Here is a 71,728-nt window from a genome sequence, read left to right as displayed (position 1 = left end):
AAAGTGGTTTTGAAACTTTGGATTGCTACCCATTAGTAGGTCATGAAATCAATTTACTGGATCATGACCACATTTGAAAATTAAACAGAATGGAATAATACAGGCAATTTCAGATTGTATCACAAAAAAGCTAAGCACTGTTCACAAAACATTTCTTTCATATAAAACATGTATGTTATGTAATATATACAATATAATTTTTCAGTTGCCTGTGATTTTTTAAAGTTTGAAAATTAGTGCCCAGTGTATATATATTAAATTCTGGGATAACACAGGAGGCAAAAAATTATACACATTAGCAAACAAGTCCACTCTACAATAAACAAATGATTACTTGGGAGCCTGTATTCAACTAGGTTGCGTCATACCTTTGTAACATTAATGAGACATCTCGAAAATTATAACTTCATATTCCAGTATTCTGTGGGTGGTCACAATATTAATGTGTCTTCAGGATAACCCTCCAGGATGAGTAAAGAAGAGACACTAAGAAAATTGCCTTCTGCCCCATTCTAACAAGGTGTTTATGATTGTATCATAGGACATGATTTTTCAGGTATATTTTCAGCAGTAATAAACATTTTAAAATGTTAACTAAAACAGTGGTGAATTGAAAGAAAGAATGACATTTCTGAATAGCAACCATTATTCAACCACAAGAAAAACCGCAAGAAAGAAAGAAAATGAAGAAATACTTGAACCCTTGAAATACTTTGAAAGTGGTCTGCTTTATTTTATCATAAGCATAATTGTGAATGAAAGTTCAACTGGAGAGAGGACCATGAGCAAAAACTGATTTGGTGTTATTATTTAAGGAGGCAAATTAATTGCAAATTAAGACCTCCTTGGTTAGAGAATAAATTGCTATCTAACTACAACCACAGGTAGAGATAAACATTCACTTAAAAGTAAAGGTGGGTAGAACATGCGAAAATATAAAAGTAACATCAGTACAAATTCAAACACACACATTTTGGGGGAAATAATGTTGGTATGGAAGTGCCACAAAACATCATACCTATGAGATATAAAAGTTAATTATGGTCACTGAATATTGAACCCAAAGGTATTGTAGAAGGTACGATTTTCTTCTATTTCCTTCCCAGGGCATTGGGGCGGGAGGTTGGGGAGAATCGGCTTCAAGAATTTGAACTCATTACTTCCAGAGCCTCCCGACAGACACACCTCGTACTGGTAGCTCTGGGACAGGGTCCCCGTGCCGCTGACGTCCACCAGGTGGCCCGGAAAGGGGCCCTCGGGCACCGAGCAGCGACCCACCGTGGCCGCCCCGCCCCTCCTGCACAGCCGCACCGCGACGAACACCAGAACCGAGAAGACGAGGAGCGACGACACCGACGCCAAGGCCACCACCAGGTAGACGGTGAGCGGGTCGGCCGGGACCGCGTCCGCCGCTGCCGCTTCCGGGGCCGGCAGGTAGGGCTGCGAGAAGCCGTCCACCAGCAGCACGTGCAGCGTGACGCTGGCCGAGAGCGGCGGCTCGCCGTTGTCCTTGACCAGCACCAGCAGCCTGTGCTTGGCCGCGTCGCGCTCGCTCAGCAGCCGGGCCGTGCGCACCTCGCCATTGTGCGCCCACACGCCGAACAGGCCGGGCTCCGTGGCCTTGAGCAGCTGGTACGACAGCCAGGCGTTCTGGCCCGAGTCGCCGTCCACCGCCACCACCTTGGTCACCAGGTAGCCCGCCTCGGCCGCCCTGGGCACCAGCTCGGTGCAGGGCGCCGAGGCGTTCTGCAGCGGGTACAGCACGAAGGGCGCGTTGTCGTTGTTGTCCACCACGAGCACGCGCACCAGCGCCTGGCTGCTGAGCGCGGGCGAGCCGCGGTCGGCGGCGCCCACGCGGAACTCGAACGCCCTTAGGGCCTCGTAGTCCAGGGACCTCAGGGCGAACAGGTGGCCGTTGTCCGGGTTGATGGACACCAGGGAGGCCAGGGGCACGTGCGCGTCGAGGGGCGGCAGCAGCGAGTAGGTGACCTGGGCGTTGGCGCCCTCGTCTCTGTCTGTGGCGCGGACGCTGCCGATGTGCAGGGCGGGGCTGTTGTTCTCGCGGACGGACAGGGTGTAGGAGGTCTGGGTGAAGGCGGGGGCGTTGTCGTTGACGTCGGACACCAGCACGGTTATGTTGTGCTCGGTTTTCAGCCTGGGGGTTCCCATATCTGTGACGGTGATGGTGATGTTGTATTCGGCTCTTTCTTCTCTATCTAGTGTTTTCTGGGTTACTAAGGTGTAAAAGTTCTTGACTGAAGGTTTTAGAAGAAAAGGAAGGTCATCCTGGATGGAGGAAATAGTTTTCCCATTGTCCCCAGAGTCAGGATCTGAAACACTGAAAACAGCAACTACAATGTCAGGGGAGTTCTCTGGGATGGGAGTGGTGAGTGCAGACACTGTCACTTCTGGAGGATTGTCATTCACATCCACTACTTGCAGGAGAAGAGTGCATTTTCCTGAAAGACCTCCCCCATCAGTGGCCTTGATGTCCACTTCATAAGACAGAACTGTTTCAAAATCAACTTTTTTTCTCAGTCGAATTTCACCTGTCATAGGATTTACCTCCAAAGTTTTACTAATATCTTCTGAAGGCTGAAAGAATGCGTATGATATTTTCCCATAGACTCCACTGTCTACATCGCTGGCAGAGACAGTGACAACCAGGGAGCCTACGGGGCTGTCTTCGGGAATATGCACCTTGTAGAGGGACTGCTCAAACTCAGGGGCGTTATCGTTAGTGTCCACCACTTCAATGCGCACCTGGGCGGTTCCATACCGAGGCGGAGAGCCGCCATCCAGCGCTGTCAGGGTTAATGAGATTTCAGGCTCCTCCTCCCGATCCAGCTCTTTGTCCAACACCAGCTCAGGGTATTTTCTGCCATCGCTGCGATTTTGGGTTAGAACCCGAAAATGGGAGTTGGGGCTGATTTTATAGTTCTGAACATTGTTGCTGCCTACATCCAAGTCCAGAGCATTACTCAGAGGGAATGAAATTCCTATAGGACTGTTTTCCGGTATTTTTAGAAACATTTCTCTTTCAGTGAACACGGGGGAATGGTCATTTATGTCTTTCACTCTCAGTTCTGCCTGAAATATCTCTAACGGTTTTTCCATTAATACTTGGAAATGTAGTATGCAAGGCTCACTCGGACCGCATAGCTTCTCTCGATCTAGTTTGTCATTTATGAGCAAATCCCCAGTCTGAACCTTGAGCTGCAAATGCTCTTTGTTCCACTGGGAAATGATCCGGGCACCGCGGGTGGACATCTCTGTCAACCCCAGCCCCAGGTCTTTTCCTACATTTGCCACAAAGGAGCCTCTTTCTGTTTCTTCCACTACTGAATAGGGCCCCAACTCTGCGCTCGCCCCATACATGCTCAGCAAAACAAAGAAAACTAGGACTTGCCTTTGTCTTGGATGGTGCATCCATCCAATCTCCATTGCTCTTTCCTGAACACTGAGTTCACAGGAGCTTCATATATGCCCAGGATCCTGGTAGTCCGGTCCTGCAGTATAGCAGGTCAGAACTATGTCTCTAAATAGTTTTAAAGAGGTTTCACGCACATTGTGCTCTGACTGAGAAAGCTGTTCTTCAGCTTCCAGGCAGTGTGAAACTGGCTGGATCCTGGAGCTACGTCTGCAATTCTGTTTCTCACCACCTTAACCTGCAGCGCCACCATGCGTTCTTACTATGTCTTATCTTTTCTGGTTTAACGTTGGATGCAAAATTCTCCTAAATGTAACACATAGGCTGTGTCAACCGTGTTCTGTAATATGAAACACTTAGTTCTATTTTCTTGTGGTTTTTATGAGTTCATAGAGAGCTGTGTTGTTACACAGGAAGAGTACTAAGAGCAAACTTTCATTATGTTGACTGTTTAAAGCTGTTCAGGGTGAATAATTAAATAAAATAATTTAATTAACATTTAAGCTGAGAAGAATATAAATTTAGAAGCAAAACATTTCTGAAATAATATGGGAACAGTTTCACAAGTACATTATTTTCATGGTACATGTTATAGAATTACAGATGAGTGGACACTGCAAAATTGCAATCAGTGATGGTTCTAAAGAGAGTATTTTATCAACGCCTTACTAAAGAGTAGATTACTTCCTCTTCTTTCCAACACCTAAGCCTGAGGACATGTGTTTTTGAAACTTTCAAATTATTGGAAAGTTATTTCCCAAAAAGGCAGTCTAAGGGTTAGGCCTGCCATGTTTTGGGATTTTTTTTTTATCATGACAAGAATAATTTCTGTTTTATTCCTTTTAAAAGACAGGTTTAATGAGATGTAATTCACATACCATACAATTCACTCGTTTAAAGTCTACAATTCAGTGACTTTTAGTATATTCACAGAGTAGTGCATCCATCACCACAGTCAATTTTAGAACATTTTCATCATCTAAAAAAACCCCAAAATAGTCTTTGGTTCAGATTTTCCATTTTTAAAATTTAAATTGAATTCCAGTAAAGATTCATAATGTTTTTATAAATCCAGTGTTTTTGTTAACAATCTGTAGAACAATTTTTGATAAATACCTTGTCTAGGGTTAAAGCATTCAATCAATGGGGTCTAAACTTCTGTTATAAAGGTCTTTGTATGCCTTCCTTTGGCCACAGGTGGTCCTGCTAGACCAGATAATTTTCTTCCAAGCTACCTGCGGTAGGCAGAATAATGGCCACCCACCGAAAGATGTTCATGCCCTAATTCCCCAAATCTGTAAATATGTTATCTTACATGGCAAAAGAGAATTCACAGATATAAGTAAATTGAGGACCTTGTCGGGGGTAGGTTATCCTGGATTATCTGGGAGGGACAGAACCTTTCCTGGCTATGGTCAGAGGAGTGATTACACCCCTCTGTGATTACAGAAGAAGTGGACTAAGAGAAACAATGTTGCTGCCTTTGAAGATGGATGAAAGGGGCCATGAGTCAAGTACTGTAGGCAGCATCTAGAAGCTGGAGAAGAGAAAGAAATAGATTCTCCTCTAGAGCCACCAGAAGAGAATGCACCCCTAGTGACATCTTGAATTTAACCCAGTCATACCCATATCAGACATCAGATCTACAGAACTATATAGTAGTGCATTTTTATTGTTTTAAGCAACCAAGTTTGTGATAATTTTTAATAGTAGAAATAGAAAATGAATACATAAGCATGAAATTTCATGCACCCAGCATCTGAGTCAACAAAAATTCATCACTCTACAAAATTGGATTATCACAGCAAATGCTGAAGAATGTCTGATTCGGCTCTTGTGAGCCATCCTTTCAGAATAAAGTCATTTATGACCCTCTAAATCTTTTTTCAGCATAATTTTTAAGAGGCGTTGTCAAAGACATATGGTTAGTTTTAATAGAAAATAACTGGAGCCTGTCATCTTTATTTCTATTTAATTTCCAGAATCTCTAAATTATTTAGTGATAAAAATTCCTCCACATCATTGCCTATACTTTTCTGAAATTAGTTATTTCATTTAGAGCTAATACTAGAATAGCAACTGCTTTCAAAGAAATAGTGCGCTAAAATGAACACAGTATATTTAATTTGAATAAGGGACTTACAGAATGTATATAATAAACTTTCAAAAAAAAGAGAAAATATATATTAGGACTGACAGAAAAAGACTGAAGGAATAGTACAAAAAAACTCAAGAAATACAACCATAGGGTAATTCTACTCCTTGTTTAGGGCCTTCATTTCTGCAATAATGAATGTGATATGTTGAGAAGGTACAGGAGGGTAATCAGGCTGATAAGATCGTGATGAAGGTCAATTGTGGTACCTGACCCAGCTTACTTAGGTCAGTGCTTCTGTAAGAACTTTGGGTTTATTGGTCCAGAGCAGTGTGATCTCTGGTATAGAAACAAAATCAAGCTACAGACTAAAAGTTACATTTCTATATAGGAGTTCAACTCATGCAATAGAAGGATTTCACTTCCTTGGTTAGGAAGACAATACCACCAGTTAATGCCTGCTGTGATAGCGTGCTGGTTAAGAACTGGAACATTCCATTCAAGTAGACTTAGAATATATTCCAAATTTTTCCTTTTATTACTTCAGAATTGTGAACAAGTAAAAGAGGAAATAACATGCCAACTTCCTTAGGGTTTGGCAGAGGATTAAAAAGATAATGAATGTAAAGCACTCTGTACTCTTAAGTAAATTAGAAATCTAGGAAAACTTGACAAAGATCAATTAGATCAAACTACACACTTAAGATCTGTCCATTTTACCGTATTATATAAAATTTTAACAAAAAGTCTTACTGTGAAAGCATTAGGATTGGATTCCACTGGAGGTAGCACAAAACTAAAATGATGGTGGCTTAAATGAGATAGAAGTTCCTTTATTTCTTATGTAAAAAAAGCTCAGAAGTGACCAATCCAGGGATGACATGGTAACTGTGATTATCAGGGGTCCTCATCTCTTTAAAGTTTATTCTATACTGACTGTCTTGGTCCATTATTTCCATCCTTAGTGTTGCTTTATGGCTCAATATGACTGATTGTGTTCCAACCAAGACTCCCACATTCCAAGCAGCAAGAAGCAGGTAGAGAAGGACAAAAAGGGACCCCTTCCTAGATGAGTCACCTCCCTTTTAATGGCCTTCTTGGAAGTCTCTAACAACATTTGCATATACATGTAGTCAAATGTCCCGTTTTAGCTGCCAGGGAGCCTGGGAAAACGTTCTTTTGACTAAGCACACTAATGCTCTAAATGAAATTTGGAATGTGTTACCAAAGAAGAAAAGATGAATGGAGATTGGACAGCTACTGCATTTTCTGTCACAATATGACCAATGTTTCTCAAGTGGGAAAAGCCAATTTCCTACTATGCCCTTTCATCACACTGGATAAACACTGTAGCTTTTTCTCCCCTTTTACACCAGGGAAACTAAATGGAAAGCAATTACAATAACTATATTAAAACTAACACTGGTATATTAATGAATATACAATTAATACGAGAAAATAAGAATAAAGTGCTATGAGAGCAGAATAAAGTAAGAGCCAGATTCTCACTGTACCAGTTCTCTCTCCTTCCTGATTGGGCATGCTTCAGTGTGTTAGTGCAGTACTGCTCTTATGTACTTAATGGTTTAAAAACTAATAAGAAAAACTCAAGGAAATATAACTGATTATATAGAATTAATTTCCCACTGTTTTTTTTTATAACACATTTCTAAGCTATGCCAGAAAGAACCTGTACATTTATTGACTTCAACAGTGTTTTGAGAGGCAAGATTTAGGACCATTAATCTTACAGTAATGAAAAAAAGATAGCTTTCTTTAAAACAAAATTTGCAAGCAAGTTTAGTGTAGTTTAAAAGTTCATGATAGGTTGCCAGAAAAACCATCACCTTGAAGTATCATCAATTTAAAATATATGGAACGTGAAACACAATTGCTGTCACTGATTACTGAAACCAAAATCCTTCCTAAAGTTGGGGGTTTCTTCTATATCTGGGCCAGGGGAATGGCCCTGAAACTTGGTCACAGTTGGCTTCAGAAACTTGAACTCGCTGGTCCCAGAGCCCCCCTTCAGACACACCTCGTACTGGTAGCTCTGGGACAGGGTCCCCGTGCCGCTGACGTCCACCAGGTGGCCCGGAAAGGGGCCCTCGGGCACCGAGCAGCGACCCACCGAGGCCGCCCCGCCCCTCCTGCACAGCCGCACCGCGACGAACACCAGCACCGAGAAGACGAAGAGCGACGACACCGACGCCAAGGCCACCACCAGGTAGACGGTGAGCGGGGCGGGCGGGGCCGCGTCCGCCGCTGCCGCTTCCGGGGCCGGCAGGTAGGGCTGCGAGAAGCCGTCCACCAGCAGTACGTGTAGCGTGACGCTGGCCGAGAGCGGCGGCTCGCCGTTGTCCTTGACCAGCACCAGCAGCCTGTGCTTGGCCGCGTCGCGCTCGCTCAGCAGCCGGGCCGTGCGCACCTCGCCGTTGTGCGCCCACACGCCGAACAGGCCGGGCTCCGTGGCCTTGAGCAGCTGGTACGACAGCCAGGCGTTCTGGCCCGAGTCTCCGTCCACCGCCACCACCTTGGTCACCAGGTAACCCGCCTCAGCCGCCCTGGGCACCAGCTCGGTGCAGGGCGCCGAGGCGTTCTGCAGCGGGTACAGCACGAAGGGCGCGTTGTCGTTGTCGTCCGCCACGAGCACGCGCACCAGCGCCTGGCTGCTGAGCGCGGGCGAGCCGCGGTCGGCGGCGCCCACGCGGAACTCGAACGCCCTTAGGGCCTCGTAGTCCAGGGACCTCAGGGCGAACAGGTGGCCGTTGTCCGGGTTGATGGACACCAGGGAGGCCAGGGGCACGTGCGGGTCGAGGGGCGGCAGCAGCGAGTAGGTGACCTGGGCGTTGGCGCCCGCGTCTCTGTCTGTGGCGCGGACGCTGCCGATGTGCAGGGCGGGGCTGTTGTTCTCGCGGACGGACAGGGTGTAGGAGGTCTGGGTGAAGGCGGGGGCGTTGTCGTTGACGTCGGACACCAGCACGGTTATGTTGTGCTCGGTTTTCAGCCTGGGTTTCCCCAAGTCCGTGACGGTGATGGTGACGTTGTATTCTGCTCTGGTCTCTCTGTCTAGCGGTCTCTCTGTTACTAGGGTATAAAAGTTTTCTATGGAAGATTTAAGGGAAAAAGGTAGATCGTCCTGAATGTAGCAACTTATTTTCCCATTCTCTTCAGAATCAAGATCTGAAACACTGAAAACTGCAACCACAGTCTCAGGAGAGTTCTCGGGGATCTGCCTGGTAAGTGCAGACATGGTGACTTCTGGAGCATTGTCGTTCACATCCATGACTTGAGTCAGAACGGTGCATTTCCCAGAAAGACTTCCAGTATCTCTGGCCTCGATATTGACCTCATAAGACTGAGTTGTTTCGAAATCAAGTTGTTTTTTCAGTCGAATTTCTCCTGTCATGGCGTTGATCTCAAAGGTTTTGCTAATCTCTTCTGAAGCCTGGAAAAGTGAATAGGAAATCTCTCTATTGACTCCTGTGTCTATATCCGTAGCAGAGACTTTGACAATCAAGTAGCCTATGGGACTGTCCTCGGGGACCTGCACCCTATAGAAAGGCGGCTCAAATTCAGGGGCATTATCGTTGATGTCCACGACTTCGATGGAGACCTGAGCGGTGCCAAACCGGGATGGAGAACCGCCATCCTGAGCAGTGAGGGTTAACCTGAGCTCAGGTTCCTCCTCCCGATCCAGCACTTTGTCCAGCACAAGTTCCGGATATTTCCTGCCATCGCTGCGTTTGCGGGTGAGGACCCGGAAATAGGAGTTGGGACTGATTGTATAGTTTTCAATATTGTTTCGGCCTACATCCATGTCCTGAGCGTTCTTCAGAGGAAACTTAGTCCCAGGAGGACTGCTCTCTGATATTTTTAGCAACATATCTCTGTCCATGAACACCGGAGCATGGTCATTTATGTCTATTACCTGTAGCTCAGCTTGAAAAAACTCTAAGGGATTCTCTAGCAACACCTGGAAACGCAGCATACAGGGCTCTGTCTGACCACACAGTTCTTCGCGGTCCAGTTTCTCATTTAGCAGTAAATCCCCAGTCTCCTGATCGAGCTGCAGATACAGTTTGTTTCCTTTGGAAATGACCCTAGCTCCCCGCCTGGAAAGTTCCCCCTGCCCCAGACCCAGGTCTTTTGCTAAATTGGTTACAAAAGAGCTCCCTTCAGTTTCCTCCACCACAGAATAATGCCTAAATTCAGAGCCCGCCTGAGCTAAGCCCAAGAAGAGAAAGAAGAAAAAGACTTGCCTTTGTCTGCAAATGAGCTTCCAGCCAACCTCCATTGTTATTGCTCGGTATAGCCTCTGGCGAGGGTGGTTCCGCTGAGCTGTAAAGGCCTCTGTACGTTTCTGAGTCTGTAGTTATTCCACAAGGTACTTCAGAAATATTCCAGTGAGTAGTCCTTTACAGAGGACCCAGTCCTCCTTCTGTGGCATCCAAGCTTCTCATGGGCTTCCAGGCTCTGCTGTTGAGTTTTGCCTGTTAATGGAGACGCAGCAGCGGTTCCGGTTTGTACCTTATCGTGCAGCGCCACCACGCGTCCTCAGAGGATCTTACATTTTCTGGGTTGAAAATGGATGCAATGTTCCCAGCTCTTTTTGTTTTGTTTTTTTTAATTTTGGCTGAGCCGCGTGGCTTGCGGGATCTCAGTTCCCCGACCACGGACTGAAGCCGGGACCACCAGGGAACTCCCCAATGTTCCCAACTCTTGCCAGTACGTATCACCGAGCTATGTAAGGCTACAATACTATTTTTACTATCTCTGAACCTTAAGGTTGAGGCAATTGTCTGAGGGCCATACAGGAGAAATGATATTAGTAGAGACTACTTTCAATAATGCTAATTGCGTTTGTAGCAAAAAGAAAATATGTATGTAACAGTTTGCCTGAGAAGAAAGACTATATGCAGAAATTTAAATATATATATAATAACATAGAAAACTTTCAGAATTATATACTTTTATTGCCATGAACTATGGGGATAATTAGTAGCTGTGAACCTTGGACACGTTATTTAACCTCTGCCTCAGTTTTCTCATGTGTCTAAGGTGGAGATATTAATGGTACTTACTACATAGGGCTGCTGTGAGTTCCTCACCTTACACATGGGGAAACTGAGGCAGAAAGAGATTAACCTCACACACACACACACACACACACACACACACACACCAGGCATGTAATGTGATGCCATCAGGTAGCTCAGTTTGCATTAATCCATTGTCATGACTAAAAAAAACCCCAAGATTCACGTGGTAGAATAATTCATGAGCAGCATTATTTCAGAATGAAGTTATCATATCAAACGATGAAACCGGAAAGGCTGGAGAATCTTTCTAATACATGTATAATCTGTGATGGTAGTGATGATTCTGTATCTCAGAAGGGTGTCCTCATCTCTCTTACAGTGTCAATTTTTAAAAACCTTTTATTTTGAAAATTTTCAAACCCCATAATGAAGGAGAATAGTACGATGAACCCCCAGGTACTCATAACTAGCTAGAACAATTATCAATATTTTGCTACAATTGTTTACCCTGTCTCCCCAACATTTTCACATCCCAAACTAAATTTTTACCCATAAAACTTCATTATAAATCTCTTTTAATGTCTTAAAAAACCCACTACAATGCCCTTACCACACCTAAGAAATTAAGTTAATATTGTTTAATATCCCATTTATATTCAGATTTTTCCAATTATTTCAAAGTCGTTATGATTGTTTGAATCAAGATTAAACAAGATCCACTATCCATTGCATTTGGTTGGTATGTCTTAATTTCTCTCATTGTGCAAGATTCCCTCCTCCCCTTTTCCATGCCATTGATTTGCTTGAAAAACTAAATAATTTTATCCTGACGCTATGGAAACAACTTAAGATTTTAATGCTGTGAGGTTCTTTTTCTTTTGTCGTTAGACTATATCCCATTAGTAATGCACAGTAATATTACTATTTTAAGAGTTATCAGCACTAGCTTATGATATATTCAGAATACAGCTCTGCAAAAATGATCTGGATAACTGTTAAAGAAAAAGCAGTTACAGATTATTATAACAAACAAAGCTTCTCCTTAACTCTCCAGAATCTTTAAGTAATTCAATGATAATTTGTTTCTCTTTAATATTGCATATTTAAAAGTATTCTTTTTCTTATACTTTTCTGATTCAGCACTGAAGTATATTGAATAGAAACTTTAAAAAATAAACTTTCAAATTAAACGAGAAAAACGTGTTAAAAAGGTAGGGACTACTGTAGGAAAATTACTGCAATGTGAGGAAAATAAACAAATGAAGCGATCAAAATTATGTAATATTTCTATTCATGGTCATTAATCTTTTCTATGAAATTAAGGTCACATATTCAGATAACAAGGAGAAAGCACAGATTGGTCTTTCATTTTTTTGTACTTGAGATTTGGATAGATCAGAGCTTTAAAAATAATAGTTGAATAACTGATCCAGAAAAACTGGATTATTAGTTTATAAGAAAATAAAACCACAAATACATATCTTATTCATTGCAAATACACAAAACACTGAACAGGAATATGAGTATGAAAAAAAGATTTCTCCTTAATTAGGGAGAAACTTGCCAGGTGATATCTAACAAGAGAAAACAGTATAGCATCACAGCAAGTCCCCAGAATCAGAAGATTTAGGAGAGATGCTTAGCTCTGCCATTTATTAGTTGGTGACCTTAGTGTACTCACTGAACGTCTATGAACATCTATTTGCTCATTTCTAAAATACCTCCCATCATAGGATTACTTCTAAAATTAAAAGTGTTAAAATAGTGTATGATGCATAGTAAGTGCTTTTTTTAAAAGTTAGGGTAGGTATACTTGTAGAGCACTCTAATCAACTTACAAAATAAAACTAGCAATAATACTTGAAGACAGTGAATTCCAATTTAAAAACATCTCAAATAAGATGTGTCATGTAATAGACTGCACACAAAGCATAAATGAGACAAAAGGTGACAGTAAACAATCCATGCTTTTTGGAGTGTTCTTAGGGCTGAAGCTGAATCCTTTTCTGTGTCAAGAAATTTATTCTATGACCCTATGAAGACTTGCAATGATGTGAAAGCACTCCTCTACAGGTAAATCGAGATAAATTTCTTAATAGGAATATATTTACAGATATAATACCGGCATTTATTTTTCATTCTTTATCAGAAACCGAAATCATTCTGATATGAGGGATATTCTTCCACTTTTCCTGCCTATGTTCTGGGATGTGAGATTGGTGATAATCGGCTTCAGGAACTTGAACTCGCTGGCCCAGTACCTCCCCGCAGACACTATACTGGTAGCTCTGGGACAGGGTCCCCGTGCCGCTGACGTCCACCAGGTGGCCCGGAAAGGGGCCCTCGGGCACCGAGCAGCGACCCACCGAGGCCGCCCCGCCCCTCCTGCACAGCCACACCGCGACGAACACCAGCACCGAGAAGACGAAGAGCGACGACACCGACGCCAAGGCCACCACCAGGTAGACGGTGAGAGGGGCGGCCGGGGCCGCGTCCACCGCTTCCGCTTCCGGGGCCGGCAGGTAGGGCTGCGAGAAGCCGTCCACCAGCAGCACGTGCAGCGTGACGCTGGCCGAGAGCGGCGGCTCGCCGTTGTCCTTGACCAGCACCAGCAGCAGCCTGTGCTTGGCCGCGTCGCGCTCGCTCAGCAGCCAGGCCGTGCGCACCTCGCCGTTGTGCGCCCACACGCCGAACAGCCCGGGCTCCGTGGCCTTGAGCAGCTGGTACGACAGCCAGGCGTTCTGGCCCGAGTCGCCGTCCACTGCCACCACCTTGGTCACCAGGTAGCCCGCCTCGGCCGCCCTGGGCACCAGCTCGGTGCAGGGCGCCGAGGCGTTCTGCAGCGGGTACAGCACGAAGGGCGCATTGTCGTTGTCGTCCGCCACGAGCACGCGCACCAGCGCCTGGCTGCTGAGCGCGGGCGAGCCGCGGTCGGCGGCGCCCACGCGGAATTCGAACGCCCTTAGGGCCTCGTAGTCCAGGGACCTCAGGGCGAACAGGTGGCCGTTGTCCGGGTTGATGGACACCAGGGAGGCCAGGGGCGCGTGCGGGTCGAGGGGCGGCAGCAGCTAGTAGGTGACTTGGGCGTTGGCGCCCGCGTCTCTGTCTGTGGCGCGGACGCTGCCGATGTGCAGGGCGGGGCTGTTGTTCTCGCGGACGGACAGGGTGTAGGAGGTCTGGGTGAAGGCGGGGGCGTTGTCGTTGACGTTGGACACCAGCATGGTTATGTTGTGCTCGGTTTTCAGCCTGGCGGTTCCCATGTCAGTGACGGTGATGGTGACGTTGTACTCGGCTCTTTTCTCTCTGTCCAGAGAGCTATCGGTTACCAGGGTGTAGTAATTCTCTACAGATGGCTTCAGGACGAAGGGGAGATTGTCTTGGATGGAGCACACCATCTTTGCATTGTTTCCTGAATCTCTGTCTCGAATCCTAAAAACAGCTATGACTGTCTCAGGTGAGTTTTCTTTAATTGCTGTAGTAAGTGATGACATGAGTAGTTCTGGTGGATTGTCATTTATATCTGTTACCTGAACCACCATCGTACGTTTTCCAGAAAGTCCTCTGCCATCTTTGGCCTGAATAGTTAATGTATAAATTTGCATTGCCTCATAGTTCAATTCAGCTTTAAATGAAGATTGCCAGATGTTGGATTGATTTGAAATGTTTTGAGAATTCTTTCAGTAGCATAAAAAAATGCATAAACTATTTCCCCGTTACTTCCGGTATCTAAATCTCTAGCTGACATGGTGACAACCAGAGAGACAACAAGGCTATCCTCAGGCACCTGCACCTTGTAGAGAGACTGTACAAATTCAGGGGCGTTGTCATTGATGTCCAAAACCAGGATGCATACCAGGGCAGTTCCAGAGCTGGGTGGAGAGCCACCATCCAAGGCGGTGAGGAGTAAACTGAGCTCAGGCACCTCTTCTTGATCCAGCAGTCTATCCAGCACCAATTCAGGATAGATAATCCCCTCCCCACTATCATGGACATTAATGTGGAAATAGGCATTGGGGCTGATGGTGTAGTTTCTCAGGTTGTTGGTTCCAACATCTGAATCCTGTGCACTTTCTAGGAGAAATGCTGCCCCTGGAGTGGTAACTTCTAATATGTTCAAGGGAATCTCTCTATCTAGAAATACTGAAGAATGATCATTGATGTCTCTGACCCATAATTCAGCACGGAAAATCTGAAGAGGTTTTTCCAGTAACAACTGGAAAGGCAGCACACAAGGCTCTGTGGGGCCACACAGGTCCTGTCAGTCTAATTTCTCATTTAGAAATAAATCACCAGTAAGCGGATCGAGTAGTAAAAATCCTGTATTCTGGTCTGAAATGATTCTAGGTCCCCAGGCTGATAGTTCCCCCAACCCCGGATCATTTGCTAGGTTGGCCAGAAGGGTGCCTTTTTCAGCTTCCTCTTCCAGAAAATACAGTAGTGGTTCCCCACCAGCCCAAGACACTTGCAGAAATACACAAAGAAATAGTACTTGCCTTTGCTGCACAGCACGCTCCACTCTGGCCTCCATTCTTTGTTTAACCAGTCTTCAAAAAACACTTTTTCTCGGCCTCGAGCAATTCAGAAATGGCATCAGCTGAATCCTTAGAAATGAGCTGGATCATAGCAATGCTTGTGGGGAGGGATCCCCACTTTCTCCCAACACCTATTACCACGGCTTCCTTTCCTCGGCTTTTCTAGTCTGGTCAACTTTCCTCTTAACACTGGAATCTGCAACATTCTTTATGCGAATATTTTGTTCTCTTTTTAACCTGCAGCGCCACCTTGCGTTTTGTGGATGTTACTCCCAATTTCAGGAATAGAACAAAAAGATGGCGGATTAAAGGAGCTGGAGTAGGATTTTATTTTTCCCCTTAGTGTCTTTGCTGTTTCATTTCATATCTTCCCTCAACTGGCCACAGTAATCCTAGTTTGTAAATGCTTACATCGTATCCGTCTCTGTGAGTCTACATTCGCAGAAAAATAAATCAGTCTTTTTCCTTAATTTAGGTGCACAAAATTAAACTCTGGCTTCCCACCAGCAGTTAATCCTAAGAAAACCTTTTCCTGTTTTTAAGATTGATAGTAAAGAATATATAAGAAAATGAAGTCTCCATCAAAAAGTCAACATATATTGGTTGAGAACCTTTTGTTTATTTGTAAACTGCTTAACAATAATGCTGTATGCCCTTCAGAGTAACTGGCCTTTTTTCAGTTTCTTGTGAATTAAATAATCCTTCCAGTTTCAGGGTCTTCACTCTTCACCCGCAATATTTTTTGGAACATTTTCTACCCCCCCCATCCTCCACACTTCACCTAAGTACTATGTATATGTTAGTGTTCACATGACTGGCATTTCCAAGAGTATGCAATGAATACTCTTAAAATTAATAGTAGCAAGTAGGTGTCATTCTTGCCTTTGTGGAAGCGCTCCTAGTATTTCATCTTTAACTATTATGGCTGATCTCAGTTTGGAGTAAATGCTCTATTTTTTGTATCAAAAAAGTTTTCTTATTTTTCTTTAATATTTTAGAGTAATTTTTGACATCTGTTGAAATTTATTCTTTAGCTTTTTAATTCTTGAGCTCTTGATATAAATGACATTTAACCATTACATATTATTGTTTTAATGCACAGATGGATTTGATGAGCCAGCATAGTTTTAGGATTTTTCTGGCCCTTGCTGCTCTGTGTGTATACATGAATGTGTGTGTTTAGCTTCTATGGTTTTGGTATTAAACTATCCTGGCCTTGTAGTATGGATTAGGAAGCTTTCTACCTATTTTTATGTAACAGAATAGTTTTTATAATTATATTATCATTTGTTTCTACATGCTTTATTGCAACTTGCCTTTTAAATGGGTTGGGTTTGGGTGGTAAATCTATGATTATCTTTTCCATTTTACTTTTGGTTATTAATCTGTTCGGGTTTTGTTTCTTTTTAAAGTAATTTGTAGTTTATTTCTAAAAACCATTTATTTTATTTGGACTTGCAAACATTTTGATATTATGTTTTCATTGCATTATTTATCTCTAGTTATAACTCTATTCTTATTAGTAATATTTAGTACTTTATCTCCTTTTTATTCTTTTTTTTGTTTTTGGCAGTATAGGACACTTAAAAATTTTTTTATTTATTTGGCTGCACCGGGTCTTAGTTGTGGCACACGGTATCTTTAGCTGTGGCATGCGGAATCTAGTTCCCTGACCAGGGATCGAACCTGGGCCCCCTGCATCGGGATCGTGAAGTCTTAACCGCTGGACCACCAGGGAAATCCCCTCCTTTTTATCCTTGAGGAGACTTGCAAGCTCTCTATTTTACTGATCTTTTAAAATACACTTTTTTGAAATAATCTTTGACCTTGATTCAAAATCAAATAGTACTAAAAGGTTTATAAGAAAATACAGTAGTTTTCTGCACTTTCCCTCCTCATTTTCCTAGCTCCCTTACCAATAAGGAGACTTTTTTTTTTTTTGAGGTAACATTGGTTTATAACCTTATTTAAGTTCCACGTGTACATTACATTTTGACTTCTGTATACACTATGGTGTGTTCACCACCAAAAGTTTAGTTTTCAACTACACAGTTGACCCCCTTTACACATTTCATCCTACCCCTACACCTCTTCTCTGGTGGCCACTACTCTGTTCTCTATAGTTTTTTGTAATTAAAATTTTTTTTTTTTTGCCACGCCACGTGGCATGTGGGATCTTAGTTCCCCGACCAGGGATCAAACCCACACCCCCTGCGTTGGAAGGGCAGAGTCTGAACCATTGGACTGCCAGGGAAGTCCCACTACTCTGTTCTCTATATCTATATGTTTGTTTTTGTTTGGTTTGGTTTGTTAGTTTATTTTGTTTTTGGTTTTTTATATTTTACATATGAGTGAAATCATACAGTATTTGCCTTTCTCCTTCTGACTTATTTCACTTAGGATAATATCCTCAGGGTCCATCCATGGTGTAGCAGATGGCAAGATTTCATCTTTTTTGTGCTGAGTAGTATTCCATTGTATGCGTGTGTATCACATCTTCTTTATCCATTTATCTGTCAATGGGCACTTAGGTTGTTTCCATATCTTTGCTATTTTGAATAATGCTGCAATGAACATGGGGTGAATATATCTTTTTAAATTAGTGTTTTCATTTTCTTTAGGTAAATATCCAGAAGTGGAATAGCTGCATCATATGGTAGTTCTATTCTTAGTTTTTTGAGGAATCTCCATACTGTTTTCCATAGTGGCTGCACAAATTACATTCCCACCAACAGTATATGAGGATTCCCTTTTCTCCATATCCTCTCCAACATTTGTTATTTCTTGCCTTTTTGATAATAGCCATTCTATTGGGTGTGAGATGATATCTCACTGTGGTTTTGATTTGCATTTCCTTAAAATTAGTGATGGTTGAATATCTTTTGATGAGGCTGTTGGCCATCTCTTTGTCTTCTTTGGGAAAATCTCTGTTCAGATCCTCAGCTCATTTTTAAATCAGGTTGCTTTGTTTTTGTTGAGTTATATGAGTCTTTATATATTTTGGATATTAACCCCTTATTGGATATATGATTTGCAAATATCTTCTCCCATTCTTTAGGTTGTCCTTTTGTTTTGTTGATGGTTTCCTTTGCTGTGCAGAAGCTTTTTAGTTTGATGTAGTCCCATTTGTTTATTTTCGTTTTTGTTTCCCTTGCCTGAAGAGACATATCCGGGAAGAAATTAAGACCAATATCAAAGAGCATACTGCCTATGTTTTCTCCTGGGAGTTTTATGGTTTTGGGTCTTACATTCAAGTCTTTAATCCATTTTGAGTTGATATTTATGTATGGTGTAAGATAGTGGTCTAGTTTCATTATTTTGCATTTGGCTGTCCAGTTTTATCCCATGTCCCCTGCACTGGCAGGCAGATTCTTAACTACTGCATCAGCAGGGAAGTCCCACATTTTTTTTCTTGAAGTTAATGATTGCCTTGCCTTTTCATTTGCTTGGTTTTCTTTAGATATGTCACCTATTCTTCTCACACTTCCAATTCCTCTCAATACAATTTTCCACATGGTCATTCCCATGTCTCCTGAGATAATCAATTCTCCTTAAAATTGAGTGGTTGCTCCCTACGTCTGCTGCATAGGTCTCATCCTGGAACTTTCCTTTGCTGTCATTCTTGGAATTCCCTTTGCCTTTTATTCTGATAAGGTTTCCTATTTCAAGGATTTTATTCTTCCTCTTTTTTGGTTTATTCTATAGCTTTAAGAGATCACATCCTCCAAGAGTTTCATCTGATTGAAGATATGTCAGGGGACTTGCTGATGATATCCTTCGAAATGCCTGTCTCTTGAGTCATACAGCTCCAAACTGGACTAGTTGTTCACTATACTGGAGACAAGTGTCATCCTGGGATCATCCTTCAACATCATGTGGAGATTCATTTCACTTGTTCTGCTTCGGTTTTTGTTTGTTTGTTTTGTTTTGTTTTAATATTTATTTATTTGGCTGCACCGCGTCTTAGTTGTGGCACGTAGGATCTTCATTGCGGCATGTGGGATCTTTAGTTGCAGCATGCGGGCTCTTAGTTGTGGCATGTGGGATCTAGTTCCCTGGCCAGGGATCGAACCTGGGCTCCCTGCACTGGGAGCATGGGGTCTTAACCACTGGACCACCAGGGAAGTCCCTCACTTGTTCTGTTTTGGATCATCTCTTTTCACTTTCTTCTTACTTCCTCTCTCCTAGATTACTCTCACATTTTGATAGATATCTTCTAGTAGTTTCCAGAGAACAGTGTATGAGAGGTAAATTTTGTTGTGACCTTGAGTGTATTAAATTATCTTTATTTTACTCTCAAACTTGATTGTAAGTTTGACTGATTATAGAGTTTTAGGTTGGAAATAATTTTTCTTCAGAATTTTAAAATATTTTGTCCATGAGCTCTAAACCAATGTGTTTGTTAAGAAGTCTAAAGTGAATTTTATTTTATATCTTCTTTTTGAGACCTGTATTTTTAGTTCTTCTTGTAGTATATTGTCATTGTCCCAAACATTTGAAAATTAAACGCTGATGTGTCTTTGAGTTTATTTTCATCCATTGTACAGGACAATTGGTAAGCAGTTTCATCTAGGAAACTAATTTCCTCCTGCTCTTAGAAATTTTCTATTTTCTCCAATTTACCCTATTTTTTTTTGTTTTGCTTTTTTATTTCTTTTTTTTCCATTGAGAAATGGGTTTTCATAAAGTTTTTTATCAATTATATAACTATTTGGAAAAAGATAAAATTAAGATCTATTCCTTACACCATACTGCTTTGTTTTTATTTCTATATTTCTTCTTAGAAACTTTCTTTAGGAGTGTCATTCAGGTGTCTGTTCTTGATTTAGTTTGGGAGACTAAAGAGCTCAGTAATAGTTTTGAGCGTGTTATCAGGGCTTGTCCATTCTGATTATTACTCTAAGGTGAACTGGGAGCTCTTGTTGTTGGAGAAACCTCAGTGTCAGTGTGATTAGGTCTTTTCACTTCGACTGGTCAGATTCCCCAACTCTTTAAAAATCTCCTACCCAGGAGAAAAAGGTATGGATTGAAAAGGTAAAGGATTGAATGGGGGAAGTGGAGTGTAGGCCTGCATTATTCAGGATAGGTTAGGTTATGCTTCAGTACTAAACAGTTACTCCAAATCTCAGTGATTTAACACAATGAAGGTTGATTTCTTTCTCACACTACATGTCCCATACAGTTCAGCATGGGACCCTCCTCATAGCTGTCAGTGAGGGATCCAGGCTTCTGGAGACTCCCATCTCCACAAAGGCTTTCATGATCATTATAGTGGGCAAAGTAAATGTGTTAAACCATGCACTGTCTCCAAAAGCTCCAGCCCAGAAATAATATGTTTCACTTCTCCCATTTTAATGGTGAAATGAAATTACATAGCCACATGTATTTTAAAGAGGAAATAGAATTGAAATTCTACCATGTGTCTGAGGGGAGGAGAACTGAAATATTTGTAGTTGGTCCCAGTGACTAAAATAAGCATTTTAACAATCAGCATTCACTGTTTAAATGGTCACCTATTTCCACTACGCATATTACCCCTGCCCTCAGTTTTGACTGTGGACCCTCTAATATGATGACTCTCTTTTCTCCTTCAGTCATCAGAAAACAAAACTCCAGACTTACACTAGGGATGGGAAAGTAGGTTACTCCATGACTGGAGTCAGGGAAAGTGATTTGACCATTAGAGATTTAACTGATTCTCAGGCAATTTTAACACAATTCTCCTTATTTGGCACCCTGTCATCAATTCCAGAGTGTCTAGGGCTGATAGTTCTGATATCCAATACTTCTGAAAATCCTGCAGTCTAACCATGATTGGTTCTCAGCTTTTCCTACTTCAGGATGGGTAGTTGGTTTATCAGTTCTACTAAGTTATCCATCTGCTTTCCAGCTACTAAGATTTTTATCTGCTGTCTTATACCTTATTCTCTCCATCCTTATAGATTTATATTTTTGAAAATATCTCTTCACTTTTGTGTTAGTGCATTTTTAGAGAGAGCCAAATTAAAGGCACATGTCCAATCCACCAATTTATCTCAAAACACCCTTGAATTTTTCAGAGAAATAGACTTGTGTTTAATTGGTCAAATCTATGTGGTTTTTATTCTATTTAAGTAATTTATGCTTTTATAAATTCCATTTCTTTTATTTTCTTTATTTTTAAAATTGTTTTTCTTGAATCCTGAGTTGTTTGCTTAGCCTATTTGTTCTCAATAAATCTTGATTTCTAAGAAATGCAGGTAAGTCTCACAATTTTCTCCATTCTTTGGTTCTTACCTTAAATATCACTTTATTTAAAAAGCTTACTATATCAGCTAGAATTATGTTCTATATAATTTTAGCCTGAAATAATAGAAAAACCCTAACAACAACTGCTTATACAAAATAGAATTTTATTTTTCTCTCATAAAATAAGGCTAGTGGCTGAAATGCACTGCATGATATCTGGGACCCAGTCCCATTCCATTTTGTTGCTTTACCATCTTCAGGACATGACCTTTACCTCACAGTCCAAGACAGCTGCCTAATATCCAGCTATTACATTGCCATTCAGACCAACAAATAGGAGAAAGAGAAAGCTGTGCCTTCCTTTTTAAAAGGCTGCTTCTAAGAAGTATTCCATGGCACTTGTGCTCATGTCTCACCGGCCATAACTTAGTTATAAGACAATACCCAGCCACAACAGAAGTTGGAAAGTATAATCTATAGCCCACATATCCACATGGGCAGCTAAAAATGAGAAGTCTGTTAATAATAAATAATGAGAGAACATATATTTGGGTGAAATTAGTAGTCTGTGCCATGCCCACTCAGATCACAGCTGTAGCCCCCACTACCCACTAGGAGGAGATAGGATCAAATAAATTGCCTGATTGGATTGGTTTTTAGAGGAGCATATGATTGTATTTCTCCATATTGGTGGTGTGTTTTATTTATTTATTTATTTTAAAAATTTATTTATTTTATTTATTTATTTTTGGCTGTGTTGGGTCTTCGTTGCTCTGCGCGGGCTTTCTCTAGTTGCAGTGAGTGGGGACTACTCTTTGTTGCGGTGCGTGGGCTTCTCATCCCGGTGGCTTCTCTTGTTGCAGAGCACAGGCTCTAGGCGTGCAGGCTTCAGTAGTTGCGGCACACAGGCTCAGTAGTTGCGGCTTATGGGCTTAGTTGCTCCACGGCATGTGGGATCTTCCCGGACCAGGGCTCAAACCCGTGTCTCCTGCATTGGCAGGCGGATTCTCAAGCACTGCACTACCAGGGAAGTCCTGGTGGTGTGTTTTGTAGCCAAAAACTTCTTGTTCCATTGAAAGTTTAGCCCCCAAAGCAATTAAGTACTAAATTCAATTTCTGGGACAAGATCCTTTGAACCAGTGATGCTTCCCTAGTGTGCTATTGGCACCTGTCATCCATTCCTACTTCCTTTTATCAACTTTTAAAAAATGTAGGGTCTGCAAAGCTTAAAACTCCATTTTACAGAGACTCTTTTGAATTATTATTCTGGATGTAAATTAGATTTTACCAGTGAGATGCCTTCACATGAGCCTTTGAAGACAGGCAAAGGTCATCTTCATGTTGTCATTGCTGCTGACCAGCAGGTCAGAAAGATGTGAGTGCTTGCAGCCAAGTCAGCATTTCTGTGTCTAGCCATCAGTTTCATGGGGAACTGGAGGCCATTGCGGCAGCCAGACTCTATGTTCCACTGTGTAGTCACCAATTTTGGAGGTGGGAGAGGAGAGGCCGTTGTGGGAGTAACAAACAGTTTGGGTAGTAGCAGCAGCAGCAGCTTCCTAATTTCTCTATGGCAACAATGGTAGTATGCCTTCAAAACCGGTAGTTCAGTGTTGATTCTTGCTTCTGCTTGTCCAGTTCTTCTGATTTTGTAAGCAACTAATTCCCTCTATAAAATTTCCTTTTTTTCCTTTAGTTAGATGTACGTAGAATGGTTTCTGTTTTTTTGTTTTTGTCTTGAACTCTGAATAATTCAGTTTTATACCTTCACTTGAATTATAAGGAATAGGAGCTTCTCAATTAGAGTTTGTAAAGGAAAAGATGTAAAATATAAACTCATTAAGCAGTTAAGGCACTATTCTCTTAAGCTAACATGTCTTGGTTTAAGAATAGGGAAGAAGGAAAAATTATGGGTGCACTCCTGAGAGACTAAGGATGAAAATTTTAATAAATTTAACGTGTATATTTTTACAAAACAGAGCATGGTCTAAAAGTGAACCATAAACACTTCCTTTCGCCCCTCACAGGCAACATGGTAGATAAAAGTTACTTTTAAATTTTAATTATCTGTGGATAAATAAGAAAAGGGCTCAACATCACATACATTTTAAAAGATGATAACTGGCTCACATTGTTTTTTTCTTTTTGGCCACACCACTCAGCATGTGGGATCTCAGTTCCCCCGGCCAGGGATGGAACCCGTGCCCCCTACAGTGGAAGGATGGAGTCTTAACCGCTGGACCACCAGGGAAGTCCTTGGCTCACATATCCTAAATGATACATAGTTAGGTGAATGAAGCAAGTATCAAATAGTGTAAATAGTATATAAGCATTTTATAAATAAAATATTTTGTTAGTTTTTTTAAAATAAATTAATTTTTTTATTTTTGGCTGTGTTGGGTCTTCGTTGCTGGGTGCGGGCTTTCTCTATTTGCGGTTCCTGTGTCCCTTGCATTGGCAGGCGGATTCTTAACCACTGCACCACCAGGGAAGCCCTTGTTATAGTTTTTAAGTTTATAAAGCCAGACAATAAAATAACAGATTGAAATTTATTCATTAATTTATTCAATACTCATTCATCCATAATTACTTCAGTATGTATTTTTCTAAACACAGTAGAAAAACAGCTCTCTCCATGAGGAGCTTATAATTTAATGGGGAAGGGAGATCATTGATTTGACTGGGCATAATACCCAATGAATGGAACATTATATTCAATGGATTCAAAGAAAAAGTAGCCTAATATGTCATTGAAATTATGGCAAAATTGAATCTTCAAATTGAAAAGACATTAGGCAGAGCTTTTTATTTCTGAAACTGATGAAAATTCAGATGAACCTCATGTGGAAAACAATAAAAAGTGATGGACAAGACATTTTAAAAATCACTTTAGGGAATTCCCTGGCAGTCCAATGGTCAGGATGCTGCACTTCCACTGCCAGGGGCCTGGGTTGGATCCCTGGTTGGGGAACTATGATCCCGAAAGCCCCATGGTCCAGCCAAAAAATGAAATGAAATAAAATAAAAATTTAAAAAATCACCTTAAAATATTAAAGAGGTGAAAATAGCCTAATTTTTTTGGGGGGGGTACGTGGGCCTCTCACTGTTGTGGCCTCTCCCGTTGTGGAGCACAGGCTCCACATGCACAGGCTCAGCGGCCATGGCTCACAGGCACAGCCGCTCCGCGGCATGTGGGATCTTCCCGGACCGGGGCACGAACCCGTGTCCCCTGCATCGGCAGGTGGACTCTCAACTACTGCACCATCAGGGAAGCCCAATAGCCTAATTTCTGATGGAAGCCTGTAATAGAAGGGTAAACAGTATATCAAAATAACAAAACTTATTATTCTTTCAGGGCATGTGAAAACATTTTCCGTTGGGCTTTGATTTGAAGCGATGTGAGATCAAAGAAATACAAATCAAGTCTCAGGGCCAGCCAGATGTGCAGCATATTATATGAAGATCCTCCCCATTTTAAGGGACCCTACAGGGCTACATCCACAATATAAACACAGTGTAAACACCAAAAAAATCTAAACCTGCTCCCTCCCCTCAACTCCAGGGAATTATATAGAAGGCTCCATGGTGTTAAGTAGAGCAGAAGAAAGAGAAGAGAAAATATGCCTGGGAAATTGTAGCTACAGAGTGGGCCTCATGTGTGTTTGTATTTTGAATCTGCATAGGTTGACTTGCAAGAAACCTTAAGCTATAACTTGGTTTGTGATGGTCCCCTATTTATAGTGTTTCTATCCTGGCTAAAACAAATGAAAACCACTTTTGAAAGATGAAACATGCAACCAAGGCTTTGAGGACACCCTACAAATAAATTTTCAGGTGCAGTCAACCATATAATTCACACGAACAAACAGACAACATAAATGAGAAGAATAAGAAACAATACAGCAGAAATAGACCCATGCAAACTTAAGATGTGGGAACTATCAGACAGATTTAAAAACCATTTATACTTACCATATATAAGTAAATAAGTGACATACTTGAAGCTGCACAGAACAGATTGAAAGGGTACACTGAGCTTCAGGGAAGATAATACAGAAGTATCAAAATGAAGACATAACCTGATAAAGATAATGAATTTCAAGGGTAGAAAGCAAGTCATCTACAGATGAAGAAAATAGCCTCAGACTTCTGCTCATCAACATTTAATACCAGAACACAATGGAAATGTCTTCAGGGCTCTGAGGGAAAGATATTATGGCTCAATAATGTTATACCTAGCCGAGATGTTCAAGTACAAAGATAATAATGCAGCAAACAGGAAAGAATTTATAAAACATTGCATTAGCATTCATGAGTGCTTATTGAAAAAAACTACTTAAGGATAAAATTCAGTCAATTTATAGATGAACTGAGAAACTGATGAAAGGGTTAATGTAATATTTGGTATCAACAAATCTCTGAAGAAAGTTGACTGAAGAATTTTATACCCAGCTAAATAACACTTCTCAAGCATGTGATAATTCAAGAAATACAGCACCTATAAACTCTTCTCTAAAGGATTACACCTGATGAAATCCAGTAAACCAAGAGATGATGCACTATAAATAATTCAGGTTTGGGGAAGCTGGGATAAAATAACTGAGAGTAAGGATGGCATTATCATTTCCAGTTTGAGCATACCAGTTTATCTCAATTCTCCCCTGAAACTTCATTTAAACAATAGAGAGCAAAGGTTTAACATAAATGAACCTATGAAGACAAAAAAATAGAAGAATAAACAGCAGGGGAGAAAAGTCACTAAAATTTTTGGAAGATGCAAAGTATACAGACAATTGGTTATGGACAGATTTTACTTTTTTCTGTTGTCAAATGAGAGTAGAAAGTAGGGGTGCAGGTGGGTAGGATTAATAAGAAAATCAAATCCAGCCAAAGTAATGATTCATATTGAGGGTCCAAGGAGAGGCTGAAAACAACAGTGGCTGAAAATCTGTACAAGAACTACATGTATCTGAGAATTCGTTCCCCAGTCACTGAAGCAAGGTGCCCTCCCTTTTCTCTTAGTGGCAGGAAATGGGAGGTACACTATTTGTAGATGTTATATAGACAGGGCTGGACTGAGGGACACTAGCACAACTGAGAGTAGGGCTGAGACCTTATTGAGAAGAGTATTAAAGAAATTCTATATACTGATTAAGACCCCATTTCCAACCAACGAGCTCTCAGAGCGCTGAGTGCCTTCTTTATAATACCTTCCACCACTACTCCCATTCTTACTGAATTCTTCTCTGGAAAACAACATAGGCCCAAGAGAAGAGATTTACAGATATTAACTTTTGGTCCCCAAGCAGAATGTTTTTTACTATTTAATTATCCTAAGGTGAGATCCACCACTCAACTAGTCCCACCCAAACATGCAGTGCCTAATCAGCTTTTTATTGTCTCATAGAAAAAGAACAAAAACAAAAAACAGACAGCCAAGCAGCATAATACATAAAAAGGAAAGTCTCTAACGTGAGAGTGGAGAACAAAGAGAGGATAAAAGTAATACTAAAGAAAAATGAAATGCTAGGATTAGAAGAAAAATTTTAAAAACCTTAAAATTAATTAAAATTAATATCTTCAGAGGTATAAGAAAAGACCAAGTCTCTGTGATACAATAAAAGGCTGCCATTGATTGATAAAGACCTAAGTGTAAGGGCTAAAACTATAAAACCCTTAGAAGAAAACATAGGTGTAAGTCTTCATGACTTTCGATTAGGCCATGATGTTTTAGATATGACACCAAAAGCATAATAAGCAACCAAAGGGAAAAATAAATAAATTGGGTTTCATTAAATAAAAAAATCTTTTGTGCTTCAAAGGATACTATCAATACATTTAAAAGACAAACCACAGAATAGGAGAAAATATTTGTAAATCATATGTCTAATAAGGGTCTAGTATCCAGAATAAAGAACTACTCCAACTCAACAATAAAAAGACCAAAATCCTATTTTTAAATGTGCAAAGCATTTGAGTGGATATTTCTCCAAAGAAGATATTCAGATGGTCAATAAGCAAATGAAAAGATGCTCGACATCATTTGCCATCTGGGAAATGCAAACCAAACCACAATGAGATACTACTTCACACCATCTAGGATAGCTATAATCAAAAAGAAAATAACAAGTGTTGGTGAGGAGAAACTGGAACCCTCCTACACTGTCAATGGGAATGTTAAATGGTACAGTTACTTTGGAAAACAGTTTGACATTTCTTAAGAAATTAAACAGAGTAACTATATTTATGACCTAGCAATTCTAATTCTGGGTATATGCCCAAGAGGATCAAAAACATACATCCACATAAAAGCTTGTACATGAATGTTCACAGCAGCATTATTCATAATAGTGAAAAAGTGGAAACAAACCCAAATGTCCATCAGCTGATAAAATGTGGTACATCGATACCATATTAATATTATTTGGCCATAAAAAGGAATGAAGTATTGATACGTGCCACGACATGGATGAACCTTGGAAACATGCTAAGTGAATGAAGACAGACCCAAAAGGCTACATGTTGTATGATTCCATTTATATAAAATTTCCAGAACAGACAAATCCATAGAGACATGAAGTTGATTAGTGGTTGCCGAAGGCTAGAGGGAGGACAGAAGGGAAAGTAACCACTAATGGGAACCAGGTTTCTTTTCAGGGTGATGAAAATGTTCTGGAATTAGCGGTAATGCTTGTACAACTGTTTGAATATACTAAAAACCACTGAACAGCTTTAAAATGTGACTGTTAGGGTATGTAAATTACATCTCAATTTAAAAATTAAAAACTAAAAAGCTATAGAAAGAACCTTCAGAGAGCAAGAGAGCTTTTTGAGAGGAAAACTATACTAGCAAAAGCTTAAAAATCAGAAGTGTTAAAAAATAGGTTGAGAAAATCTATTAGAATCCAGGGAAATAAAGACAAAAATAGTAAATAGAGAAATGTTAAGAAAAATTAAATATCAACCAAGGAGGTCACTATACAACTAACAAGAGTTACAGAATAAGAAAACAAAGAACACTGAATAGAGGAAATCATTTTTTAAATTACACACACACACACACACAAATCCCAAATCCTGTCTTAGTCTAAAGAACACATTACACAAGATTGACAAATCTCATTGGGTATTTATCACAATAAATGACAAAATTCTTACACTATGACACATAATTAAGAAATTCTACAACAATGGAGGTAATATATAATGACCTAATTTCATCTTGAGCGAGGTTTCTCAGCTACAACACTATTGGCATTTGGGGCCATATACTTCTTTGTGGGCAGGGGGCTGTCCAGTGCATTGTAGAATATTTAGCAGCATCCCTGGCCTCTACCCACCAGATGCCACTAGCACCAGCTCCTCTACTTGTGACAATCAAAAACGTTTCCACACATTACCAGATGTTGCTGGGTGGCAAATTTGCCCCCAGTTGAGAACCAGGGATCTAGGAAAAAAATAGGTCTCAGAAAAAATGGGTAATCAGAATGTTGAATATCTCAACATTGGAGATTAGAAGACAATGAAGCAATGCCTTCAAAATACTAGTAGCAAATAATTCCTCACCTATAATTCCACATCCAACAAAATCAACAAATCAACATTTGATTTTATAGCATCCAAAATTTTCAGATGTTCAAGTTCTGAATAAATTTGTCACCAAATAATTTTCAGGAATTTAGGGGGGTAAACCAATAAAGAGGAAGACATAATAAATGCAGAAAATGAAATCAAACACATGAGAGAGAGAAAAGAAATTTCCAGGATGAAGGGTATAGCAAACCCCAAAATGCCAGCCGTGGAGTAGGTCTAGAGAGAAAATAGTGTACAATTGAGCAGGAGTCTGGGTGGCTCCACAGTAGCTCCAAGAAAAAATAATGGAACTGAGAGGTTTTTCTTATGGGCTTAATAATACAATGAGGAGCTTTAGACTTTAGAAAGTATGGGGATAACTTTAAAATGTGTACATAGAAAACTTTACACCTATGTTTTCTTCTAAGGGTTTTAAAGTAAAGTGGAAAATGAGGCAATTATTAACTTAAGAGTAAAGAAATAGAAACAAAATCTTAGAGCAATATGAGGTTTGGGTCTAAGTGATATGTACATAGTCATAATTATTTAAACACTATTTAAACAGAATAATGATATTGGTATGAGAGAGGATGGGGTAGAAGAAATGTGCAAGTTTGTGTGTGTGCCCTTTGGAAGTAAATGGATAATATCTAAAACTTAAATTTGAGAAACAGCATTTTGTAAGCATATTATTTAGAAATATGGAGGCAAATATAATGGGGGAAAAAAACAAAAGGTTCAAAAGTTGTTACCTCTGGACAGACTTGAATAAGCTTGAAAAAAGTAGCGTTATATGACGACTTAAATATTTGAAACATAAAATGTCTAAACAATTATGAAGATTATCCTTTTAAAACACATTGTAAGTGTTATAAACATTGTTAAGGTAACCACATATAACAAAAGTATAAAGTAAGGTGAGGGGAGGAGGAAGTGTAAGAATGTTTATTTGCTTGTCTTTCAGCAGGCAGTTGATTATTGCTAATATCTTAATATGCACCATACTCCTGTTTGTTAACCTTATAGGGAATATTTACCTAAGCTTAAGCAAGTTCTATAGTTTCATATTATTTTTATTATATTTCAGTAAAATCTGATGGTTTTAATTATAAAGAAGCAGTTTCTTACAGATTCGTTTTATAAAATTATTTCCATCCAGCTAGTAACTTATAAGCATCATAGAAATACTTTAGAATGATGATGACATTGATAATTATTCATGAGTGGGAGAATCATGGTGTTAATTCACTTTCTTTTTTGGTCTTATTGAATATGTTTGAATCATGTGACTACATATTATTTTAAAAGAATGAAAATCATTATTTGCATACTAAAAACCATTTATTATGAAAAAGAAATCATAACTCTACCAACATTTTTTCTATTTAACTGGGATTAAGTCCTTTTAAATTATGGCAGACGGTCTAAATAATATCAATTTTGTAAAAGAGAATACTCACAAAACATCCAGATAAAATATTAGTTCATTTGAGGAAAGACAATAGTGTTCTCAAAACAACACTACAGAAATCCAGCTATATTCGAGGTCACAAAATTTTTTGCATAGGTGAAAATTATTTTTAAACCTAAAAGCCATCATTTACAATAGCCTGACATGCTATGATAATCGTAAAACATAATTCAGTTAGTCATAACAAGATATCAACGAACAAGCTCAAATATCAGGAATCTGAAAACATTTGTGACTTCCGAAAATCTGACCACCAAAAAACTGAGACCATTTCACCATTTAATGTCTCATCTCACATGCAAAATGTGAAGGGCTTAAAAAAAGACACCAACAATAAAAAACACCTAGAGATTCTGAATGTAAAATACTTCAAACTATAAATATGACAAAACTTACGAATGAGTGAATATGTAAGCTCTATGTGAATGAAAGGGTTGGAAATTAATACATTAGTGAATATGATGATTTATCACGTCTTGTCAAGTGAGATTCTTAATTGAACCCCAAATGGTTTCTAAAGTTCGAGTTTTCCTCGGTGTCCGTACCAACCCCTTCACCCATGATGTTGGGGACAAGAGGTTTCAGACACTTGAACTCCCTGGTCCCGGAGCCTCCCGTCAGACACACCTCGTACTGGTAGCTCTGGGACAGGGTCCCCGTGCCGCTGACGCCCAGTAGGTGGTCCGGAAAGGGGCCCTCGGGCACCGAGCAGCGACCCTCCGAGGCCGCCCTGCCCCTCCTGCACAGCCACACCGCGACGAACACCAGCACCGATAAGAGGAAGAGCGACGACACCGACGCCAAGGCCACCACCAGGTAGACGGTGAGAGGGGCGGCCGGGGCCGCGTCCGCCGCTTCCGCTTCCGGGGCCGGCAGGTAGGGCTGCGAGAAGCCGTCCACCAGCAGCACGTGCAGCGTGACGCTGGCCGAGAGCGGCGGCTCGCCGTTGTCCTTGACCAGCACCACCAGCCTGTGCTTGGCCGCGTCGCGCTCGCTCAGCAGCCGGGCCGTGCGCACCTCGCCGTTGTGCGCCCACACGCCGAACAGGCCGGGCTCCGTGGCCTTGAGCAGCTGGTACGACAGCCAGGCGTTCTGGCCCGAGTCGCCGTCCACCGCCACCACCTTGGTCACCAGGTAGCCCGCCTCGGCCGCCCTGGGCACCAGCTCGGTGCAGGGCGCCGAGGCGTTCTGCAGCGGGTACAGCACGAAGGGCGCGTTGTCGTTGTCGTCCACCACGAGCACGCGCACCAGCGCCTGGCTGCTGAGCGCGGGCGAGCCGCGGTCGGCGGCGCCCACGCGGAACTCGAACGCCCTTAGGGCCTCGTAGTCCAGGGACCTCAGGGCGAACAGGTGGCCGTTGTCCGGGTTGATGGACACCAGGGAGGCCAGGGGCACGTGCGCGTCGAGGGGCGGCAGCAGCGAGTAGGTGACCTGGGCGTTGGCGCCCGCGTCTCTGTCTGTGGCGCGGACGCTGCCGATGTGCAGGGCGGGGCTGTTGTTCTCGCGGACGGACAGGGTGTAGGAGGTCTGGGTGAAGGCGGGGGCGTTGTCGTTGACGTCGGACACCAGCACGGTTATGTTGTGCTCGGTTTTCAGCCTGGGAGTTCCCATATCTGTGACGGTGATGGTGATGTTGTACTCGGTTCTGCTCTCTCTGTCCAGCGCTCCTTCTGTTACCAAGGTGTAGAAATTTTCTACAGAAATTTTCAGAAGGAATGGGAGATGGTCTTGGATGTAACACATCATTTTGCCATTGTCCCCGGCGTCTGGATCTGAAATTCCGAAAATAGCGACCACAGTGTCAGGGGTGTTTTCTGGGATATCATTCATGAGTAATGACATGGTCAATTCAGGGGCGTTGTCGTTTACATCCGTCACTTCTATGGCTACAGTGCATTTTCCTGAAAGACCCCCACCGTCTGAGGCCTCAATTTCCATACGGTAAGATCGAATTTCCTCAAAATCCAACATTTTTTTTAATCGAATATCCCCCGTTACTGTGTTGATTTCAAAGGCCTGAATGACTTGACTTGATGATTGGAAAAATGAGTAGGAGAGCTCTCCGTGGGTCCCAGCATCCAAATCTCTGGCAGAGACAGTGATGACAAGGGAACCTATAGAGCTGTTCTCTGGGATCTGCACCTCGTAGAGCTGCCGAGCAAATTCAGGGGCGTTGTCATTTATGTCCAGGACCATGATGAGCACCTGGGAAGTCCCAGTCTTTGGCGGTGACCCACCATCCAGCGCCGTGAGGGTTAACCTGAGCTCTGGCTGCTCCTCACGGTCCAGCTCTTTGGCCAGCACCAGCTCCGGGTATTTCCTGCCGTCGCTGCGATTTCGAGTGAAAAGGTGGAAATGGAAGTTGGTGCTAATTGTGTAGTTCTGAACTGTGTTACTGCCCACATCTAAATCTTGAGCTATTTTCAAAGGAAATGCGGTTCCTGTATGGCTACTTTCTGAGATTTTCAGTAGGATTTCATTTTCCAGGAACTCAGGGGCATGGTCATTTACGTCTTGGAGCTGTAATTCACCTTGAATAAACTGCACCGGGTTTTTCAGTAACACCTGGAAATGCAGTATACATGGATCCATGTCACCGCACAACTCTTCCCGGTCCAGTTTTTCTTTTAGGAGCAAATTCCCACTCTTGTGCTCGACTTGCAAATGCTGTTTATTCCCTCTGGAAAGAATCCGGGCGCCCCGCGAGGCCAGCTCTCCTAAGCCCAACCCCAGATCTTTTGCTAGGTTGGCCACAAATGAGCCGCTGTGTCTCTCTTCTAGAACGGAATACTTAATGACCGCACCACCCACCTCCCACAATAGTAATAGAATAATAATGGCAGTCACTTGCCTTTTTTGCGTCGCTTTGGGTAGCGGCGTCTCCATGGTTCCTCCGGGTCTAAAAGATGCAGTATTTAATCACAAAATAATTGTTTTGCAGCCAGCTCTGCTATCTTGGTTCAGTAATCTTGAGTTAGCTCTTAACGTTGACAGGGGGATAGCCGCCTCTCTGAAATCTTCTTTACCCATCAGTGTAAATGTTTCTTTTGTGAGCTGCCAGAAACGGATCGGTTTTTATGGAGTCTGGGGGAGCATGCAGCGACAGTTTTTCACTTTCTTAACCTGCAGCGCCACCAAGCGTTCTGCTTCACAACTTCAGGTAGTCTTTATTTCAAAGAGTAATGTAATAATAGCTAAACTGCATTGAACACCTTTTGGGTCATAGAGTGTTATAAACTCCTTTCCCCCTCACCTGTGATGCAGTTTTGTTCAAGTATCTAACAACAGTTGTGAGAGCAAAGTAATACCTATTTATCTATATATTCATCTTCTCTATAAAGGTACAAGTTCAGGTGACAAAACTGGGCTCAAGATAATTTTATTTATTTAATAAGTATTTCTCTGTGCAGGAATTTTTCTAGCTTCTCAGGATAAAGCGGTAAATTAAACACAAAAATTCTTGCTCTAGGGAGCTTACATTCTATTACAAAAATACTAATTTGTTCTATCGTGTTAGAAGAAGTTATAAAATTTTAAATCCAGTTTCTACTCCCAGTCAAATTGCAGTGTGCCTGTAACTTCTGAAAAATGTGATTTCTTTTCAGTCTCTGTATACATAACCTTGGGAAATTTTTTTTCCTTCATAAACTCATTGTGTGCATAGCTCACTAAAGTTGAGAAGAAATGCCCATTTGTTTTATTGGAAATCAGTAAGTTCTGAATTCAGGCAATGTCTTTCTGCAAACATGAAGAAGGCAATAAAGCCAATGAAGTCAAACATATACTTTCTAGGGAAGGGACTATCCCAGTGTACACCCTCTGGGACTGTGCAGATGGGGTTACTGAAAAAATCCACTGCAACAAGTAAAGCCATGTGGTTGGAGTAAGAATAGCAGAAGAAGCAGTTCCCCCAAAGAAGAATGGAGGAGGAGAGGGGAAATATCTGGGAATACAAAACAGTAAGGGTTTCCTACACTCATTGAATTGATCAGTAATCATCCCTGACAAAAGAGCCATGATAGTTCATTTATTTGGACACAGAACACAGCTAAATATAATTTAGTTAAGTCCAGTTCCATTTTAATTAAGGATAAAAAGAAAATATTCACTCAATTGTCACTGCCAGACTTTGACGGGACCTTGTAAAGAGAGATATTTCATAAAATACTACAAATATAACCAACAAAAATAAAATCAAATATGGGTTCAACTGTGAAAGTAAATGATTTGTGGTTAATAAAGATAAATGGTGCATACACAGCTCTGGAAGCGAAAATCTGACATTAGCTAGTAACCTGATGCTCATAACTTACTTAGGGCTTGGCAGGTATCACACATATAGAAGGAGGAGGAGTTTGAAAAGTATAATTTGGATTTTACCAAAAATACCTCTGAACTTGCAAACTGTTAGACAAAGACAAGCAGATAAAATGTACTCTCAAGCACTTTATATTCTGTAATAGAGATTAGGGTGAACAAGGATGTTTTCTGTTTAGAAGGAAAGTTAAAACAGTGATATTTAATAATTTCACTTATTGGCAAGGATATTATATTATAAAGAGAATATTAGTATTACTAATTCCTTGAAAGTTATTTTTTTTAATTCACTATTGGTATGTTAATAACACTTAGCAAATATTTATTAAGCATTTATAATTGGCTTGGTGTTGTTTTCAAAAGGCCAGCATATTCTTACATGAAGCTCACAAACTAATTTAATGTGTTGACAATTTTGTTAAGTCTATATTCATAGAAAATATGTATTGACTATTGTGGTATACTGAAATACACATAAATATGAATAGCTATTTTAGCATTTAGTCATCTTTAGTATTTATCTTTAGTTTTCCACACTTTAGTTACCCTAAAAATATGGAGAGGGGAAATATCTGGGAATACAAAACAGTAAGGGTTTCCTACACTCATTGAATTGATCAGTAATCATCCCTGACAAAAGAGCCATGATAGTTCACTTATTTGGACACAGAACACAGCTAAATATAATTTAGTTAAGCCCAGTTCCATTTTAAATAATATCAAATACATTCAATAATATCAATCACATTAAAATTTTAAATATCTGATTAAATAATATTAAATACATTAAAACTTTTTCCCTACATAGCAGTAGTGATGACAGTTGTCACCACTACTTAGAAATACAATCTTGAGGACTTTGGAATATAATTTTTGTAAAAAGTATAGATTATTCAATTAAAAAATTTTTAAATAATGCAAATAAAAATTTACTTTTGTTCAAATTTTCAAATATACTTGAGTGAGAATAATTTTTAAAAACTACTAACGATAATATAGGGAAAATACTGTGCATTCCCAGTACCTGATTCTTTAAAATTTCACCCTAAGGAACAGTAATAAAATAATCAGGAAAACGGACCGTCAATAATATGCATTAATAACATGTAGGTTTAACTTAAAAGAGATTTCTAACTTATTAAGTAGGGTTTAATAGAATAATCCGATACTTAACTGAACAGGAAACTATTCCGAACGCTGGGGTTTTCCTCCATTTCCCTCCTAGTGCCCTGGGGAGGGAAGTTAGGGTGAATAGGTTTCAGAAACTTGAACTCGCTGGTCCCAGGGCCTCCCGTCAGACACACCTCGTACTGGTAGCTCTGGGACAGGGTCCCCGTGCCGCTGACGTCCACCAGGTGGCCCGGAAAGGGGCCCTCGGGCACCGAGCAGCGACCCACAGAGGCCGCCCCGCCCCTCCTGCACAGCCGCACCGCGACGAACACCAGCACCGAGAAGACGAAGAGCGACGACACCGACGCCAAGGCGACCACTAAGTAGACGGTGAGCGGGGCGGCCGGGGCCGCGTCCGCCGCTTCCGCTTCCGGGGCCGGCAGGTAGGGCTGCGAGAAGCCGTCCACCAGCAGCACGTGCAGCGTGACGCTGGCCGAGAGCGGCGGCTCGCCGTTGTCCTTGACCAGCACCAGCAGCCTGTGCTTGGCCGCGTCGCGCTCGCTCAGCAGCCGGGCCGTGCGCACCTCGCCGTTGTGCGCCCACACGCCGAACAGCCCGGGCTCCGTGGCCTTGAGCAGCTGGTACGACAGCCAGGCGTTCTGGCCCGAGTCGCCGTCCACCGCCACCACCTTGGTCACCAGGTAGCCCGCCTCGGCCGCCCTGGGCACCAGCTCGGTGCAGGGCGCCGAGGCGTTCTGCAGCGGGTACAGCACGAAGGGCGCGTTGTCGTTGTCGTCCACCACGAGCACGCGCACCAGCGCCTGGCTGCTGAGCGCGGGCGAGCCGCGGTCGGCGGCGCCCACGCGGAACTCGAACGCCCTTAGGGCCTCGTAGTCCAGGGACCTCAGGGCGAACAGGTGGCCGTTGTCCGGGTTGATGGACACCAGGGAGGCCAGGGGCACGTGCGCGTCGAGGGTCGGCAGCAGCGAGTAGGTGACCTGGGCGTTGGCGCCCTCGTCTCTGTCTGTGGCGCGGACGCTGCCGATGTGCAGGGCGGGGCTGTTGTTCTCGCGGACGGACAGGGTGTAGGAGGTTTGGGTGAAAGCGGGGGCGTTGTCGTTGACGTCGGAGACCAGCACGGTTATGTTGTGCTCGGTTTTCAGCCTGGGGGTTCCCATATCTGTGACGGTGATGGTGATGTTGTACTCGGCTCTGCTCTCTCTGTCCAGCGCTCCTTCTGTTACCAAGGTGTAGAAATTTTCAACGGATGGTCTTAGAAGAAAGGGGAGATTGTCATCTATAGAACAAGTAACCTGTTGGTTATGTCCAGAATCTGCATCTGATATACTGAAAACTGCCACTATGATCTCAGGCAGGTTTTCAGGGATGGGGTTGGTAAGTGACGACATAGTCAATTCGGGAGCATTGTCATTCACGTCCAGGACCTTGATGACTAAACTGCATTTTCCTGATAGTCCCCCACCATCTGTGGCCTCAACATCCACCTGATATGATTGAAATTCCTCAAAATCCAATGTCTTTCTCAGTCGAATTTCTCCCGTATTTGCGTTTAATTCGAAGGGTTGGTTAACATCATCGACTTGAAATAGGGCATAAGATACCTCCCCAAAGGATCCTGCGTCTAAATCTCTCGCTGAGACGGTGAGAACCAGAGAGCCCAGGGAGCTATTTTCAGGGACTTGGGCCTCATAGAACTCCTGAGCAAACTCGGGGGCGTTGTCATTGCTGTCCAAGACCACGATCTGAATTTTTGTTGTCCCAGACCGGGGCGGAGAGCCGCCATCCAGCGCTGTGAGGATTAGCCTGAGCTCGGGCTGCTCCTCACGGTCCAACGCCTTGTCCAGTACCAGCTCTGGGGACTTCCTGCCGTCCTTGCGGTTCCGAGTGAGAACGTGGAAGTGAGGATTGGAGCTGATTTTGTAGCTCTGAAGGCTGTTGCTACCAGCGTCTAAATCCTGTGCCATTTTCAAAGGAAATACCTTTCCTGGCATAGTAATTTCTGATATTTTTAGTAGCATTTCTCTAGCGGGGAACTCTGGGGCGTGGTCATTTATATCTCTAATTAGCAAGGCAGCCTGAAAAAACTGCAAGGGATTTTCCAGTAACACTTGGAAGGGTAGCACACAGGGCTCAGTAGAGCCGCAAAGCTCCTCCCGGTCCAGTTTTTCATTTAGCAGCAAATCATAGGTCTCTGGATCAAACTGCAAATACTGCCTATTCCCCTTAAAAACAACTCGGGCGGCCCGGGCAGCCAGCTCTCCCATCGTGAGTCCCAGGTCCTTTGTCAGGTTGGCCACAAATGTGCCACTTTCTGTCTCCTCCAGTATAGAATACTGAATCGATTCTGAACCTGCCTCCCACAAAAGAATCAATATAATGAAGATCACCACTTGCCTTTTCTTATGATGTACTTTTGTTTGCACCATCTCCATTGTTATGTCTGGTTCCAGAGGAAAAATCCTTTTTCAATCCCAATCACCACGTCCACCGTTGACCCTCCAAAATGTCTGCTATAAAATTTCAAATTCGTTCTTATAATTTGTCTGGTGGCGTCCGCTCCCCGAACACTTCTATCTTAGCTTTAGCTGTGTGTTCTGTATTTTTTTCTTGGGTTTCTCCGTGAAATGGAGTCCACTGAATGCAGAGCTTTTATCCACTCTCTTAGCCTGCACTGCCACCATGCGTTCAAATTAATAACTTCGTGGGGTGCTGCAGGTCAACACCACATCCAAAATCTGAGCATTAAAAGGTTTTTTTAAAAGTCAGTGTTTCTCAAACTGTAGTGTGTGAAACACATGCATAAAGACTTAACTGGGAGTCTCGGGGTGTTTTTTCAAAGTCAATTCCTGAGCTCCCCTCCAGAACTTGAATCAAATTCTCTGGCAGTACTAACAGAAATTTGCACTTCTGTCTTACTTCTTAAGTGATTCTGATGCGAACTAACACATTTAAGAATCATTCCCTCAGGTAATGTAAACTTCCTATAACCAACTTTTATTCATTGGCAGTGCAGTTTATCTCTGAGGAGCAGTGTAATTTCTGAATCCAAGTATACTATTTAATTGTCCCATCAACAAACTATACAAAATGTAAAAGTTGGTTAGCAAGACCAATCTTAAAATACACAATCATTCTCTAAATTATATGGCTAATAATATGATATGAACAACATACTTACTTTGTTTTGTGGGCACACCTGCACAGTACAGGGAACAATTAGGCTATTAGGAAAATTGAGGCCAAGAAATACTTATGATAGAAGTATCTAATCAAATTAAAGTATTTAAAAGAAGGACTAGGAGCAATCAGGTATCTGTCATAAGTAAGCATTTTAGGATTCCCTGCATTTTTGTATGGGTAGAAATGGTCATGATTTTATTAGTGGTCTTCATTTTATTGTAACTTTTGGGTTAAATTTCCCTGCTATATTAAGTAATTAATCAAGGTCCAAATATATTGCCCTGTTGTAAGAGCATATGCAATGCAGAAAACAAACGTTCAAGATCACCTCTACCGGTCTCTCACAACAAGGATGACACTAGGTCCTATAAATATAGACCAAATAAGGTAGTGTGAAAGGTGAATTATATTTGAGTGGATACCCTGGAATTCAATGATGGTTCATCATGGCTATATTCATTCACAGCTCACCAATTTCTGCTCAGATAAATTGGAAACTGTATCTCTAAACTTCCTGAGAATACATTAAATGGGTCAGTGCATATCTGAGTACACAAAATACACCAAACATAATTCATTTAAGAATGATTTCATATTTATTGAGAGGTGAAATCAATCGAGTTCAAGCAAAATTCACTTCAGGTAAGGAGTGAATATGGAGGATTAAAAATGATATTTTTCAAAATACTTCAACTCTAGCTAAAATAAATAAAGGTAAATAAATCTAAACTCTGAACAGATGAAGTCATTTTCTAGTTGAAAAGCACCTCCATCTACCCAGAAGGATAAAATTAAGATCATTTTGTTTCACTTGATAAATGTTACTGAGAACAGACTTCCTTGAGGATCTGAATAACAAAATACACTGATGAAGTAAAACCAACAATCATAAACATCTTGGATGGGTTTAGCTTCTTCTCTGAAACAAAATTATTTCTAGCTCAATCCTAAATGCTTCCTCCTTTCAGTGGGCAGTCTGAGTTCTGATTCCAACTTAATGGCATCGCTGGCATCCACAGAGTCCTTTATTCACTCTCTTTGCCTGAAGGCATCCTCAAATACAGCTTATTAAATTATTTTTTCATTTTGAAGCAAATCTTAATTATTAGTACAGTATGTGTAAAAAATCAAGTTAGATCATTGAAGTGTCTGTGAGAGCATTACCTTTTATGATAGAGAGAAAGAAGATAGTATCTTTTTGTTATCTTCTTTGGTTTCCTCTTTTTTTTTTAATTTACTTATTTTTGGCTGCGTTGGATCTTCGTTGCTGCACGCGGGCTTTCTCTAGTTGTGGCAAGCGAGGACTACTCTTCTTTGCCGTGCGTGAGCTTCTCATTGCGGTGGCTTCTCTTGTTGCAGAACACGGGCTCTAGGCGCGGGGGCTTCAGTAGTTGTGGCTTGTGGGCTCTAGAGTGCAGGTTCAATAATTGTGGTGCACAGGCTTAGTTGCTCTGAGGCATGTGGGATCTTCCTGGACCAGGGCTCGAACCCATGTGCCCTGCATTGGCAGGTGGATTCTTAACCACTGCGCCACCAGGGAAGCCCCTCTTTTTTTTAAAAAAACTTTTTTTTTTTGGGGGCTGCATTAGGTCTTTGTTGCTGTGCACGGGCTTTCTCTAGTTGTGGCGAGCAGGGGCTACTCTTCATTGCGGTGCGCCAGCTTCTCATTGCAGTGGCTTCTCTTGTTGCAGAGCACGGGCTCTCAGGCCTGCGGGCTTCAGTAGTTGTGGCACGAGGGCTCAGTAGTTGTGGCTCACGGGCTCTAGAGTGCAAGCTCAGTATCTGTGGTGCACAGGCTTACTCTGCGGCATGTGGGATCTTCCCAGACCAGGGCTCGAACCCATGTCCCCTGCATTGGCAGGCGGATTCTTAACCACTGCACCACCAGGGAAGCCCCAAGAAAATAGTATCTTAATGTAACCCCAAAAGATATCAGTTGGGTATGTGAAGAAACTGCCTTTTTGGAAAGTGGATTACATTAGATTCCATCAGGAAAATGCTTCTCAGTTGCTTTGATTTGATCGGCTAGAGTTGAACTGACTTTGCTTTTACAAACGTCTCACAAGGAATAATTCATTTCAAGTCTTTATTATGGAAAAAGTTCAACATATACAAAGTAAACAGCATAAACTTGCATGTACACATCACCCAGCTTCACAACATTCTGTCTTGTTTCATCTGTACTTTTTCCTCCACTTTATGCCTCCCACTCAAGTGTTTTTTTTTTCCTCTAAGCGTTTTATAGTGTCTGGCCTTACATTTAGGTCTTCAATCTATTTTGAGTTTATTTTTGTGTATAATGTTAGGGAGTGTTCTAATTTCATTCTTTTACATGTAGCTGTCCAGTTTCCCCAGCACCACTTATTGAAGAGGCTGTCTTTTCTCCACTGTATATTCTTGCCTCCTTTATCAAAGATAAGGTGACCATATGTGCATGGGTTTATCTCTGGGTTTTCTATCCTGTTCCATTGATCTATATTTCTGTTTTTGTGCCAGTACTGTATAGTTCTTTTCTTAAGATAACGTTTACAAAATTGAAATGCACCAATCTTAACTGTGTCATTTTTAACAAATGGATCCATCAGTGTTAAAGATAAAGAATGTTTCCATGATTCACTGGGAACTGTCTTAATTATATTTTCCAGGTTAATTTTAATAATTAGGTGGCAAAATATTGGTCTCCTCTGGACACAACACAGAAAGGTAAACAATGTAAAAAATCACCATGTCCCATGCTCTTTCTTGCTTATGTATGCTAATTTGAAGTGACCATTTCAAGATTAATTTAGTTGTATTATTACCAGTGAGTTGAAATAGTACTTTAACTGATGAAACATTGTAAAGTGTGTTAAACTTAATTTTATTTAGTTAACTTATAACTGTTGCATAGCTGATCAAGCTGATTTCCATTTATATGCCACGTGTGTTTGTTTTCCTTTCATTCCATTATAACATTTAAAATATCTTCAAGTTATTAAAAATGAAGGATAAAGACTAAACTTCAAGGATGGATTGAACCTCTTGGAAATCTTTCTAAATTTAGTTATGTGCAAGGAAAAACACAATTATTCAGGGAAAAGACAGAAGTGATATATAAGCCAATAACTTATGAAAACCTTTCAACTGATGTGATATATGTAGCAGAAAAGTTTTAAAATATAAACAGTTTGATGCTAAACACATTTGAAATCTGAAATGGATGGGGAAGATCATTCACTTCAATATATTTGAAAATTTTCCCTTGAGACTTTGTGTTTGACCCATGGATTAGTTAGAAGTGTGTTGTTTAGTTTCCAAGTGTTTGAAGATTTTCCTGTTATTTTTCTGTTGATTTCTAGTTTGATTCCATTGTGGTTGGAGAACCCATGCTGTATGATTTCAATTTTTAAAAATTGGTTGAAGTTTGTATTATGGACTTGTTTAAATGGTCTGTCTTCTCTGAGCATTTGAAAAGGATGTGTATTCTGGAGTTCTTGGGTGGGTGTTCTATAAATATGTTGGTTGATGGTATTGAGTTTTCTGTACTCTTGCTGATTTTCTGCCTAGTTGTTCTGTCAGTTGAGATAGGGTTGAGAGAGGGTGTTTAAGTCTCCAACTTTAATTGTGGATCTATTTCTCCTTTCAGTTCTATCAGGTTTTGCTTCACATATTTTTCAACTCTGTTGTTTGGTGTGTACATATTTAGGCTTTCTATGTCTTCTTTTATCATTATATAATGTCCTACTATATCTCCAATGTCATTTTCTTTGCATAATATATTTTTCTATCTTTTTACTTTCAATCTGCCTGTATCATTATATATGTTTTCTGATCATTCACTTCAATATATTTGAAAATTTTCCCTTGAGACTTTGTGTTTGACCCATGGATTAGTTAGAAGTGTGTTGTTTAGTTTCCAAGTGTTTGAAGATTTTCCTGTTATTTTTCTGTTGATTTCTAGTTTGATTCCATTGTGGTTGGAGAACCCATGCTGTATGATTTCAATTTTTAAAAATTGGTTGAAGTTTGTATTATGGACTTGTTTAAATGGTCTGTCTTCTCTGAGCATTTGAAAAGGATGTGTATTCTGGAGTTCTTGGGTGGGTGTTCTATAAATATGTTGGTTGATGGTATTGAGTTTTCTGTACTCTTGCTGATTTTCTGCCTAGTTGTTCTGTCAGTTGAGATAGGGTTGAGAGAGGGTGTTTAAGTCTCCAACTTTAATTGTGGATCTATTTCTCCTTTCAGTTCTATCAGGTTTTGCTTCACATATTTTTCAACTCTGTTGTTTGGTGTGTACATATTTAGGCTTTCTATGTCTTCTTTTATCATTATATAATGTCCTACTATATCTCCAATGTCATTTTCTTTGCATAATATATTTTTCTATCTTTTTACTTTCAATCTGCCTGTATCATTATATATATTTTCTAATTAATTAGTTTTTGGCTGCATTGGGTCTTCACTGCTGTGCATGGGTTTTCTCTAGTTGCGGCGAGTGGGGGCTACTCTTTGTTGTGGTGTGTGGGCTTCTCACTGCAGTGGCTTCTCTTGTTGCAGAGCATGGGCTCTAGGTGAGCAGGCTTCAGTAGTTGTGGCTCATGGGCTCTAGAGCGCAGGTTCAATAGTTGTGGTTCACGGGCTTAGTTGCTCCACAGCCTGTGGGATCTTCCCAGACCAGGGCTCGACCCTGTGTCCCCTGCACTGGCAGGTGGATTCTTAACCACTGTGCCACCAGGGAAGCCCCTGTATCATTATATTTGAAGTGAAGTTTCCTATAGACAGCATATGGTTGGTCATTTTTAAAAACCCATTCTGCCCATCTCTTTTAATTGGTGTGTTCAGACCACTTACATTTAATATAATTACTGATATGTTAAAGCTTAAGTCTGCCATTTTATTTGTCTATCTTTTCTTTCTCCATTTTCTTTTTCCTGTCTTCTTGTGGGTTATTAGAATGTTTTTTAGAATTCTACTTTGATTTCTCTATAGTGGGCTTTAGTGTATCACTTTGTATAGCTTTTATAGTGGTTGGCCCACACATAACTTATCACAGTTTACTGGTTGTCATTTTACCAGTTCAAGAGAAGCGTTGAAAACCTTCCTCCCTTTACATACCTTTACTCTCCCCCATTTATAATTGTCTTAAATATTTCCTCTACATACATTTTGAACTATATTAGACAGTATTATAATTTTGGATTCAACCGTGAAACATAATTTAGAAAACTAAATTCTAAAAAGGAGAAGGAAAGTCTATTGTGTTTACCCATATTTTTGTTTACTGTGTTCTTCCTTCTTTCCTGATGTTCCAAGATTCCTTTTTTTATTGATTCCTTTCTGTTTGGAGAACTCCCTATAGCCTTTTTTTTTTTTTTTTTTTTTTTTTTTTTTTAGGGTAGGCCTGTAAATTTTTCTTTTGTTTCACCAGTTGGAAAATACGCCAGTTTCTTTTGACATCCATGGTTTCTGATGAGAAGTCTACTCTCATTCAGCTAGTTATTGCCCTATGGGTAATGTGTCATTTCTTTCTTGCTGCTTTTAAGATTTTTTCCTTCTTTTTAGTTTTCAGAAATTTGACTGTGTCTTTTGGTATAAATTCTTTGTTTGTTTGTTTATCTTGCTTTGGATTTGTTTGACTTCTTGAATCTCTGGGTCTCTATCTTTTGCCACATTTGGAAAGTCTTCTCCTCTCCTTCTGGAATTCCAGTGACACAAATATTTGATCTCTTGGTATTGTCCAACAGGTCCCTGAGGCTCTGTTAATTTTTACACTGTTTTCTCTCTTTTGCTCAAATTGGGTACATAATTGCTATTGTTCTATCTTCTAGTTCCCTGACTCTTTGTATTCCTGTTGTTGAGCTTATCTACTGTTTTTCATTTCAATGATTGTATTTTTAATTTGTAAAAATTCCATTGGTATTCCTTTATATTTCTTTATTTCCTTGCTGCCACTTTACATTTCTTTTCTGAGAATATTTTTTCTTTTGTTTCAAGCATGTTTATAATTGCTCATTGAGGCATTTTTCAGTCCACTTAAAAATCATTCTCAGATATTTCCAACATCTCTTTCATCTTGGTGTTGGCATCTTTTAATAGTCTATTTTATTCACTTCGATATCTTTCTAGTTGTTGGTATGACCCAGGTAGTACCTTCCTAGATGTGCCTGTACCCAAAAGGAACTCTTGCTCAAGTGCATGAGGAGATGTATTCAAGAATGCTTATAGCGGTATTATTATGGTAACAAAACTCTTGGAGCAACCCAAAAGTCAATCAACATTAAAATGAATTTAAAGGTGAAGGTGTATTTATATAGTGGAATACTCTAGAGTGGTGTAAATGAATGAACTGCATTAACATGGATGAATTCAATACCATAATGATTGAAAAAAGCAAGCCCACAGATGATCCATACTACATGAATCCATTTATATAAATTTCAAAGACAGACAAAAATCAAACAATGTATTATTTAGCTATATATGCATATCTGATATAATTACAAAGAATAACAAGTAATTAATTAGAAATTCAGGATAGTGGTTGATTATAATGAGGGTGGAAGATGTTATCATGGAGGCACACAGGGATTTCCAAGGTGTTGGTATTGTTCTAATTCTTAAGCTGGGTGATGAACATTTTATTATTTTTATTTTAAATTGCACATATACATTGTATACACTTTTTGGAATACTTAATAGATTTCAAAATAGAAAAAAATAAAAACAAAAAAGTAATGTCTTTAGGGTCAGGCTGCCTGGACTCAAATCCTGATTCCACCACTTACTAGCTAGGTAGCATTGGGCAAGTTACTTTAATTCTTTATGTCCAGTTTGTTCATCTCTAAAATTGGGATACCAATTGTACCATTATTTTGAGGATTAAATGAGATATGTGTAAAGAATTTAGAAAACAGTAAGGTGCATAGAAATTGTATAATAGTAATAATAATAATACATTGTATGTAACATATAATTTTAATAATTATTAGTTTCCCTCCAGACCTTCCTTCAAAAACATTAAGGCTCATTTCTAAAGAAATAAAAGAAATTTTTTTGGAGAACACTAGGATATTTTAGTGGAGATTTTAGGAGTCCCAGCATAAAACCTTTGTATCCTGACACTTGCCGGGCCACATCCTGAAAAGAGTTCTTTGCCCATTCATCACAATGCCCCTTAAAGTAAAGTCTGATATTTTATAAACCTGGCTCTGCACTACCTCACATGGAGCACCATGTCAAAATTTCCACTCAGGACAGAAACTTGGGTGCAGACCACCTTATCACACAAAAGCAGAGAAGACTTGGGACTTCCCTGGTAGCCCAGTGGTTAACACTTCACCTTCCAATGCAGGGGATGCAGGTTTGATCCCTGGTCAGGGAGCTAAGCACCCACATGCCTCACAGCCGAGAAGCCAAAACATAAAACAGAAGCAATACTGTAACAAATTCAATAAAGAATTTAAAAATGGTCCACATCAAAAAAATCTTGAATAAAAACAAAGCAGAGAAAACAGCAATTGCTACACACCAGCTACTCAGTTTCTTTTTCTTACATATGAACAGATAATCTATCACCAGACATATGAAAACCACAAATGACACAGAAACACAAAAAGAGAAATGCAACCTCCAGGAAACAGATCATTCAGGAAATAAAGTGAACTTTGAAAATCCCAAGTGCTACTATGGAAAAGACACAATCAGATAATAAGAAAACTCTTAGGGATTTAAATATGCCACTAAAATTAAAAATTCAATAAAAATACTCAAAATAAAGTGAGGGACTAACTCTAAGTTAGGATATAGAGGAAAAACCAAAGATGTAAAAGAGAAATATAAGAAAGATAGAGAAACAATTTAACATGTTTAATATCCAACAAGTACAAGTCTCAGACAAACATAACAAGCTAAAGTTACGAATACAATTATTAAGGAAATAATACTAGAGGTGAAAAAATCTCAGATATGAAAAGGCACGAATAGTTAGAATATATAAAACATTGAATGACATAAGTAACATGTAAGACATTTATGAAGTGGAAGTGAAAACTAAATGCATTTTCAGATATGCAGAGACAGAGAAAGTTTATTTTTGTGCACTCTCTCTTAAGAAGCCACTAGAGGATATACTGTAGCAAAGAGAAGGAATTTAAAAAAAAAAAAAAAGGAAAGAAGGAGACTTTCTTGAACCCTACCGCAATCACCTAACATAAGCCCAAATCCTCTAGCTCCTTTGTAGGGCACTGTTACTTAGTTGACCCATGGTTCCCCATGGTGTGCAGTCTCCCTCATTATAAGTCAGTAAACCCACCTTTACTGACTATAATGTTCTGATATAATGTGTTCCTGGTGATCTTTACCTGCAGGGCATTCATAATTTATATGGTCATTAAAAGTAAAATTTTAACATTGCTTTTCAGGTTTTAAAACATCTATAGACAAACAAGGACTTCTTAGCTACAGTTGTAGAATGGGTCATTAACCCTAACTATATAAAAGTAAAAGCGCATTTTTGAGAGGTTTGAAAGTATAAGGGAGAAACAAGTAACAGGAAAAATAAGAATTCTATTAGTTTCTTTCATGCAAGAAAATCAAAAGAAACTGTTATTAGTGGAACAATAAATGGAGCTTTCAGTTTGAGCAGAGAAGTAACAGAAAATAGTGAGACAGCTATATGTGAAAGATGTATGAGAGAAATTTTAAGTACCGGATACCAAACAACAATAGCATGAAATTGTTTAAAGTTTACGAAAAAGTTACAAACATATTCTTTAGTGATAAGAAAGTATTTAAAAAGTTAGAAAATGAAGGTTTAAAAGTGCTTTCCAAAGGGATAAAATGAAAAACAGATAATACCAGGTGTTGGCAGGAATGCTGAGGAACTGGTATATCCAGACACTGCTGAAAGCAATGTAAACCACTTTGGAAAACGATTTGGAAATATCTACTAAAAGTGGACATGCACTTACTAAATGAGCAGCAATTCCACCCTTAGGTATATACCCAACAGAAATGCATATACATGTTTGTTGAAGGACATGTAAGAGAATGTTTATAGCAGCATTATTCAAACAGCCAAACGTTGCACCAACCCAAATATCCACATACAGTAAGATGGGTTATAAATTGTGACATATTCATACAGTGGAATACTATACAGCAACAAGAATGAAGAACTAAAACTAAAAGCAATATCATGGATAAATGTCATAAACATATTGTTGAGAAGCCAGATGCAAAACAGTTCACACTCTACTATTCCATTTATATAAATTCAAAACAGGCAAAACTGAACTATAGTATTGGAAGTTGAGATATTTGTTATACTTGAGCTGGTAGTGATTTTAAGGGGTAATTTGTGTAGCACCTGGGATGCTAATAATGTTTCGTTTCTTCAAGATGCTGATACCAAGTATGTTCACTTTCTGAAAATACAGTGAGCTGTGTTAGGGATTTTTCACTTTTCTGTATGAATGTTATAATTGAATTAAAATATTCATTTAAAGAATTATTTTCCAATAGGATGAGAGCTAGGAAAGAAGTGTAAATAGAAGTGTTGGTTTTCATCATGCTTTCTCACGTATTATATTTGTTATATGAATATATTCCTTTGCAAACAAAATGAATATTATGTAAACATTTAAAAACTTTGCTATTTAGCATCAAATAACTTAGAGCATGATGAAACTGAATATAGAGAAAACAATATTTTATTAAGACAGTTCATTGCAACAAGTACCAACGGAAGGAGCAAAAATTTCAGGAAAATCAACAGCATGCAAGGATTTGGAATGGCACACTATAAATAAATGCAATGACAACAGAATTTAGTTTTCCAAAACTGGACAAGGTAAAGTTAAATGGACTAATTCACTACAAAAAGGAAATCAAGGCTATATCGGAAGATGGAATTTTTCTCCATGACGCCCTCAAATTCGGTATCTGGGGAAATTAGAGATAAATGACAAATACCTTGCATCATGATGAGATCCCTAACTGAATCCAGAGCTATTCCGCAAGTTGGCGTTTTCCTCTATTTCTTCACCAGCGCCCTGGGTCGGGAGGCTGGGGAGAATCGGCTTCAAGAATTTAAACTCATTTAACCCGGATCCTCCCGTCACACACACCTCGTACTGGTAGCTCTGGCATAGGGTCCCCGTGCCGCTGACGTCCACCAGGTGGCCCGGAAAGGGGCCCTCGGGCACCGAGCAGCGACCCACCGAGGCCGCCCCGCCCCTCCTGCACAGCCGCACCGCGACGAACACCAGCACCGAGAAGACGAAGAGCGACGACACCGACGCCAAGGCCACCACCAGGTAGACGGTGAGCGGGTCGGCCGGGATCGCGTCCGCCGCTTCCGCTTCCGGGGCCGACAGGTAGGGCTGCGAGAAGCCGTCCACCAGCAGCACGTGCAGCGTGACGCTGGCCGAGAGCGGCGGCTCGCCGTTGTCCTTGACCAGCACCAGCAGCCTGTGCTTGGCCGCGTCGCGCTCGCTCAGCAGCCGGGCCGTGCGCACCTCGCCGTTGTGCGCCCACACGCCGAACAGGCCGGGCTCCGTGGCCTTGAGCAGCTGGTACGACAGCCAGGCGTTCTGGCCCGAGTCTCCGTCCACCGCCACCACCTTGGTCACCAGGTAACCCGCCTCGGCCGCCCTGGGCACCAGCTCGGTGCAGGGCGCCGAGGCGTTCTGCAGCGGGTACAGCACGAAGGGCGCGTTGTCGTTGTCGTCCACCACGAGCACGCGCACCAGCGCCTGGCTGCTGAGCGCGGGCGAGCCGCGGTCGGCGGCGCCCACGCGGAACTCGAACGCCCGCAGGGCCTCGTAGTCCAGGGACCTCAGGGCGAACAGGTGGCCGTTGTCCGGGTTGATGGACACCAGGGAGGCCAGGGGCACGTGCGCGTCGAGGGTCGGCAGCAGCGAGTAGGTGACCTGGGCGTTGGCGCCCTCGTCTCTGTCTGTGGCGCGGACGCTGCCGATGTGCAGGGCGGGGCTGTTGTTCTCGCGGACGGACAGGGTGTAGGAGGTCTGGGTGAAGGCGGGGGCGTTGTCGTTGACGTCGGACACCAGTACGGTTATGTTGTGCTGGGTTTTCAGTCTCGGTGTCCCCATATCTGTGACGGTGATGGTGACGTTGTATTCTGCTCTGCTCTCTCTGTCCAGTGGCCTTTCGGTCACTAGGGTGTAAAAGTTTTTGAATGTGGGTTTCAAAAGAAAGGGGAGATCATTCTGGATGGAGCAAACCATCCTACCGTTGTCCCCGGAATCTGGATCAGAAACACTGAAAACAGCCACCACAGTCTCTGGGGAGTTTTCTGGGGTAGAGCTGGTGAGCGTCGACATGGTCAGTTCGGGGACGTTGTCGTTCACATCCACCACCTTTATAACTACAGTGCATTTTCCTGAAAGGCCCCCGCCATCTGTGGCTGCAATCTCCACGTTATAATATCGAGTTGCCTCGAAATCCAATGCCCTTTTCAGACGAATTTCTCCTGTTATTTCGTCTATTACAAATGGTTGAGTAGCTTCATCACCTTGGAATAGAGCGTAGGCTACATTCCCATTCGTCCCTGCATCTAAATCTCGGGCGGAGACAGCGACAACTAAGGAGTTTAGGGGGCTGTTCTCCGGAATCTGTACCTCATAGACCGACTGTAAAAACTCAGGGGCGTTGTCATTGATGTCCACGACTTCAATGCGGACTGCAGTGGTCCCGGACCTGGGCGGAGCCCCACTATCCAGCGCCGTGAGGGTTAAACTGAGCTCAGGCCCTTCCTCCCGATCCAGCGGTTTGTCCAGCACCAGCTCTGGGTATTTTCTGCCATCTCCGCGATTATGAGTGACAACATGAAAATGGGAGTTGGGGCTGATTGTGTAATTCTGAATAGTGTTGCTACCTATGTCAAAATCCTGAGCTATTTTCAAAGGAAACACAGTCCCTGTCTGGACGTTTTCTGGGATTTTTAGGAGCATTTCCCTCTCGAGGAACTCTGGGGAATGGTCATTTATATCTGTGAGCTGCAGATCAGCTTGAAAAAACTGCACCGGGTTTTCCAGTAATAGTTGGAAATGCAGTATGCAGGGATCTGTCGCCCCACACAGCACCTCCCGGTCTAGTTTTTCATATAGAAGCAAATTCCCGGTCGTTACATCCAGCTGCAAGAGCTGTTTATTTCCTTTGTAATGGATTCGCGCGCCCCGAGTGGTCAGTTCCCCCACACTGAGCCCCAGGTCTTTTGCCAGGGTGGCCACAAAAGACCCACTTTCAGTTTCTTCTGGCATGGAATACCTAACTGCTTCAGAGCCAGGCTCCCACAAAAGCAATAATATAGCAAGAAAGATAACTTGCCTTTTCTGTAGCGTTTTTGCTGGTGCAGTCTCCATTGTTCAGACCCGGTTCAAGAACTTGCAGTTTCTTCAACTCCGTATGCAATCAACCCAGATGATTTGGTTAAATAAACTCGAATTAGATCTTTCTGACTGACCTGCAGTAGAACGATGCCCTTCTCTGGAGATCTCTGCCTCTAGATCTTATGTAAAATGCTTCCTTCTTTTAGAAAGCATTCAGAGTTCTGATTCCCAGCTTAATGGCTTCCCGGGTATCCACAGAGCCATTCATTCCTACTCCTAGCCTGCAGCACCACCAGGCGTCCTTATTTACTATTGCATATAGTATTTGCCGTCTCTTTCCAAGTTAGAACCTTTTAAGTCACAGAAGTGTTCCCAGTTGTATCTCCACTTCTCAGTTATTGTAAGTTCTAAATAAACATGTGCTAAGTTAACTTCCAGCGAAAGAATACTATTCAGAACAAACTAAAACACTAGTATTCCTCATAAAATATCTTTTGAGTACTTGAAGAAACTTTCTTTTGTGTGATTCTTATTTGATTATATTCACGAAATAAGCAATAATGGATGTTTACAAAAGTTTCCACTATTAAAGTTATTTTTATTTTAAAATATTACATATTAGAAAAGGGCATAAATCATGAGTGTACAACTCAAAAAATTTTCAGGAAGTAAACACACTCATAAGCAAAGCCTAAATTGAAATTAAAATGTTACAAAAACCCTAGAAGCCCCCTCCTCTCATTGTCTGGTCACTACCCTCCCCCCTAAAGGTAAGCACTCTCCAGATTTCTATTATCATAGAGCTTGTGTGTGTCTTTTTTGAACTTTTATACAAATGGAGTTATAGAGTGTTATGTTTGTCTTCTTTCACTCAACATTACCTTTGTAAAATTCATCTGTTACATATTGTTCTAATTTATTTTATTCTCATTGCTTTATGTTATTCTATTGTATGACTATACCACCATTTGTTTTTTTATTCTCCAGTTGATGGACACTGGGGTTTTTCAGTTTGGGAATATTTTGAGTAGTGCTGCTATGAACACTCTTGTATATGTCTTTTGGTGTCTATGTGTGCATTTATATTTACTATATTCCTAGGAGTTAGACTGTTGTGCCTTAAGATGTGCACATATATATATATATATATATATCTTTAATAGATATTGCAAAACAGTTTTCAACTGTGTTTTTACCAAAACCAGCAGAGTGAGAGTTCCAGTTGCTCCATATGCTTGTCAACATTTGATAATATCTTTTAATTTTAACCTCTCTGATGAGTGTGTAATGATGTCATATTGTAATTTTAATTAGCATTTCCCTGATGATTAATTAAATTGAGCACATTTTTCACATGGTTGTTTTTATTAGTGTATATTCTTGTGAAGTACATAAGTTTTTTGTCTATTTTTCTATTTAGGGTATTTGTCTTTTTTTCTTATTAATCTTTAGAAGTTCCTTATATATACTGGGTATAAGTACTTTTTTAGAAGTATGTATTGCAAATATTCTCTCCCATTCTGTGGCATGCATTTTAACTCTCTTGTGGTATCTTTGAAGAACAAAACTTCTTAACTTTTACTCTAATTTTTCAATATTTTTTATTTATGGTTAGAACTTTTTGTGTTTTCTTTAAATCTTTGCATACACTAAAGTGAAGAAAATATTGTTGTATGGTGCTTTTGAAAAATTAATTACTTTACTTTTCACATTTAGAGCTATAATCCTCCTGAAATTATTTTTTCATGTTAATGAGGTTAGGGTCAAATTATTTTTTTTTCATATAAATATCCAAATGACTGCACCATCTATTGAAAAGAAGTTCCATTCCCAGTTGTTTCTGACGTGCCATTTTTTTCATAAATCAGGGGTCCATAGTTCTGTTCAAGAGCCTTTTTTTCCCATTTTTCTCTTTGTTTATCCCACAATACAATATTATCTTAATTACTATACTTCGTAATAGGTTTTAGTATCTGATTGATAAGTCCTCCAGTTTTATTCTTTTTCTTTAAGACTGCTTTGGTTATTATTGTCCCTTTGTATTTCCATATAAACTTTACCTTTCTCTTTTTTTAAAGATTTTTTTTTGATGTGGACTATTTTTTTTAAGTCTTTATTGAATTTGTTACAGTATTACTTCTGATTCATGTTTTGGATTTTTGGCCACAAGGCATGTGGGATCTTAGCTCCCCGATCAGGGACTGAACCCACATCCCCTGCATTGGAAGGCGAAGTCTTAACCACTGGATGGCCAGGGAAGTCCCCATATAAACTTTAGATTCAGCTTGTCAGCTTCCACAAAGAAATCTGAAGTTTTGTTTAGGATTTTATTGCATCTGTAGATTGAGAAGAACTGACATATTCCCAATATTGAGTCTTCTAACTATTGAACATTATATATTCCTCTGTTTATTCAGATATTTAACTTTTCTCAATAATATTTTATATTTTTCAGTGTAGAAGTCTTATGCATATTGTTATGTTTGTTTCTAGATATTTGATGTTTCTGAAACTATTGTAAATGATGCTTGAAATTTTTAATTTTCTGGGTTTTGTTGCTGTATAGAAATACAATTATGATTTGCATGTAGACCTTATATCCAGTGGCATTACTTACTTCATTTATTAATCCTAATAGTCTGCAGATTCTTTATGACTTTTAATGTATACAATCATGTCATTTTTAAAAAAGACTTATTTCTTCTCTTCCAATCATTGTGTCTTTTATTTTTTCTTTGCTTTATTCCACTGGTTAGAACCTATAGTAAAACACTGAAGTGAAATAGTAAAGGCAAGCATTCTTGTCTCATTCTTGATCCCTGAGGGAAAGTTTTAAATAATTTACCATTAAGGACAATGTTTACTGTAGGTTTTAAAATACTTTCTGAAACTTCCCTTCTGTTTTCAGTTTGCTAACAATTTTACCATGAGTGTGTGCTCACTAGTGACTTTTTTCTGTATCCATTGAGGTAATCATATGATTTTACTCCTTTACCTATTAATGTAATGTAATATATTGATTGGATTTGCATTCCTAAAATAACACAGTTTTCTCATAATTTATTATTTCTCTTTTATATATTTCTGAATTTTATTTACTGATATTTTGTTTAGAATGTTTCCATATGTGTTTGTAAAAGAGATTGGTCTCTAGTTTTCCTTCCTTATGATGTCCTATTCAGGTTTGGATGTCATAATCCATTGAAGTCATGCTGGTACCCAAATAATCTGGGAAATATTTCCTATTTATCTGTCTTCTGAAAGATTTTGTATAAATTGGTGTTAGTTGTTCCATGAGTATTTAGAAGAATTCACTAGTGTGAACTGAAGTGGCAAGGTTTTTAATCACAAGTTTAATTTACTTAAGACATGACTAATCAGACTTCTTGTTTCAGTTTTAGTATATTGTGTTTTTAAAAGATGTTTTCCATTTTACATAAATTACCAAATTTATTGGCATACAGTTGTTCATAACATCCTCTTTTATTTTTTAATGTCTGTAGGATTGGTAGTGATGTTCCTTTTTCATTCCTGATATTTATGATCGATGTTTTCTTTCTTTTTAACATTAGTCTTATGAAGAGTTTTTAATAAGAGTTATTAATTATTACATGGAACCAACTTTAAGTTTTGTTAATCTTCTTGGTTGTATATTTGTCAGCTTTGTATTTATTTATGTTTATATATATATATGTATTATTTTCTTCCTTCTACATTGGTATTTGGTTTGTTCTTTTTCTAGCTTCTTCAGATGAAAGCTTAGATTATTAATTTTTAACCTTTCTTTTCTAACCTGTGCATTTAAAGTTTTAAAATTTCCCTGTAAAATCTGTATTGATAGATCAGATCTTAACTTTTACCCAGTTCAAAATATATGTAAATTTCTTCTGTGATTTCTTCTTTGACTGATGGATTATATTATTTAATTTTGAAGCATTTGGGTATTTCTTTTAAATTTTTATTTCTGCCTTAATTTCATTGTCAAAGAGCATATTGAGTGATTTCAATTCTTTAAAAAAAATTAGAGACTTGCCTTATGACCCAGAATATGGATAATTTTGATATATGCATGTGCATATAAAAAGAACGTGTACTCTCCAGTGTACTATGTATGTCAGTTTATTCAGATATAATTATTGTGTTGTTCAGATTTTTAATATTAGGTATGTCTTCTTATTCTATCAGGGGTTGGGAGAGTTGTAATACATCCTCCTCCTATGACTGGATTTATCTATTTCTTATTTATGTTCTTTCAGTTTAACTTTCTATATTTTGTAATTATCTTATGGGGATATATTCAGTCTTAGAATTGACATACTTCTGGTATATTTACCTCCTTATCATTATGAACTATCTCTCTTTATCTCTAGTAATGCATCTTAAAGTCTCCTTTGTCTTATGTGAGTATATCTATACTTGGTTTATTTTGGTTAGTGTTTGTGTCATGTATCTTTTTCTATTTTAAAATTTTCAAACTTTCTGTCATAACACACACACAGTTATGTAACAGCATATAGTTGAATTTTTCTTAAACCTAATCGGACAATATTGGTTGTTTAATTGGATTATTTAATCCAATTGCAATTAATGTAATATTTGATATCTATCCACTTATATATACCATCTAAATTTTTGCTATTTGTCCCTAAAGTTTTTTTCTTCTTTTCGATTATTTAGATATTTATTTTTTTCCTTCGATTAATTTTAAAATTATTCTCCTCGTGATTATCTTAGAGATTACAACATCCATCTTTGATCTACAAGAGTCTAATACAAATTATTTAATTTTACTACTCCCATGATAATGCTTAGAAGCTTAAAATTCCTTAACTCTGTTTATAGCACCTGCCTTTTACATTATTATTGTCATGAATTAAAATGTTATATATATTTTGAATCCTTTAAGAAACTATTATTATTGCCTTTAATAATCAATAGCAATTTATAGTTACCCTTATTCTTGTTCTTCATTTCTTCCTGCAAATCTGTGATTCCTTCAGGACTGTTTTCCTTCTGCCTAATGAATTCCACTAAAAGTATTTCTTTTAGTGCAGATGCGACTGTGATTAATTCTCGCAGTTTTTGTTTGTTTGAAAGCTTCATTTTTGAAAGATATATTTTCTGGTGATAGAATTCTAGTCTGGTAGTTATTTTTTTTTCAGGACTCTGAAGACATCATTCCTTTGTCTTTTGGCTGCTTGATAGTCAGTTCTCCATTTTATTGTTGTTCCTTTCAAAGCAATATGTCATCTTCATGTGATTGCTTTTAAGATTTTCTCTTTGACTTTAGTCTTTAGCAGCCTTCCTGTGATATTCCTAGCTGTGCTTTGTTTTTTATTTAACATCTTTATTGGTGTATAATTGCTTTACAATGTTATGTTAGTTTCTGCTGTATAACAAAGTGAATCAGCTATATGTATACATATATCCCCATATCCCCTCCCTCTTGCATTTCCCTCCCACTCTCCCTATCCCACCCCTCTAGGTGGTCACAAAGCACTGAGTTGATCTCCCTGTGCTTTGCAGCTGCTTCCCACTAACTATTTTACATTTGCTAGTGTATATATGTCAATACTACTCTCTAGCTTCGTCCCAGCTTACCCTTACCCCTCCCCGTGTCCTTAAGTCCATTCTGTACATCTGTGTCTTTATTTCTGTCCTGCCCCTACGTTCATCAGAGCCTTTTTTTCCCTCTTAGATTCCATATATATGTGTTAGCATACGGTATTTGTTTTTCTCTTTCTGACTTACTTCACTCTGTATGACAGACTCTAGGTCCATCCACCTCACTACAAATAACTCAATTTCGTATCTTTTTATGGCTGAGCAATATTCCATGCTATTTATGTGCCACATCTTCTTTATCCATCCATCTGTTGACGGACACTTACGTAGCTTCCATGTCCTGGCTACTGTAAATACTGCGGCAATGAACATTGTGGTACATGACTCTTTTAAAAATAAATTTATCTATGTATTTATTTATTTTTGGCTGTGTTGGATCTTCTTTGCTGCACACGGGCTTTCTTAAGTTGTGGCGAGCAGGGGCTACTCTTCAATGCGGCGCACAGGCTTCTCACTGCGGTGGCCTCTGTTGTCGCAGAGCATGGGCACTAGCTGCACGGGCATCAGTAGTTGTGGCACACGGGCTCAGCCGCTCTGGGGCATGTGGGATCTTCCTGGACCAGGGCTCGAACCTGTGACCCCTGCATTGGCAGGCAGATTCTTAATCACTGTGCCACCAGGGAAACCCATGACTCCTTTTGAATTATGGTTTTCTCAGGGTATATGTTCAGTAGTTGGATTGCTGGGTCATATGGTAGTTCTGTTTTTAAGGAACATCCATACCGTTCTCCATAGTGGCTGTATCAATTTACATTCTCACCAACAGTGCAAGAGGGTTCCCTTTTATCCACACCCTCTCCAGCATTTATTGCTTGTAGATTTTTTGATCATGGCCATTCTGACTGGTGTGAGGTGATACCTCATTGTAGTTTTGATTTGCATTTCTCTAATGATTAGTGATTTGAGCATCTTTTCATGTGTATGTTGGCAATCTGTATATCTTCTTTGGAGAAATGTCTGTTTAAGTCTTCTGCCCAATTTTGGATTGGGTTGTTTGTTTTTTTCATATTGAGCTGCATGAGCTTCTTGTATATTTTAGAGATTAATCCTTTGTGAGTTGCTTCCTTGGCAAATATTTTCTCCTATTCTGAGGGTTGTCTTTTCATCTTGTTTATGTTTTCCTTTGCTGTGCAAAAGCTTTTAACTTTCATTAGGTCCTTAGAAAATATAAACAGACCAATCACAACCACTGAAATTGAGACTGTGATTTAAAATCTTCCAACAAACAAAAGCCCAGGACCAGATGGCTTCACAGGCAAATTTTATCAAACACTTAGAGAAGAGCTAACAGCTATCCTTCTCAAACTCTTCCAAAATATAGCAGAGGGAAGAACACTCCCAAACTCATTCTACGAGGCCACTATCATCCTGATACCAAAACCAGACAAAGATGTCACAAAAAAAAGAAAACTACTTGCCAATATCACTGATGAACATAGGTGCAAAAATCCTCAATAAAATACTAGCAAACAGAATCCAGCAGCACATTAAAAGGATCATATACTATGATCAAGTGGGTTTATCCCAGGAATGCAAGGATTCTTCAATATATGCAAATCAATCAATGTGATACACCATATTAACAAATTGAAGGATGAAAACCATATGATCATCTCATAGATAGAGAAAAGGCTTTCAACAAAATTCAACACCCATTTATGATAAAAACTCTCCAGAAAGTAGGCATAGAGGGAATTTATCTCAACATAATAAAGGTCATATATGACAAACCTACAACCAACATCGTTCTCAATGGTGAAAAACTGAAACCATTTCCTCTAAGATCAGGACCAAGACAAGGTTGCCCACTCTCACCACTATTACTCAACATAGTTTTGGAAGTTTTAGACACAGCAATCAGAGAAGAAAAAGAATAAAAGGAATCCAAATCAGAAAAGAAGAAGTAAAACTGTCACTGTTTGCAGATGACATGATACTATACATAGAGAATCCTAAAGATGCTACCAGAAAACTACTAGAGCTAATGAATGAATTTGGTAAAGTAGCAGGATACAAAATTAATGCACAGAAATCTCTTGCATTCCTATACACTAATGATGAAAATCTGAAAGAGAAATTAAGGAAACACTCCCATCTACCATTGTTTTTTATTCTCCTAATTGGGTTTCATTGAGCATCTTAAGCGGTACATTTTGTTCACCATTTTTGGAAAATTCTTGGTCATTATTTCTTTAAACATTGCTTATTCCCCATTCCTAGTCCTTCTTACCACTTATTGAAGAGGCTGTCTTTTCTCCATTGTATATTCTTGCCTCCTTTATCAAAAATAAGGTGACCATATTTGTGTGGGTTTATCTCTGGGCTTTCTGTCCTGTGCCATTGATCTATAGTTCTGTTTTTGTGCCAGTACCATGCTGTCCTGATTACTGTAGCTTTGTAGTATAATCTGAAGTCTGGGAGCCTGATTCCTCCAGCTCCGTTTTTCTTTCTCAGGATTACTTTGGCTATTCGGTGTCTTTTGGGTTTCCATGCAAATTGTGAAATTTTTGGTTCTAGTTCTGTGAAAAATGCCAGTGGTAGTTTCATAGGGATGGTATTGAATCTGTAGATTGCTTTGGGTAGTATAGTCATTTTCACAATGTTGATTCTTCCAATCCAAGAACATGGTATATCTCTCCACCTGTTTGTATCATCTTTAATTTCTTTCATCAGTGTCTTATATTTTTCTGCATATAGGTCTTTTGTCTCCTTAGGTAGGTTTATTCCTAGGTATTTTATTCTTTTTGTTGCAACGGTAAATGGAAGGAAACAATAGCAAATATCAATAAAACTAAAAGCTGGTTCTTTGTGAAAATAAACAAACTTTATAAACCATTAGCCAGACTCATCAAGAAAAAAAGGGAGAAGACTCAAATCAACAGAATTAGAAATGAAAAAGGAGAAGTAACAACTGACACTGCAGAAATACAAAGGATCGTGAGAGATTACTACAAGCAACTATATGCCAATAAAATGGACAACCTGGAAGAAATGGACAAATTCTTAGAAAAGCACAACACTCTAAGACTAAAGCAGGAAGAAATAGAAAATATAAACAGACCAATCACAACCACTGAAATTGAGACTGTGATTTAAAATCTTCCAACAAACAAAAGCCCAGGACCAGATGGCTTCACAGGCAAATTTTATCAAACACTTAGAGAAGAGCTAACAGCTATCCTTCTCAAACTCTTCCAAAATATAGCAGAGGGAAGAACACTCCCAAACTCATTCTACGAGGCCACTATCATCCTGATACCAAAACCAGACAAAGATGTCACAAAAAAAAGAAAACTACTTGCCAATATCACTGATGAACATAGGTGCAAAAATCCTCAATAAAATACTAGCAAACAGAATCCAGCAGCACATTAAAAGGATCATATACTATGATCAAGTGGGTTTATCCCAGGAATGCAAGGATTCTTCAATATATGCAAATCAATCAATGTGATACACCATATTAACAAATTGAAGGATGAAAACCATATGATCATCTCATAGATAGAGAAAAGGCTTTCAACAAAATTCAACACCCATTTATGATAAAAACTCTCCAGAAAGTAGGCATAGAGGGAATTTATCTCAACATAATAAAGGTCATATATGACAAACCTACAACCAACATCGTTCTCAATGGTGAAAAACTGAAACCATTTCCTCTAAGATCAGGAACAAGACAAGGTTGCCCACTCTCACCACTATTACTCAACATAGTTTTGGAAGTTTTAGACACAGCAATCAGAGAAGAAAAAGAATAAAAGGAATCCAAATCAGAAAAGAAGAAGTAAAACTGTCACTGTTTGCAGATGACATGATACTATACATAGAGAATCCTAAAGATGCTACCAGAAAACTACTAGAGCTAATGAATGAATTTGGTAAAGTAGCAGGATACAAAATTAATGCACAGAAATCTCTTGCATTCCTATACACTAATGATGAAAATCTGAAAGAGAAATTAAGGAAACACTCCCATCTACCATTGTTTTTTATTCTCCTAATTGGGTTTCATTGAGCATCTTAAGCGGTACATTTTGTTCACCATTTTTGGAAAATTCTTGGTCATTATTTCTTTAAACATTGCTTATTCCCCATTCCTAGTCCTTCTAGGATTACAATCATATGTGTGTTGGAGTTTTTCATTATGTTCCACATGTCACTAAATATTCTTGTCTGTATTTTTAATTATTTCATTCCTCAGTGTTTCTATTTGGATATTTAATATTGGCCTGTCTTGCATTCACTAATCCTATAATCCTTTACAACTACTATGCCATTACCGAATCTAATATTTTAAAATTTCAGTTATTATATTCTTCAGTCCCAAAATTAATTTCCATTTTATTCCATTCTCTAGTGAAATTCTCTTCTACCTATTTTCTGTATTCTTTATTTTAACATATCAGTCATACTTATTTTAACATCACTGTCAGTAAATTCTAGTATGTATTTTATCTGTAGGTCTTCTGTATTGTCTGTTTTTTCCTCTAGGTTTTATTCATGTCAACCAGCCTTTTTGTATGTGTGCCTCATAATTTTTTATTGAATGCTGAAGATAAATGTAAAAAGCTGTCCGGGATCCAGATGATATTATTTTCTTCCAGAAAGAGTTCACCTTTTCCTCTGTTAGCTTGATAGAGTCATGTCTAATCAAATTGCCTTAATTCAAACAAGCACTGTGCGTAGTCAAGGTTCTTTGCAGTCCTGAAAAGCACCTGACTCTTCAGAATTTTCAGTTCAGAACTCAGTGTATTCTCCACAGCCTTTCCCATGGCAGGTCACAAACTCTAATTTTCATGCATTAAGACTATTAAAACTTCACTCTGCTTTTCAGAAATTTTCCTTCAAGTTTTTAGTCTTCTTCCCTGGAATGTCCCAGAATTTGACAAGCATCATGAGGGGGAAAACTGGCCTTGAGCTTGAATCCTCCAGTTTGCCAAGGGCTATTGAAGTTACCCCATCCCTGGAAGAAGGCTTTTGTCTGTTCTTTGAGTTTGCAAATTTCCTTAGGGCAAATTGACTGGAGGAGTCAGTTCAGAACTCCAAGGATTTTCCTTTTCAGGAATCTTAGCCCCTTCAGTTCTTTTTATATCATCTGCTGTCTGTTGCTTGAAACTGGTAATTTCTGAATTTAAAACAGGTTTTATTGTTGTTTTCTGCTGTTAGATAATCCATCTAACCGGGAAACAGAATTCCAGCAAATATGTGCATAACTTATAATTTAAGACTATTTAAAATCTATATTTTGTAATTTCTGGTAGTAAGAAATAGAGGGTCTTAAAGTGATGTGGGTAATATTGCCTTCAGTAGAATTTCTGTGCCTAAAACAGCATGTGTTAAACTCACTATATGCTATGCCTAAAAACAACAACAAAGGAATTGTAAAAAATGCACGTATAATAGCAGCACTTGAGAAACTATGATTGAAATGGGTATTATTATCCAGATATTTGGCCTCCATTCTCTATTTTTGTTTTGCAAAAGTAGAACTGGCCTGTTTTTCTTAAGGTATTCATTTTGTGGAAGTTATTTGGATTATATTTACTATTAAATTATAATCATTGAATTTTAAAATGTTGATCTGTTCTACACCAAAGACTGGTGGTGATCCCCAGCTAGTAAGGAATGATCCATCCTTTATAAATACACACAGTAATTTATAAAGTAATACACAAAGTAATTCATAAATTTACTCATATAAATTCATAAATGTGGTTCTGAGTGTTTGGCCAGTCTCATTTGGGTGATTATATAAATTGGACTTTCCTGGCATAAACAAAAACATGAACTTAGATGTTCATAATGTTGAAATATATTGCTGAAAACTTCAATCACATTTCTTGTCATCATACATAAAAACTATTTCATTTAAATATCTAACTGTAAATGGAGAAGTTAAAGTAAATGGAGAAGTTAAAGTTGACTACTGTATTTATGTCATATATTTGTTTGTGTTTAATTTTGTTCTCATTTTTATCACTTTATAATTTCAAGTATTAGATTGGATGAAGGCTAATAGCTATGTTTCAATAATAACTTAAACAGTAATTTTCCTTTTTTATTTCATTATATCCTTAGAAAAAATGTAATTCAGAGAAAGATGCAAGTAATTAAATTCCAGGAGGATGGCACAAGATCTAAAAATAAATACTTAGGTTATAAAGCAGGCTCTTTAATTACTCACATTGTGGCAAAAGTTCAATAACTGGTCTTGTAGTTACATCCATATAAATTTAGTTGGAAACCACATAATTGTCTTGCTTGGCTTAATGAACACAACATGAAACAATTATAATTCAGATAAGTTTATCTTAATTTCTATTTCTATTCTTGTTGTCCTAAAAGAAAAAACAATGCTTGTTTCTTACTACTAAAAGTTAGCATAATTGAAAAAGTAAATTTATGCAAAATACCCAAATGCTACATTGAAGAACAAAACAAGGTGACTTGGAGATCAAAAATAAATCATCATTTTGTTCATAAAAGCTGCCCATGTTTGCAGAGTAACTTAAAATGAGCAATCAGACTAGAACATAATAACCAAAACTGAGAAGAAATTCTGACTCTTGAAATATGCAGAGAAGCTGCAGGAAAACCAAGAAAAACACATACGTTAAACTACATTTGAACTTCTGTTAATAGGGCAAAAGGAAGGACAAGAAAGTATATGCCCTCTACCTCTTGAGACCTTTTAAAGGATTTACGGTTTACTTAAGGTTCTAAGATTTTAAGTATTTTACCAAGCAGTGACTTAGTTTTATTTTAGTGAAGTGATACCAAGTTATATAAGATTTTCTCTTTAATTGTTATTTATAAATGAGAATAATTTTTATTTTAATATCAGTGAGTATTTATGGAGCAATTACAATGTGCTACGTAAGTAGCAAACAAGATAATCTCTAGCATATACGGTGCTCACAATGGGATATGGTCACAACTGTAGTGTATCAATAATTTAATAAAGTGCATGTTTAGGTACAATTTGGGAGAAACAAGTATGCTAATTTATATGTTCATGGCTATTCAGGGGGGCATAGCCTGGTAGAATAGTGAACAAGAAAGGTCTTAGGTAGCTACAAAGAATTTCAAACATTCTGGCCTTGCAAATATAAAGCTATGTGGTAAAGACAAGTACCAAAAATATATAGAAATGTAAGATTACACAGAAGCTTTAAAATGTTTCCCTGAAAAGACATTAACCAAGAAGTTCCTTTAAATAAAATTTCTTCTTACACTACTTGAGTAATTTATAGTTATGGAAAGATTAATCACCAAGAGAAGGTCAAATATGGAGAAATACATAATATCAAGTGTAACTAAAAATGCTAAATCCAAGCAATATTAATAAAAGGAAGATTTAGCACAGAGACATGCATAATTTGCAGTAGAGATATACATATTTCTACAACAATACAATCTCAAGAGAAAGTAACGCAATATGAGTCAGGTTTAACAAAATTGAGAGGCTCACTTGACCAAATACGACACTTAACCGAACAAAATTATTCCTGCAGTTGGGGCTTTCTTTTAATTTCTCTCTCTGTGTTCTGAACCAAGAGTTTGGGAAATACTGGCTTCAGGAATTTGAACTCACCAGTTTCATGGTCTCCCGTCAGACACACCTCGTACTGGTAGCTCTGGGACAGGGTCCCCGTGCCGCTGACGTCCACCAGGTGGCCCGGAAAGGGGCCCTCGGGCACCGAGCAGCGACCCACAGAGGCCGCCCCGCCCCTCCTGCACAGCCACACCGCGACGAACACCAGCACCGATAAGACGAAGAGCGACGACACCGACGCCAAGGCCACCACCAGGTAGACGGTGAGAGGGGCGGCCGGGGCCGCGTCCGCCGCTTCCGCTTCCGGGGCCGGCAGGTAGGGCTGCGAGAAGCCGTCCACCAGCAGCACGTGCAGCGTGACGCTGGCCGAGAGCGGCGGCTCGCCGTTGTCCTTGACCAGCACCAGCAGCCTGTGCTTGGCCGCGTCGCGCTCGCTCAGCAGCCGGGCCGTGCGCACCTCGCCGTTGTGCGCCCACACGCCGAACAGGCCGGGCTCCGTGGCCTTGAGCAGCTGGTACGACAGCCAGGCGTTCTGGCCCGAGTCGCCGTCCACCGCCACCACCTTGGTCACCAGGTAGCCCGCCTCGGCCGCCCTGGGCACCAGCTCGGTGCAGGGCGCCGAGGCGTTCTGCAGCGGGTACAGCACGAAGGGCGCGTTGTCGTTGTCGTCCGCCACGAGCACGCGCACCAGCGCCTGGCTGCTGAGCGCGGGCGAGCCGCGGTCGGCGGCGCCCACGCGGAACTCGAACGCCCGCAGGGCCTCGTAGTCCAGGGACCTCAGGGCGAACAGGTGGCCGTTGTCCGGGTTGATGGACACCAGGGAGGCCAGGGGCACGTGCGCGTCGAGGGTCGGCAGCAGCGAGTAGGTGACCTGGGCGTTGGCGCCCTCGTCTCTGTCTGTGGCGCGGACGCTGCCGATGTGCAGGGCGGGGCTGTTGTTCTCGCGGACGGACAGGGTGTAGGAGGTCTGGGTGAAGGCGGGGGCGTTGTCGTTGACGTCGGACACCAGCACGGTTATGTTGTGCTCGGTTTTCAGCCTAGGGGTTCCCATATCTGTGACGGTGATGGTGATGTTGTACTCGGCTCTGCTCTCTCTGTCCAGAGGGCTCTCTGTTACCAGGGTGTAGAAATTCTTTAAAGTCGGTTTTAGAATGAATGGCAGATTACCTGGAATAGAGCAAACCATCCTTCCATTGTCTCCGGAGTCTCTATCTCGAATTCGGAAGATGGAGACTACAGTCTCAGGAGCATTTTCTGGGATGGAGCAGGTGAGTGAAGGTATGGTAATTTCAGGGGCGTTGTCATTCACATCTACCACCTCTATGGCTACAGTGCCTTTTCCGGAAAGGCCTCCTCCATCTGTAGCCTCAATTTCCACGTGGTAAGATTTAATTTGTTCAAAATCCAATTTCTTTGTCAGTCGGATTTCTCCTGTGACTTCATTTATTGAGAAAGTTTGTTTAATTTCCTCTGATGCTTGGAACAAACCGTAGGAAACAGTCCCAAAGTTTCCAGCATCTACATCCCTAGCTAAAACAGTAAGTATTGGGGAGTCTAGGGGGATGTTTTCCAGAACCTGCACCTCATATGGAGTGTGCACAAACTCAGGAGCATTGTCATTGACATCCATGATCAGGATTCGTAACATGCTGGTGCCAGACCTAGGTGGAGACCCGCCATCCAGCGCCATGAGGGTTAAGCTGAACTCAGGCTGCTCCTCTCGATCCAGTGCTTTGTCCTGCACCAAATCTGGATATTTATTGCCCTCACTATGATTTCGAGTGACAACGTGAAAATGAGAATTGGGGCTGATAGTGTATTTTTGAAGACCATTGCTGCCCACATCCAAATCCTGAGCTAATTTCAACGGAAAAACAGTCCCTGGCTGGCTGTTTTCCGGTATTTTCAGGAGCATTTCCCTATTCGGGAATACTGGGGAGTGGTCATTTATGTCCTGGATTAATAGTTCTCCTTCAAAAAATTGCACCGGAGTTTCCAGGAACACTTGGAAATGCAGCACACAGGGTTCAACGGGGCCACATATATCTTCCCGGTCTAGTTTCTCCCTCAAAAGCAAATCTCCAGTCTGGCGATCTAGCAGCAAGCGCTGCTTGTCATCGTCACACACTACCTGGGCCGACCGGGCGGCCAGCTCCCCAATTCCCAGGCCCAGGTCCGTGCTCAAATGGGCTATAAAGGAGACGCTCTCTGTTTCTTCCAGCACAGAATAACGAATAGGCGCAGGGTGAGCCTGAGATAAGAATAGTATCAAAATAAATGTTATCACTTGCCTGTTTTGTTGAATTCTCTCTAGCGTCTCCATGTTGGAGCCAGAGTGCTTACATCCAGTCCCTTCAGCAACCACAAAAAGACCCGAGGTATTAAATTCTGACTTCTTGCTTGGTAGAATCTTCACAAAATTGCCTTTAATCTTAAAGTCGTTTAGTATATCGCTACTCAAACTCGTTGGTAACCCAGCACGACTGGCAAAGCTTCTTCTGTGTGGTGTTGATTTCGGCTGGCAACAAAGGAACACGGGAGCTTTTTAGGGCTCCTTATTCACAGTCTTAGCCGGCAGCGCCACCCTGCGTCCTTATTGAGAAACTAATACTGTAGTCTCAAGTCAGCCTATTTTGGAAGTGTCCAAATGCAAGCCTTTTTAAAAAGTGTATAGAACTTTTTTTTTTTTTTTTTTTTGCGGTACGCGGGCCTCTCACCGCTGTGGCCTCTCCCGCCGCGGAGCACAGGCTCCGGACGCGCAGGTCCAGTGGCCACGGCCCACGGGCCCAGCCGCCCCGTGGCATGCGGGATCCTCCCGGACCGGGGCAAGAACCTGCGCCCCCTGCATCAGTAGGCGGACCCCCAACCACTGCGCCAAGAGGGAAGCCCTAAAACTTTAAAAAGTTTTGTTATTCCATTAAATGGCTTAAGGTATAGGTTATTCCATTACATTGCATGAGCTACAATAATTGTGAGCACAAAGCAAGGGGCTATCTTCCTCTCCCCATACCCTTACAAGTGGAACTTAAAGAACTCCATTTCCCCTTTGTCATAATCTAACCAGGGGAGATAAACTCTTATAAAATTATAATTAATAATAGTTTTATCTGTTTATTTCCAAGTATGTGAGAAATTTATGATGGTGCAAAAAGTTTGTGTAAGGTGTTCTGTACCACTTGGTCTCAGGTTCTATTTTTTTACGCTGGTGTGCAAACAGTAATACAGTTAAATAAAGAGGCATCTTGCTTTGTTATAAGTCCTTTTACAGTGTGAGCCCACATTAAAATATTAAGGAGGTCAAATACTATTAGAATCAGATTCTTAGATCCAGAGAGGAAATGAAAGGATTTTTACAGATAAAGAAACAGAAGCTCAGAGGGTGATAGGACTTGATTATTCTACTTGACTATTATCAGGATAATATCAAGACAAAATTGAGTGAAAATCATAGAATTTTATTAAGGTAAAGCCTTAAAGTTTAAGCTGATTTAGCTAGATATCTGTATTTAATAATGAGTTTGCTTCTTACCACATTGATCCTTTGTAGCCCAGATATCACATTCCTTGACTAGCCAATTTGCGGGAAGATAAGAAGCAGTGATTTAAAACATTTTAATGTGTGAGCAAAGGGTACCTCAAGCTTTGCCTACTTATATATGGAGAAGAGGAGAGACTTGTTTATAAAATGGATTTCAGTGCAGCATGCAGCTATTGTGATTTCCCTGATATAGTAAGTTAACTGAGACACAATCAGTTTACTGGTTACAATTAGTATATTGAATGGAATACCACTTATCTTGGTACATATGGGATTTCTCCTCCTTAAATATCTTATAATTTAATTACTTAATTAACTTCATAAATTATGATCCACATTTAATGAATTATTTTAAAATCATGTCAGTAATCTTAGATTCTGATAATGATAGAAAATATTAGGAAAAATTATTATTATTTACTATTTTTTGGCCATGCTGTGCACATGCTCAGTCTTAATTCCACAACCAGAGATCGAACCCGTGTCCCCTACAGTGGAAGCGTGGAGCCTTAACTGCTGGTCCACCAGGGAAGTCCCAGGAAACATTATTTTTGAAAGAAGCCTGGACTATAGTAGTCATTCAGTAAATATCATTTGGATAAATTAATTAACCCACTCTAATGGTCATATTTCTACCTATATTAGATTACTGTGAGATCATGCATTCAGCCATGAACATGTCTGACACTGAATACAGAATTCTGAGAGATGAGAGTATAATACACGCTAAGCACTGTTCAAATAAATTTACTTTTATTCTAGCTCTGTTAATTCCCGTTGTAAGAGATCTAGTAATAGCAATAATAGTAATATTAATATGCTGTAGAATTTTCTTTAATGCTTAAGGCAAATGAGAGAAATATATATCAACATTAAGTGAAATGATAAAAAATAATAAACATAATGAAAAGAAAAAAAGAAAGAATATTACTTTAGATATAAATGGAAAGCAAATTTCCTGAATGAAACAAAAAATTGTTTCGTACTATATTAACTGAGCTCTAGTTAAAGTTAAAGAGTTCAGGACAAAATTCAAACTAGATTTTTTTACTTATTCCTATATGCTGACATAGTAATAGTGTTGCAGATTAGCTCTTTTCGATCCCTTTTGTCAATCCAAAACAAATGAAATCTAGGTAATATTAACATATATGTGTCACTATATGCCAGATAGTACTCTATGCATTTTACATACACTAACTCATTTTATCCCTCAAACAACCCTATGAGGTGGGCACTCTTATTAGGCACATTTTATAGACAAAGACGTTGAGGAATAGAAAGTTTAAATAATCTGCCCATAGTCATGCACCATGTGAAAATGGCAAAGGTAGGATTCAAACTATTACAGAATGGCTCCAGAATCCATTCTTTGATCTAACTAAGTGGAATTAGAGAGGTGAACAACATTTTAGGTAATTTAGATCCAAACTTCAGCCTTGCCTTGGGTACACAGATATCATAGGTGAAATATATTTCTATTCAAATTTTCAATTAATATAAGAATCTTTTAAATAGTTTGTCTGCCTTTAGAGATAGGTACCAGCAAAAAGAGGTGCTTACAAAATTTAGAAATTGAAAGGAAAACTAAGAGTCTTTTGTTGAGATCATTAATTAGGTTTAAAAAAAAAAAACTAAGAGTGACATGAATAATGAATTCCCTGTAGCCTTAAATATATATATATATATGTATAGATCTTTTGAAATGTTATCAGTGTGTAAAGTTAAAATCAAGAAAGGTGGCCTAAGATGATAGTTTAACATTGCATCATGGATTATTTTGCCAAACTGCCAAACTTATCAGAAAAAAACTATTATATCTGCATGGAAGAGGCAATAATGGTAAAGAGAATGACTACCTGCAAAACCATTCCATTCCAGTCAGGAAAGCTGCATTATCCATTCTGAAGGATTCATACAACAACTTACACAATTGGTTGCCAGACCTGAAGCACAATATTTAAAACATTTCTTCCATTTTGAACACACAAAGAGAGATAGAATAGTTAGAGGGATACTCTGGTAATTAAATATCAGTTTTAATTCCTCCTTGGTAAATTACAGGCAAGAACTTTAAATATCCTTGAGGGAAAGATAAAAATCATTTTAAAGGAATTTGAATACAAGAAGTCCTGAAGTTCAAATGCTAAACACATACTATGAAGTTTTGAGTAGTCTCACTTGTTTAAAAAAAGAGAGAGAGAATGCTTTTTTAAACTTCATGATGACTTGAAAACAACAAACAAACAAACTTCATGATGACTTGAAAACAACAAAAAAAATAGTATTTGTATGTTTAATTTTTCAATATTGTTTTGGCTACTTGCATTTCCAAGTGAATTTTACCTTCAATTTGCTAATTTCTGCAAAAAAAAAAAAAAAAAAACCAAGCCTGCTGGGATTTTGATAGGGATTCAGTTGAATCTGTGAACCAACGTTAAATCTCCCAACACATGAACAATTTTCCATTTACTTAGGTTTTCTTTAATTTCTTTCACTGATGTTTTATACTGTTTGGCATACAAGTCTTGCACTTATTAAATTTATTTCTAAGTATTGTATTATTATTATTATTATTATTGTTTTGTGGTACGTGGGCCTCTCACTGTTGTGGCCTCTCCCGTTGCGGAGCACAGGCTCCGGACGTGCAGGCTCAGCGGCCAAGGCTCACGGGCCCAGCCGCTTGGCGGCATGTGGGATGTTCCCGTACCGGGGCATGAACCTGCGTCCCCTGCATCGACAGGCGGACTCTCAACCACTGCGCCACCAGGAAAGCCCAGCTGTGGGTTTTTATAGTTGCGTTTTATCAAGTTGAGGATATTCCCTATAATTCTTAGTTTCATGAGTCTTTTTATTATGAAAAGGTGTTGTATTTTGTACAATGCTTTTCTTGCATTTATTGAAATGGTTGTATGGTTTTCCTTTTCTGTTAATACGGTATATTGCATTAATTGATTTTCATATGTTAAATCAACCTGTATTTCTGGGACAAATCCCACTTGGTCATGTTGTATAATCCTTTTCACATGTTGCTGGAGGCAGTTTGCTAATATGCTGTTCAGGATTTTTTGTACCTATATTCACAAGAGATATTGGTATTTAATTTCCTTTCCTTGTGTTATCTTTGGTTCTGGCAGCAGGGTAATACTGGCCTCATAAAATGAATTGGGAAGTGGTCCCTGCTCCCTTTTTTTTTAAACAAGTTTGTGAAATATTGGTGTTAATTTTTTTTTAAAAAAATATTTATTTGGCTGCACCTGGTCTTAGTTGCAGCACTCGAGATCTTCGTTGCCACATGCAGGATCTTCATTGCAGCATGCAGTATCTTTAGTTGTGGCATGAGGGAACTTTAGGTGCGGCACGTGGGATCTTTAGTTGAGGCATGCGGGATCTAGTTCCCTGACCAGGGATCAAACCTGGGCCCCCTGTATGGGGAGCATGCAGTCTTAGCCACTGGACCACCAAAGAAGTCCTTGGTGTTAATTCTTTAAATGTTCAGTACAATTCAGCAGTGAAGCCATCTAGTCCTGGCTTTTCCTGGTGGAAAGGTTTCTGACTACTGATTAAGTCTTGTTGAATAGGATGAAACATTCAGGATAAAGAAATCCATTTCCCCAGAGATAAATATAATGGGGGAAAAAACCTCAAAAGACAATACTTAAGAAAGACAATTTTAATTT

The 71,728-nt window shown here is 39.9% G+C and overlaps 7 protein-coding genes across 10 annotated transcripts in view; all 7 read right to left on the bottom strand.

Moving 5' to 3' along the window:
- Nucleotides 1–730: 730 nt before the first annotated feature.
- Nucleotides 731–3,721, bottom strand: LOC112404460 (protocadherin beta-16). The gene has a single exon (XM_024752463.1). It carries the CDS (start codon nt 3,442–3,444, stop codon nt 1,045–1,047), a length of 2,400 nt encoding a protein of 799 aa, XP_024608231.1. The 5' UTR covers nt 3,445–3,721; the 3' UTR covers nt 731–1,044.
- Nucleotides 3,722–4,446: 725 nt separating this feature from the next.
- On the bottom strand, nt 4,447–9,822 carry LOC112404455 (protocadherin beta-8-like). Its single transcript, XM_024752457.1, has one exon. It carries the CDS (start codon nt 9,820–9,822, stop codon nt 7,423–7,425), a length of 2,400 nt encoding a protein of 799 aa, XP_024608225.1. The 3' UTR covers nt 4,447–7,422.
- A 2,890-nt stretch (nt 9,823–12,712) lies between these two features.
- PCDHB7 (protocadherin beta 7) lies at nt 12,713–15,095 on the bottom strand. The gene is given in 4 exon segments (XM_024752328.1): nt 12,713–12,757; nt 12,759–12,834; nt 12,836–14,195; nt 14,198–15,095. Coding segments are annotated over 4 exon segments (2,379 nt in total).
- Nucleotides 15,096–30,276: 15,181 nt separating this feature from the next.
- Nucleotides 30,277–33,449, bottom strand: LOC112404459 (protocadherin beta-17-like). Its single transcript, XM_024752462.1, has one exon. It carries the CDS (start codon nt 33,251–33,253, stop codon nt 30,860–30,862), a length of 2,394 nt encoding a protein of 797 aa, XP_024608230.1. The 5' UTR covers nt 33,254–33,449; the 3' UTR covers nt 30,277–30,859.
- Nucleotides 33,450–35,678: 2,229 nt separating this feature from the next.
- PCDHB6 (protocadherin beta 6) lies at nt 35,679–38,366 on the bottom strand. The gene has a single exon (XM_024752467.1). The coding sequence runs from the start codon at nt 38,245–38,247 to the stop codon at nt 35,854–35,856; it is 2,394 nt and encodes a 797-aa protein (XP_024608235.1). The 5' UTR covers nt 38,248–38,366; the 3' UTR covers nt 35,679–35,853.
- A 10,368-nt stretch (nt 38,367–48,734) lies between these two features.
- On the bottom strand, nt 48,735–51,360 carry PCDHB5 (protocadherin beta 5). Its single transcript, XM_024752472.1, has one exon. The coding sequence runs from the start codon at nt 51,358–51,360 to the stop codon at nt 48,970–48,972; it is 2,391 nt and encodes a 796-aa protein (XP_024608240.1). The 3' UTR covers nt 48,735–48,969.
- Nucleotides 51,361–63,056: 11,696 nt separating this feature from the next.
- Nucleotides 63,057–71,728, bottom strand: part of PCDHB4 (protocadherin beta 4) — a 10,724-nt gene continuing 2,052 nt past the window's right edge. Inside the window, exon 2 of one of the 4 annotated variants that reach the window (XM_024752410.1) lies at nt 63,057–66,210. In XM_024752410.1, the coding sequence (XP_024608178.1) occupies nt 64,458–66,210 (1,753 nt within the window). In that variant the 3' untranslated portion in view covers nt 63,057–64,457. Of the gene's footprint in view, nt 66,834–71,728 lie in introns of those variants that run through there. The other 3 variants (XM_024752412.1, XM_024752411.1, XM_024752409.1) reach the window with 3 other exon arrangements.

Source organism: Neophocaena asiaeorientalis, unplaced genomic scaffold (genome assembly GCF_003031525.2).
Source record: "Neophocaena asiaeorientalis asiaeorientalis breed wild unplaced genomic scaffold, Neophocaena_asiaeorientalis_V1.1 scaffold204, whole genome shotgun sequence".
NCBI lineage: Eukaryota > Metazoa > Chordata > Mammalia > Artiodactyla > Phocoenidae > Neophocaena > Neophocaena asiaeorientalis.
This window is presented reverse-complemented; position numbering and strand designations above follow the sequence as displayed.

Excerpts from the sequence above, each read along its gene's own strand:
- LOC112404459 (XM_024752462.1), bottom strand. The coding sequence starts at position 33,253 with ATGGAGACGCCGCTACCCAAAGCGACGCAAAAAAGGCAAGTGACTGCC.
- PCDHB5 (XM_024752472.1), bottom strand. The coding sequence starts at position 51,360 with ATGGAGACTGCACCAGCAAAAACGCTACAGAAAAGGCAAGTTATCTTT.
- LOC112404460 (XM_024752463.1), bottom strand. The coding sequence starts at position 3,444 with ATGGAGATTGGATGGATGCACCATCCAAGACAAAGGCAAGTCCTAGTT.
- PCDHB6 (XM_024752467.1), bottom strand. The coding sequence starts at position 38,247 with ATGGAGATGGTGCAAACAAAAGTACATCATAAGAAAAGGCAAGTGGTG.
- LOC112404455 (XM_024752457.1), bottom strand. The coding sequence starts at position 9,822 with ATGGAGGTTGGCTGGAAGCTCATTTGCAGACAAAGGCAAGTCTTTTTC.